Below are 72,089 nucleotides of genomic sequence, written 5' to 3'. Positions count from 1 at the left end.
ACTAACAATTTGAATCATGTATTTAGACCTTGGTTAATTACAAATCTTTCTCTTACCACTTCATAATGCAGCTAAATTGTGAAATAAATGTATTCTTCTGTTCTTTTATTTCAAAAGTCACTGAGTTTGAAGCTAACATAGTGAAGTAGGTTTTGAGTAATTCAGTACCCAAACTACATTAATTTCTGACAGAAAAATGGGGTGCTAAACTGTGCAAATGGTACCAGAAATCAGCCAAGTTAGTAGTAGATACTTGTAGCTTGTCTTTGCACCTTGTATATTGTTAGTTCTTTAGAGATTTTACTATGAGCTTTTTATCCCAATGTACAGAGAGATCCTTCAATGATTACGAAATCAGATACCATTGGACAAAACCCTCTAAATTACATACACCGTGTGTGTTCTTTCTTATCTGATTTTAGACATCAGAGGATTACATATTGGCTTCATAGAGAGAGAAATATCTTTGTATTTCTAAACTTTTGAATCTATATTAGGCACTTACAGAGATTAAAGATTACTTTGGGTGATTTAACTCAGACAAAGTCAGTCCTGTGCCTATTGTATGACTGACTTCAGAGCTGTCAGCAGCTGAATAAAAAGCTCTGTGGGAGGAAGGCTCTTGTGGACATCTTACTGCCATTAATGACTGTTGGGTGGAGTACCAAGACATTCCATAAGATTTCCTGCAGAATTTTAATATTTCAGGCTTTATTTTGTTTTAGATGCCATAGAGGACAAGAACTGCCTCCGTAGTACCAGATATAAGTGTCATATCAAGGACTAAATTTTCCACTTCCACTTTGTAGAATCTTGGAAAATTGGATTAAATTATTTCATTTACTAATTCACCAAACATATCCTATCGAGGTTCTGTTCTGATAAAAACAATATATGAGGTCATATATTACTTATAGATACTTTAAACTGGTCTTATGCTGAAGAATGGGTTACAAAGCTGCCCATTATTACTCCCTTGAATATAAAAAGATTACATATTGTCCTTTTAGAAGGAAATCGCCAAATTAAAGTATTTTTATCGCTAACCTAATTGCAAAATGTAATTACACTTTGTTTTAGATATAATTAATAATCATATAAAAACCTCTAGTTGTTTCAATAGTAAGTGGAACTAAGCGAATCAATGTTCTCTTTAGAATTCATTAAAAATAAGAGCTCCTGTACTGTTCTTAAGTGCTGAGAGTTCTGTAATATTTTTCCCTAATACAGAAAAGTTCATTTAACAGTCTTAATTCATCTTTTTTAAAGTTACGTCAGCACACTAGGGAAGAGCTCTGATACCTTTCCACCTTTAGCATCCAAACCATTCCTTGCAAGGAAGTAATTTCAGCCCCGGTTGCTGTTACCAACTGGGGTGCACACTGAGAACTATCCGTGGGCTATCATCTCCCTCAGAAAAGTTAGGGGGAGAAAGGAGTGACCCAGCAGACATTTGCAGCAGTTCAAGGAGCTGATGTAGCTCAGTTCCATCCGTTACAGTACCACTGGAATCATCACACACCTTTGTCTGTGCTTTTGGATGAAGCTCAGATGAATTTTCTTCTCTCCTCACTTTTTTCTTTTTTCCCCTGTGCATCAAAGAATTGCAAGTAGGGTAAAGTTGTAGTCAGCTGTTCAAAAAAAAGGGATGAGGTAGAAATGAGTAGCATTGTTCCAGAGCAAACAGAGGAAGGGGTTCTGGTTCAGGTTCTGCTGGCAGAGATGCGCTCCAGGGTGACTGTTCCTTGCTAGGACTACAAGGCTTGTTTCCTCTCTTTTCTGAAGACCACTTTCCAAGCCAGTTGGTGCATAAGCTCCCACTGTGTACTTCTGCCTTAAGCATATTTAATCTATGGTGTCACACATCTTCAATCTTTAAATTGAACTCCTTGATTAGTCTGTTAGTATCCAAATCTAAGATATGAATTTCATACTCTAAAAGAAATAATTTAAGAAGGATGTACTCTTCTAAAGTTAACTTAATAGACCATAAATCAGTAAATAACAGGAAAAGAAATTTTTTAAATTAAAAATTTTAAACAGAAAAATGTTGACATTCCTTATCTGTATCACTCTGGTAAACTTTCCAAGGGGCCGCTTGATATTATGCAGCCAAATGATTTCCAATTGCTCTTACTTCAGAGCTCTGGAGCCCGGAAATAAATTTGAAGAGGGCTCTCTTGTCATTAGCATTCTTGGGGTGTTTTTTTCTTGTAAAAATATCTTTCTTAGGATATGCTATATATTTGTGGTGTGCTCTAGTCTTCTGACTTTCCCAAAGACAGATGAAATTTTTGCTATGATCTAAACTCCATCATGTCTGTGATAGTTAGGGAGTGTTCTATTGATTCCGCTTTCATTTCTAATCAATGGAAGTTCACTGGAGAAGTTGTGCCAAACCAGTATTAATTCCCCTATCATGCACACTGTCAGAAGGTGACGTTTACACTTTGTCCTCTAATTGTGCCTTCAGGCTGCCCCTGAAGCAGCCCTGAGGGTGGGCTGGCAGAGAAATCACACAGGAGCTTGGGTGGAGAGGAGAAGGAACAGTTCTTCAAAATGTCCCTGCTGAATGTACCAGCAAGCACAATCCTTGCCAAGTCAAAGTCAGGAAGGTTACATGAAGCTAGAAGTATTTGGTCTAGCCCTCTTTCTAAAGACTTAGACATCTTCACAGTGAAATGTTCTCTGAATTTCTTTCTTTCTTCTATGAATAAGGATCTTGCTGTTTAGGATAAGAATTTTAAAACCCCCTAAACCAATCCAACCCTTGAAACAGGGGAAAAGGATTTGAAAATAACTGAACTAGTTAGGAGTCTCCATTTTGCTAGATATTATTAAAGAAACAGATGTAAAATAACCAGAAAGACCTGGGTCCACTCAGACAAGAAAATTATTATATATGACTTAATTGCCTTTACAGATTACATGAGAATACTAAAAATATACTACAGGAAAATATACACAAATTTTTTTCCACCCAGCATGGGTAGTTTTGCAAAATTACTCTTTTGACCACCTTTAGATGTAAGACAAAATTTAATTGCAATAGCATCTTGGCAAGTAGAGCAAGATTTTCTGAAAAGACCACAACAATATTAATGTGGGATAGACTATCAATTTTTCTGCATTATACTATACTGGTTGCAACTAAATTAGGAGAGAGCTTTAAAAGCATGATTATTGTATTAAGAGCTTTGTGGAAGCCATTAGTAAAAACTATTTTCCTAAAGTAGCAAGTAATATTTTCAGGGTATTTTTTTCTCTGCTTGTTTTTTATTTAAAATGAAATACTCCTATGAAAATTTCTGTTGCTTAGGAGTACATTTGTTCCACAGGGATTTTTATTTCAAGTCAGAAAAAAGCAGCAGCAGATGATAAATTCCTATGCGCATATTTTTATGCAAATATATCTTGTAATCAATAGGGAAATGTGATAAAAAAACATATATGCTCTAGAAACAGAATTATTTCTATAGAAAATATTTCCAGAATTTCCCATGAGAAGACAGTAGTTTTAAAAAGTAAGTTGCAAATGCCATTTTTAATCTGAAAAAAAAAAAAACTATGGCAAGTTTTTCGCAATATATTTATGAAAGGCATAGAAGTAAAGATTAAAGAGTGTGTTCACTGTCAACCTTAGAAACAGTACCCATTAATTAAATATATGCACCATTCTAGCTATTACATTGAAAACATTCCTTTGTAGGAGAATCTGGCTTAGCACTCCCTGTCAACTATTTGCCATCAGGGAGAGCAGCTACTCCATCCATCACCCAAATATTCCAAGCCTCAAGAACTGCAAGAGAGGCCAAATGCTGTCCATGTTTTACTGGCCCTGCTCATTCTGGGGCTGTTGATGAGCTGGTTAGGGACCTCTGTGGAGCTTGCCCTCAAGAGACACTTTGTCCCCTTGCTTTGTTCCTATCAGCTTGTTGTTTTATCACTCTCCACCATAATACAAATCTGTCCTTTCTCATTATTCCTGTCAAACTCCTGAGCTGACTGATTTCCTCTTCAGATCTCTAGAAGGCACGCTATAAACACACAGAAAATAGAGAAATGAACCTACAGGTAGATACAGACGCACCACAGATTGCCATAATAGATTACATTTGCTTGCATCGTTACTTTTGACTCAGAAAGATAAAGCTGACAAGTCATTCTAAAACAAACCCACCAGCAAACAGCATAACAGGCCATTTTAGCCTTCTCAATTTATCCATTCATGTTTAAAAATACATGCAGCAAATTCCTGGCTTTTCTGTCCTGTCTTTGAAGAGAACTGCACCTTAATACAAACAAAACAAAGGTCAGACTCTTCCTTCATGGCCTGGTCTCCAGCTTACTCCTTCATCACGTCGAGACTATTTTCCAAAGTGTTGCATTTAGTTCAGCTCAGTCCCTTTGAGGCACCATTTTTGGCCAGATACAAACAGACCTCCTTCCATTGCAGGGAGTCCTTGAGATGCTTCCAGTTTCCTCTAAGGCTTGATGGAGCACTCAGCCCATGGTGAATATTCAGATTGGTGTCTTCATTTGCACAACAAATTCAGGCCTATCAGCTGCATGGTTTTTTGCTCAATTACAAGGCAATCTTGAAACTAAGGCATTTCTCTCTGACCAAAGAATAATGGAAGTAAAAATAATTGCATGTAAAAATGAAAGTGGAAGTGCCCCTTCTTTATACAAACATCTTTCCAGTGCCACTGCACAGCTAACTTCCCCTGTAGTCTGACTCCATCCCTCATTGTCCTAGAGCAGGTAGGCATTGGGTAAGAAGGACAGTCATGAAAATTCAAAAAACTTGAGCTCCTCCTCTCACAATGACATTTTGGCTCACAGAGGACCTATGCAGACAAACAGCCTAGGTACAAGATAGATGTATCTTTCTGATCTTAATTCTTCAGGACAGAAAACTGGCTTTATGTTCAAGTCAATATGTTGAAAAATTCTTAGCATCAGCCTTAACTCCTAAACTGATTTTGCAGTTTATCCCAGCAGGCAGCTAAACACCACACAGTCATATCATCACTCCCCCTCAGTAGGACAGGGGAGAGAATTGAAGAAAAGGTAAAACCAGTGGGTAGAGATAAAGACAGTTTATTAGGTCAGAAAAAGAAAGAGAAAACTATAATAATAATAATATTAAAAGAATGTACAAAACAAGTTGTGCAATTGCTCACCACCTGCTGACTGATGCCCAGCTAGTCCATGAGCATCCCCCACAGCCAGCTCCCTCCCAGTTATTTGTTCAGCACGACACCGTATGCTGTGGAATATCCATCCCGATGGTCAGTTGGGATCAGCTGTCCTGGCTTTCTCCCCTCACAGCTTCTTGTGCACCCCCAGCCTAATTGCTGGCAAGGCCCTTATGAGAAGCTGAAAAGTCCTAGACTTGGTGTAAGCGCTGCTCGCTACTCAAACATCGCTGTGCTATTCTCCTCCTAAATCCAAAATGCAGCACTGCACCAGCTACTAGGAAGAAAATCAACTCCATCCCAGGCAAAACCAGGACATTTTACAGACAGGTTCCTTAAATAGTTTTTCCAAGCCGGACACCCATCAGGTCAGGGGGAGGTCAGATTCTCATCCTTCACTGAGAGCTGGGCAAAGACTGGATAAAGTACAAACCAACTCACGCTCAGCCCATTCTTTTAAAAGAAAGAACGTTTTAGACAGAAAGTCTAAGATCAGTTCAATATCAACAGGAAAATAATCAACACCAGACACAAATAACTACCTATCTTGACTCCTTGCATGTATTTTTCAAATTACAAAAATCATCAAAATATTTGTAAAATTCACGGATAAAAGCCAAAACTAATAAACACAAATAGAGTCGCAATTATGAAATCTTTATCAGGCAGATGACTATAGGTACCACACAGTTTTAGTGAGAGGCATCATATTTATCAATCATATCAAATGATCAGTTTTCTTTGTATATAAACAGCATTGCAAAAAAAATTCATATTGTGAAATGTTTAATATTCAAAATGGTGTGAAGAAACAATTTTCATTAAACTCATCTCCAAAGCTTCTTAAGACAGTTAAACTACTTTAATTATACAAAATATAAGCATCTGGTTTTGACTATTTTAATGTAATTCCTGACAGTGTTCTTTTCAAAGAGAAAAAATGAAAATGGAAAATTCAAAAAATATAAAACATTAGTTGGTTTTGAATATAAAATATCAGTGTCAACAAATATTGTCAAACATAATGCCATAATTTTGACCAATACAGACTGGACCAAATATTATTCTGCGGTGGAAAATCAAAAATCAGTAAACTTTCTAATGGCTTTGAGAACCACATTTTGGATGAAAGAGAATGAAGTAGAAAAAAAAGGTACAATTTAGTATTCAGTGGACATTCAGATAGTGAAATTTACATGTATAGGAGACAGAGGGAAGTCATTAAAGGAAAAGCAAATTATGGGATGGTGTAAGTCAAAATCTGTTCCTTTAGAACTTTAATTATCTACCCTCATCATTGCTTTTCTCTTGTAGGCTCTTCTGCTCCATCTCATTCAATTTACACCAGTCTGGTTCAGCACCTACATTCAGTGATCAACTGCATTTTAATAAATGCACCCATTCTCTGGCAGGCTCAGTTTACAGCCTGCCACTCTATGATGACACTAAACTTAGGCCAGCTGTGATGGAAAATTCATTCACTACCACAGCCCTGACAAATCTGTCTTGGAAGCATGATCTGAGGAAAGGTACTTATGATTTTAGACATACAGTAAGAATTTTATATCAAACATTTATTTTTAAGGATTTTTTTATTTGATTAAATATAGTAGTACATACTGTTGTGCACAGCATGATTTATATGGTGTGTCTGAAATTACATTTATTGCATATTGTCCATGCAGTTTCAGTTTTCAATGTACCATAGGCTGTCATTTGTAGGTTTGATAGTTCATTCATATGTGTAGGACACTTCATGTTCCTCAGCAATCATTCCGTGATGTCTTTAAGGTCTGGAAACCACCACTAGATCAGTTTACTCTTGATTTATATTCTCAAGGCTGTCATCACAACAAGGTCTAGGATGTGGTTCATTTATTTGTCAACTGAAAGCTGACAATCTTGAACACTGTTCCTGGGAAGAGGGTGAAAAATATTTAGAAGTGAAGTTTTTCAAAGGATGGCAATGTCTTCAGCCCTGATCTTTGTGGCCATCTTCTCTACTGTTACCAAATTTTCTATGTGATTTTTGACTACTGGTTCTGGTGCATTTTCCTCTACTGATTTTACCATGCTATAAAGCAGGTCATATTCCTACTCCTACTCAGGGCTCTCACAACCATTTAGCCATTGTCTCGCCCACTGTAATAGGAATTCAGAAAGAGTCAGTTTTATGCTCAAAACCACAAACTTTTCTCAAGTCACTGCACGCCAGGAAACAAAGCTTCATGCTGTGCATACAATTTTATTCTTACAAATATAAACAGACATTCAGAGTGCATTTTGTTTGAAATGGCCCAAGCTGCAGGATTAAACAGCGTGTGAACGTGTCTGGTGTTTCCTCCCCAGGCTGGGCAGGGGATGAACAGACTCCCTGTTCCAGGGAAAGTTCTCAGTCTCCAAAGCCAGTATCGGCCATAATGTCAGGTCAGGGATGCTGGAGCAGCCCTCACAAGCTATGGTAGCAGTTTCCCATTTAAAAAGTATTAATACTACATGGGCTCAAAAATCTTTAGAAGACAAATCATAAATTAAGCAATAAATCTCTCGTCATCTGGCTTTTTGTTTCTTGCTGTCGTTCTCTCAAGTGATCTATCTAATCACATTTAAAAACATTTGAGTCTAGTGATTACATATTACATTTTCTTTACTACAACAATTGAGAGTGGAGTTTTTATGTCACATATGAAAAATGTTTCAGCTTTTTCAAAACAGCATACAAATAGCAAAAAGACTTATAAACTGCTCATGAGTCACAACCTGTTCATAGTTGTTGTTACTCTTCAAAAAGTCACTTAAACTCCCCTTCTGATTTTTCTTTTAAAAATAGCACATCTTTGTCTTACAGAATTTGATATTAAGACTAAATAGAAATATTTGAACAGCACTTTAAGCATGGCAAGAGCCACCAAAAATGAGTGTATGTTTTGAATGAAAAATACATTATTATATAATAAAATTATATTATTATAGGAATTAAAAATTATATAATAAAACGCATAGAATTCAAATACAATGAAATGAATATTGAACCAAATGAAAGAGAACATTGGAACCGAATTGCTGTTAAAACAATTTTAAAACTAGCATGATTTGTAAATAGGCTTCCCTCAAGGTTATATTTCTATAAAATACAGTATAAAAATGTTACTCAACTTTTAAATTAGTAGCAGTTTACTTATAGTCCTTTAAGTGTCTTTTATTTTTTTTTATTCTCAAACCATAGGCAGTTGTTAGAACCTTTACAAGATCTGAAATGAGCAATATCTGAATATAAACCAACTTTAATATCTTCTGGTTTAAAGCACTACTTTGGGAAAGACTTTAAAGAACCTGAATTCATTAGCTTAAGTTGCAACTACAGTACAAACAGGCATAGATTAAACACTATAATCACCACATCCTTGCCATTACCTTTATGTTCATACTCACAATGAGGCAAATTTACAATTCCACAGAAATTGCAGGCATCTCACAGCCTTGAAGAACTTGCAACGTTAATCTAAATTAGGAGCAAGATGATGTAAGGGGTGACTTCCCGGAATCTGCTGAGGGGGATGCCTGTGGAGGGCAGGCGTGGGTGGGAAATGGGGCCAGGGCAGTGGGGACTGCTGCTGGAGGTGCTGCATCAGCAGGGACACTGATGGGAGCTGATTTTGCTGCTTGTGTTCTTTCTTTATAAAGCGTGGCAGGGGGCCAGCCTGCCTATGCTGTGGATAGGAGGAAGAAGTCCCCACACCATACCCAAAGGTGAAAAAAGAACCTGAGCTGGTCCACTGCTTCATTCTCCATGCTTAGCCTTATGCCCCCACTGCTTAGGAATTACTCCATTACAGGTGCAAATGAACGAAATCAGGGTCTCATTAGAAGGAAAGACTCACAATTTAAATGCAAGGACCAAATAATGAGATGGTTTAAACATATGCAGCCACTAAGGCTTTTATCCTAAAACTTCATTTGTTTCTTTGTCCACAGCAAGTTAAATCAAATGTGCCACAAATTTCAAGGCTTCTTACTTACTTGCATCATTGGCATGAGACATTGGAGAAGTCTGGCATACAACTAATTATTCTTAGTTGCAAAACCACTGCTTTTAGAATAGATTTAGGATGGGGGAGAAATATGTGGGGAGAAAGTGTTGAAACGAGAAAGGCATCCATTGGAAAGCTTTGCTCCCAAGAGCCTTGTTACTTAAAATATGAAAATACTTTTTAAATATGTCATCCTCCTATTTTTTCTTTATTCATTGTTTCTTCACTTCTTCTTCATGTATTCAATCCTCATTACTCACCCGTGCCTATGCCTCTTCATGGCTTCTTCCCACAACAGAGAGATACTTTATAGACAGTGCCACCGACTTATTTGAATTTCAGGTAATAGAGGCAAATAACATTTTACTGGTAGAGAAATAAGTCCAGAACACTTACAGCTTATGCTTTTATACATTGCTATACTGCAGTGTTAAAAATGATGGGCTGTAATTACTTTAAAATACAATTTCCCCTTTGAACATCCTAGAAAAATGCTTTCAACTAGGTGAACTCTTAGCTCTTGACCTCTGTTCTGGGCACACTTGTGAACAGCCATCTGGAAAGGTTGTACATATTGCTACTCTTCCTGCATGTGCACATGATTACTGACACCAAGAAGTACATAGGAGTGACCTTTTAATGCTCCTATGCTGGGCAACCTGTATTTCATTTTTAATTTAACATGAAATAGGGTTTAATAATAATCTCAGAATGAATTTAGGGAAAAATATAAAGTCTAAATGAGGAGAAATCATTCACTGAAAACCACTCAGATAACATACTGTTTTATCAACTCTTGTAATTTTACTACTATGCAAATAAGGAATTTGCATGATTATGTGTTTTTTGAAAAATGATTTGTAGCACACAGTCATAAAAACACACCTATACACAAGACCTTATATTAATTAAATTGAAGTCTTTATTTGTGTCATTGCTGTTCATTTTAAAGGTATATGAAGTCTCTTAAATACCTCTGTGTCCTTCTTGCTATTTTTGGTGTGTCCAGTGAAAAATTTAACACTGCATCAACCAAAATTGTCATAAAATATTCCACTGAAAATACTCAATCTAGCACTCCAAAACATATTCTCCTCGTAAAAACGGACTGCTAATGAGATCACAAAGTTCTGAATTAGACCAGAAATAAAATCAGACTAATCTAATAACTTCTTCATGAAAATTTTAACGAAAGACAAATTAATTTAGTTAAATTAATATGCACATAGTCTAGGGTAATGAACTTCAGAACTCTCCCTTCACTTTGTTCTGGTAAACTAAATGGAAAATTCAGACATCCAAAATGTCTGATATTGAAAGGGACCACTGGAAATCTCCCTGTTCAACCTCCCTTCTCAGAGTTCAAAGCTGGGTCCTCTACCCCAGGTTGCTGGGGACTGTGTTCAGATGGTTATTGAGTATCTCCAAGGACATAATCTCTTTGGGCAATCTGTGCCAGTTACCATCACATTGAGTTTCTTGATGTTCAGACAAAACTTCCCATGCTCCAGTTTGAGCCCACTGCCTCTGACCCTGAGTATCTCTGAGAACAGTCTGCCTTCATTTTGTTTGGACCGTCCCATCAGGTATTTATGCACATTAACAAGATCCCCCTGAGGCTGCTGCTCTTTCTCCCGGCTGAACAGTCTCTCAGCTTTCCCCCTCATGAGGGATGGATGCTCCAGGCCTTTAATAATCTTTGTGGCCCTGACTGGACTCATTCCAGCAAGTGCACATCTTTCATACACTGGGTAGCCCAGCTTGTTGTAAAGTCATGCTGACTGTTCCCATCTTGTCTCAAAATGGTTTCCAGGTAGATTCAGTCCATCGTCTTCCTCAGGACTGAGCTGAGGCTGCCACTTCAGGTTCCCCAGATGCTCCTTCTCGCAGGAGCAAGGGACACTTTCTTTCTTCCAGCCCTTAGGAGCTCACCCAGCAGCTTTGACCTTTCAGAGATGATGGAGACTGTTGTCACAGTGACACCAGCCAGGTCAGCACTCCTGGGTGTGTTCTGAAAACTTGCATAGGACCAGTTGGCTAAAATGTTCCCCAACCTGATTCTCCTTCACCAAAAGATCACCTTCTATACTCTAGACTTTCCAGGTTGCTTCAGGGCCCTGGAATAACTGAAAGTCAGTTTTACCAGTCAAAATTAAGGTGGAAAAGGGTCTGAACTCCTCAGCTTTGCCATGTCCTTTGTCACCAGGTCTCCTCCTTAATCTGACCAATGCTAGAGAGTGTGGAGAGGATTAGATATGTCCAGTAGTATTAAAGAATTGGTTGTGTGCTGATGTGCAACCAGAACCCTTTTATACTCATATGGAATCTCTCTCAAAAATTTTTCCATTGTGTTGGTGATGCCCTGGCTCTAGGGGATGTAAATGATGGATGCTACTCATCCCTTTTTCCTCCTGCTCCTTGTTCTTCCCTTTTCTAAACTCAAACTGTTTTCCACAGTATGCTGCCTACAAAATAGCTAAGAGGAAATTTTTTCTGAGTAACCTGTGGACACATCTATTTGTACAAGATTTCAGCTGCTTTGAAGGATTGTTTCCTGTTATTAAGGTGTAAAACTGCTCTTGTGGGAAAACTAGAATTTTGCACATGTAATTGGAAAAGTATGATACTTTATTTCTGGAGATGCACAGTCAAGAGCTGGAAGATTTTGGCACTTCCTGAAACAAATAGCTTTTGAACATCTGAAATTGCTCCTGAATATATTTTGATTACAGTGTGAGCATGGCAATAAAAGAGTCCCTTGAGAGAGAAAATATCTGGATTCAAATATTAATATTTTTTCTGGGAACTGGTTATCTCCCAAGACAGAACTGTTATGTTTCTCATTGATAACCCTTTCTATTGGCTTGAGGAATGTGCTAGAGTCTGCAAACAGGGTGCTGAGCCTTGTTTTAGGCAGAAACAATAGTTGCTCCCACACTGGGACCACACTCCACACTCCCTTTTATCCTCCAACATGATTTTAATCCCAGACCCTTTGCATTTTTGCTTTGCTATTGACTCCTGCTCTTGATTCTGTAGACATCCCTGGCATACACTGTGATTCCAGACCCTGGCACTGCCCATCAGGTGAGATATCCCTGATACCAGTATCAGGTCTGCTAACAGAGGGACAGGAGCTGTTTTATTGCTCTGGCTAATGGAGTTCAAGAGGATCTGAATTTACAACCAGAACAATTTTCTTCTTCTTTTTAATGGGGTTATGAAACTTTATTCTACTTTTCTGGATAGAAACAGAAGTTTCTCTCTCAATTTTGTGCCTTTTGACAAATGACTGAGTTAGTGGATGCAGTCAATACTTGCAATACTCTTGATAATTCTGCCAGCTGCATCACAAGTGTTTTGGTAACTGCATTTTTTTGTTGTTGCTCAAGCCCACGCTTAGGGCCAAGATTTTTAATATTTTATTAAAAAATAAACACACTGTTACTGACAAAAATCTGCAAATGGGAAGCCAGATGCCCTTGAAGTCTCAGTACTGTCCCCCAAACTGCACACTCTCTATTTTTTACTTTCATAAATTTTAGAACATTCTGATGATTTTTGAATCTCTGGCACTAACAAGGCTGGAATTACATCAGTATTTTAGAGCTTTGGGGATTTTATGAATGTTCTCAAACTACAAAACAGTTCCCCCATCCATAATGTGAGTGCAGTTTATAAAAGAAAAAAAAAATCATTAACATTAATGAGTCAGTTAAATATAAAAAATAAAGCCCCACTATGAGAAAATCTCTAAAAATTATATAGCTGGTTTTTAATGCTGCTAGTCACTCAGCCACTGTTTATGGAAGTTCAGTGTTCTTTTGTAAAGCTAGAATCAGCACTACAGAATAACCAAAGATGAACCTTGGCCTCTGCTCCCTCAAAATTGTCTTCATAGGGAAAAACAACCAAACAAACAAAACCTAAAAAAAATCCCCAGACACAAACCCCAAAAAAAACAAAAAAAAAAAAAAAAAAGGGTTTGATCTCTAATTAACTTCAGCAGTTTCTCTATTTACAAAAGTGAATGTTTTATTCACTATATTGCTTATCTTCTTCATTCATCAAAAACAAATCTGCCTTTTGCTTCTTGAACATTTTTGTGAAATATTAAGCCAAGATAATGTAAAAATCAGAAAACACAGCAGTGCTGCCACTTTGTACAGACTGATACAAAGCAAATCCTCTGATACAATCAGCAATTAAATGGCTTCAGCAGGTCTGAAAACTTACAGCACTCTGAGTCTCAGGATCGCTTGTTTACCTAAATCCATCTCTGAAAGTCACAGAGAGAAGCTTAGAAAGTTCACCCAGGTTACTCACAGACAAAAAGCCAAGAGCAGGAAAACTATGAAAGGCCTAGGGCAGAGTTCAGAGCCAACTGAAATGATTTTGCCTTTGAGAAACAAGGCAGGCATATCTAATAGTAAAAATAGGATCGCCTAGCAAAATGAAATATGTGTAGGTATGTGTGTGCAGTCTCATGCTAATAATTAGTCTTGCAAAGGGTAAGCACTGTTCAAAGTACTTTGAAAAAATTACTAACAACCTCAGACAGAGGTTGCTGTCAAATAGAATAGAGCTAACAGTGATTGAGGTCTGTAGCAGTAATTGATACAAACATTGACATTAATGCTGAGATACTTATATGGAACAATTCAGCACCTCATAAACCTCTTTCCATGCAAAAACTGACCTTTTAAGCTAATGACAGAGTTGCTTGTCTCTTGCATAGGAACTCAGCATGGCCAGCACTGCTTTCTACCCAAATGCTGGAATAAACCCCTTTTAATCCTTTTTCTATGTCTTTTTTAGGGCAGTTGTAGCTCATAATGATAAAATAATAACAAAATGGAATATTATTACATCTTTAATCAATAAAGTGTCCTTTCCTGAGTCTTGTCTGAATCGTTTGTGCTAGAAATTGGCTGAGATCACTGCAAATCAGTATAATAAAATGATGTTGACCAGGTCTTTTGTACAAAATAAAGAGCTTTTCTGTTAACTTTATGTTTTTATTGAGAGATGCTGTACTCGAGACCACACACATTACGATTATATATGAGAAAAAGCATAGCTGTTTCAACAGAGAAAAGTTAAAGTGCAGTTGATTCATTGGCTCCTTTAAGAGGACTGGCATCTGGAGCACATGCACTTCAAAGTCAAATGCTGTACTGAGATGTGCTGCTTTGAAGTACAGCTGCTGATCCAGACAAATTTTGGAGCCTAAACCAGCATATGAATCTGCTGTACTCTGAAAAAAAAATCTATTTCAGATGCCAGTTTTAACTCAGTTTAGAAAATTGCTGTCTGGATCGGCTGAACTTCAAAGCCGAACATCGCAGTGCTGCATTTCCCTTTGAAGTGCAGCTAATCCAGATAGTGGATTTTCTCTCCCTCTTTTTTTTTTTTTTTTTTTTTTTTTAAAGTAGTTAAAATTGGCATCTGACCTTACTAGTATTTCTCCTTACCATCTGCACATTCTTCTTTCCTTCTCCCTTATTTCCTCATCTTTTGACCTCTGAAAAACACAGCAAAATTCACTAGCTTGTTAGCCCCTGCACCAGCAAAGCTGCCATAAAGGGGGTGGTTGGGGGGACAGCCTATATCGGGTTACATAATGGACAGGGGCCAATTACTGCACATGGCTTGCCATAAAGTTTGTTAAATAATTCTTAATTTTACCATCCAAGGAAAATAAAGCTCAAAGCAAATCCCTCATAAATGCTTGTATTCAAAGCATTTGTAATGACACTCTCATGGTTCTGCTAACTCATATAAAAGGCCATTAGCACTGGTTTAAAAAGTAGCTGAGCTTGATAGCATTTCAGCTTTCAGAAATTTTCAGTTATTTTGTCACAGAAGTGTCTCCTTCACAGGCAAGTCAGGAAAGCCTTAAGGAAATGGTTTTACTAGAGAAAGAACGAGTTTACTACAGGCAGAATTTGCACAGCTTCTGGCAAGGGGAACCAAGGGTAAATGCAGTGCCCGCACCAGGACATATTCTCATATTATACACACATCAGGGATGCTGCCGTGTGCTACTGCATTAAAAGACAAATCATGAAGAAATGTTGCACCCTGTTCAAAAGACAAAAACAAAGGGAAAAACCCCCACCCAAACACATGCTAGTACAAGAGGACAATTTAATGACAGCATCTCTCATTTGGTGAGAAATAACTCTGCAGAGAAAAAGGACTGGACAATGACCAGCATTTTATTTACACAGATCATGAGACATGTCACTCGGGTGATCTGTTCTTGTCAGGCAGTCTTTAATTAGAAAATTCCTAGAGAGAACTCATGCTCCCATTAGGTGCTTATTAAAAACTAAAGACAAAAAGAGTCGGTAGAAAAGCCAAAGGAAGGGACAGGGAACTCAGGTTACACTGAAAGGCAAGAGTCAGCTGCTGCTAGCATAGGGAGAGACACTCAGGATGGGATGCTGGATTTTGAATGAAAAACTCTCAGTGCTGTTACTAGTGAGTATTTTTAGCATTAAAATTCTAATTGGATATATATAAATATTTTAAGCTTGTTTAAAAGACATTTTATGGTTTGCTTACAGTAATACTCCCAAGCTTAATCTAAAACTTGCTATAAAATATTCAGCAGCCTTTTTATAACTAGTCTTAAAAACATTTAAAGTCTTAGTGTTTTACTTTTAATTATTTTTAAATCAATGTACTTTAATCCTCAGGTAAAGGGAGCAGGGGTTTGCAATTATAATTGAAATTATATTCTGATTTAGTTTTAGACAGTTTGGTGATTTGTATATGGAGAGCAGAGAAAAGAATTTCCTTAGCTCTTAATTCCCTCAGTTCCTATGATTTTTTAATTTTAGTGTTTATTTCCTTTTTAGAGACCAGGTTAAGACCTGTGCTTAAAAGCAAGTTTACCATGACACAGTAAACATCATTTATATCCTTTACTCGAAATCTGGGGGTAAGACTGTAACCCTGAATTTGCTAAAATACAGCCACACTCCAGCAGGCATTTTTGATTTTTATCATCTGTGAGCAAGAACTGCATTGCACACTGATTCTGAAACATCTCTCAGACTCTCTTAAAACCATAACCATAGCCAGTTTTATAAGCATTAAAAAATATTGTAAATGTCACTAATCTGTAGCCTCTGCTTTGTAGCTGGTGTGGCTGGGACTGAACTTCTATTTGTTTATTGATACCTTCCACTGGTATGAAGATGACAATGCTTACATTTATACACGGATTATGCTGGGAGTAAGTATGTGTTTGATTGTTAAAGAGCTTCACAAGAAGAATGTATTCATAGTCTGATTTTATTTACATCCTTCATAAAACTTTTGATGCTTCAACAGTAATTTTCCCATATAAGAGCATTATATTAATATAGTATTTTCTTTCTTTGGCTCTTCCTATACCAAGCTTGTAATTTAATTTCTTTATGCTGTTATATGTACAGTCAACCCTGGCTTGGGCAAGAGCTTCTGCAACGTGCCTTAATTTTAACTGCATGCTAATCCTGTTACCAGTCTGTAGAAACCTTATTTCATTCTTAAGAGGAGCAAGCATTGTAAGTACCATTTCTCAAATAGCCATATTATTCTCTTTTTTTTATTTCTGTAGTTCAGCAGTATTATCCATATCAAACATTTTCCAAGGAATTTTAATTTTTGATAGAGAAGCCTGTAGACTATTGCCTAGTTATTACCATTTAAATTGTCAGTATTCATGACTGAAGAGAAACAAATGACTTGTTTAACACAGTGCTCTAAATGCAACACTGATTTTGGCAGCTGCTGCATAGCATGGTGTCATGAAGAGAAAAGTGAGAAGCCACAAAAGAGGGACATAATAATGCCACTTGGCCAAATGGAGAAAATTCATATCCATCATGTGTATTCTCTGTAGCTGCAAAGTGAAAATTGGAGAAATAAAATGTTCAGATAGATAAAAATGTTCTAAGGATAATAGTGAACATGTTTAAATGCTTCTGCCTGAGTGGCCACAACCCAGGTCTTCATTTGAGGTAAATGCATTTTTGTAACAGACATTCACACTAACCTTGGAATCATGCATGGGAAGTACTGAAGGCTTTAGCTATAACTTCAACTTGCATTGAATTATTACAGTCAGAGCAATTCCAATGCCACATGTGTGCGTAAAAAAATCACTGATCACTTCATGACTCCAGGAACAACAGGAATTTAGAGATGGTAAGATACAGTTATTTTATGGTAAAATGGTTCTTATTTCAGTTCTGCCATTTTTTGTTTCTGTGATTGTTAGGCTTAGATATTAAGCAGTCTTCAGACTGGGAATCAACACCTAAATAATTGTTTGAGATCACAAGTTGAACATTTACCAAAAAAAAAGAGAAAAGATGTCCTGGGCTTCTGAATCAGTTTGCAAATCAGCACAGAATATATGCATGCCCACTTAGATGCTGAGTAAGAACTCAGAGAACTGGAACTCTTCTCACAGATAATATTTGGCTATTCTGGACAATATTCTGCTCTTGAGGAGCATGGTACAAAGCAACTTGACTGCTCCAGCATGGCCAGCAGCACTGGGCTGGATCCAGTGCCTCTCCAAGGAGGTGCTGTGTATTGACATAATATCCTGTGGTGCTCCAGATTTTTGGAAGACTTATTATCTGGGAAACAACATGGATACATGCCAGGATCTTTGGCACGGCGCCAGGCCAGGTCATGTGAGCAATCCAGACACCCACACCACCCCCCAGAGCCTGAACCCTGCTGTCCATGAGAGCTGTCTGGGTTCCAGCGGAATGTGTTAGTTTTGGCTCGGTGCAGCCGGCCCCAGGCTGGCTCCGCACCGGGGCACGCAGCTGGCCGTGAGCACATCACTGCTGAGCCCTTCCAATGCTGGGAGCACGGCTCAGTAACACATCAGCATGCAGCCACCTGAGGTCTAGACAGCCTCACCCTCCCGGGGTGTGCATTTCCTGAAAGCAGAGAAAATATTTTCATTGCAAGCTGGCTTTACCAGCACTTCAGCTCTGTTTTGCAAAGCTGACAAAGCAGTGGTGGCCCAGCCTGGTGTCCTTACACCTGCAAATGAGTTGATGTCAGCTCAGATAAACCACTCACAAATCACAGCTAAGTGTAGCAGAGCTTTATCAAACCCTTTTTTGAGCCCCTATATAGGATGAATAGCTTCAGAAACCCTGGAGTGCCACTCAGGAAAGTTACTTGAGTCCTAAAACTAACCCAAAACTTCCACTGAATTTCTTCAGCATTCCATTTTCAAATGTACTGAACTCTTCTCCTCTCCAAAATGTGAGATGTAAACACCAATAAGAATGATATAAAACAAGTTCTGCTTTTTCACCAAGTACTGTGGAGGAGCACTGAGGAGACAGCTTGACAAAAACATCACATTTCACAAGATGGTTGCCTATGGAATAGCGTTAAATGCAAGTAAGCTCTTTTGGCTTTATTTTTTTCTTCTTTGCCTTTGAACTGTTTTGAATTTCATAGTGATTCTGCCTAACGCTGTAATCCCCATCAGCTCTGAGATGTGATATTTTAGTGCAATCATTTGTTGACTGTTGACTGCAGCTTTAAATGTGTGTAGGAGTCCCATCTGATTAACCATTTGTAATCTTTTGTCTTGAGAAGAGTTTGACTGTTAAGGAAATAAACTTTCAATTTGAATAGTAAACACCATTTGCCACTTAGTTAATCTGAACAATTTGTGTGCCCTTAAAATTTAGTGTAAATAACTTTTATTGAATCCCTGAGGGTAGATGTTTGGGGAGATGACATAGCATTACTGTCTGATTCTGTAAGGAAATGATGCTTATGAGTCACACCACAAATCTGCCCACCAATACATCTTCACTAATTTTTCAACCAGGTAATAAATTTAATCTGAATTTGAGAGAGGCAGGTGTCTCAAAAACAATGGATTTCTAGATATTTATTTTTAGTAGGTGATTGATCCAGGAAACTAATGGCTCTCTTGAGGGGAAAACAGCAACTTGAGATAAAAATTTTTCTGTTCTGTTGGCCCCGGTGACTTACTGAGGTGCTTGTTCACCCGGCTGGGAAAAAGACATGGCACCTTCCTGTTCTCTAAGTAATAAAAGGACCTGGAGAAGTTTACAGGAATTCAGGAGACATGAGGGGAACAGGAGATAGCTTGAGGAAAAAGGATGTGATAGATAGACATATAGATAGACAGACAGACAGATAGATAGATAGATAGATAGATAGATAGATAGATAGATAGATAGATAGATAGATAGATAGATAGATAGATAGATAGGTAGATAGATAGATCTCTTAGATAGATAGTTCTCTTAGAAAAAGGGGAGGAGACAGAGGAATTAATCAGGGCTATTTGCAAGCATGAGGCATTGCAGGGTAACTGTTCTACCCCCAGGTTGTCAGGGTGAATTCTGGTCCCAATATCTTTTTCAGCCTGTGTGAGGGAGCTGCTTTTGTGTGTGTAGGCTGTTAATGTCCTCATGCCATGAGATAAGAATTTGAAGTTAGGATTGCCAACAGGAACCAATAGCTAAAGTTTGTCTTCTGTATGTCATGCTAAAGAATTCCAAGGGGAAGGCTATGGGATATAAACATTCATCTTGCAGTGTATTATGATGAATTACTTATCTGTCATGTCCACTCATTCATCAGAGTTCAGTTTCACTACAGAACAGATTCCTACAGAGTGCAACATTGCTTCTTTAATTAATAAATCAACCCAGGAATATAAATTAACCAACTTTACTTGGTGTATAATAGGTCATGTTCCAAAAAGAAAGCAAAACTTCACAGTCAAACCTCTTATGTTTTTGGTTTTTGCATTAATATTAAAATGTTTGCTAGTGTATTAATGTCGACAGTTTGGGAAGTGCAAGTCTATCAGAAAAGTGATTACTTTAATGGTTTCACTAATTTCAAGGAAAAAGACACAGAAGCCAACGTGAAATGACAGAAAGCATGCTCATATAATTCTAATTTAAATCACTCTCTAGGGAGAAATCAAAGGTTTGTTTCTGGGTTGTTATTTAGGTTGGTTGGTTTATTTTTTCCTAAAATATAAAATAGAAAAATAGTTGATGAGATATTTGAGAAAGAAAACAGAACACAAGGAAGTCTAATAAACAAAGCATGACAACCTATGAATTCCTGTTTCCTTAACAGTCAAGCGAGAAACATTTATCATATATGGAAAAACACTACATCACCGAATAGCATTAGACTTGTGTAAAGAATGGCCAGAAACTCAATTTCCTGAAATTCAATTTTAAGTTCATAGAAAAAAAAAAAGTCTACAGAACACATTGTGACAGAAAAGCAACACTTCAGAGCGGTACCCACAAGTACACTGAATCCTTTTCAATAAAATCTAACAGTGTTAAAATGAGGTGTAAATAGATGCCATTTTCCTCTCAACTGGCACATTATTTATCCTAGTACTACCTATACTGCCTTTTATTACACAAAAACATAGTCAACTCCTATTAGCCTATTGCAATTTAGTAATTCTCAGTTAAATGGATGTACAATCTTGTATGATCAATAGACTAAATGTGGTAGCAAGAAGTTAAGCCAATTTGAAGATCAGATCAGTAAGCTTAGCCTCACAATATAAAATTGTGTACTCCTTTATTATTAAAGCAACATGTATTCATCTTGGCTTGCCAGGTGGTGTTATTCTGGCATATTTATTTAATAGTGTGCTAAAAATATCAGTGCAATATTAGTATTGTCTGGCTTCCAACAGGCAGCTAGCTCAGCGGAGGTGTGCCTTGGAAAGAGTACATCTGTGCCTTTAATTTTTCATCATCTCTAATACAAATTCAAGAGCAGGCTTTAATTGGTCAGGTCATAAAGGAATATAATTAGAGACTAGTGGAAGAGGGAAGTTGGAGGGAAGAGAGAGAGTAAACAATGCTATCTATAATCAAGGGCATCATTGAAAATTCAGTAAAGGGAATTCTGCTTAGTTTGGCTTCCTGCATTCTGCATGCCTGTCTGTGATAAGAGCTGTCTAGGAGTTATTCAGCCACTAATAAATCTTCCTTATAGACCCGTAACTCTGCTAGAATAAAATCAGAGTTTCATGCACTCTCAGTTTGATCAGTGCAAATAATTCTGTGCTTTGTACTGGAAAGAGACTTTTCAGTTGAGACACAGTGGCTTGAAACTTAAAGACACCACAAGAGATAGTAACAATATTTTCTACAACACCTACTTCTTACTGTACTGTTTTTACCCTCTCAAAAAAGCATATTCATACATTTTCTGAAGTGGGGAGTGTTGGGGCATTTTTCTTTCTTTACTTTGATATGTTGGGCTTATCTTAAATAAGAAATTGCTTGCATTTTTTTGGTGTTTGCAGAAAGGTCATATAGATATTTTGATCCATCAACTTTTGAATTATGATATTAATAAAGTTTAAGCAATTAAGGGAAAACAGGGGAAGGACAGCAAGGTTGCCTGGAGTTAGGCTGTTTGAAATGGTGATTCCTGCTTGAGATGGTGATTCCTGTTTGAAATGGTGATTCCTGCTCCTTAAAAACTCCAGCAATGCGTTCTTCTTTAAAAACATGCAAAGTGCAGAAAGAAGTATAGTGATGCCAGGTGTGTTTGGCTTCTGACAAGCACTGAAAAATCTATAGCTAAAAATACTAGCAAACCTTTCCATTTTCAACCCATTCTTGGTAAATTATGTGAATGGCTTTGATGACCTGAGTCACATTTTTGTGTAAATTATTACGTTTTCAGGGAAGTAGATGCCTATCTTCAAAAGAGGTCTAGCTGATACCTCTGTGTTGTACTTCAGAAATTACAGAAAATCAAACTTCCATCAAATGTCTTTTTTTTTGTTTTTAGTCAGATTGTTTAAATCCAGACTTAATGCAAGTACTAGGAAGGAAATAATATTAAATTGAAGATTGTAGGCTTCCAGCTAAGATAAAAAAATGGTCCAAGTCATCCAAGTTCTTCTTTGATGTTTATAACCATTCTTAAAAACAAAATAAAATGCAAGCACATGTGTGGTCACTACTCTAATTTTTATACAACCTGTGCCTTTTTAGTCCACAAAGACATCATGAAATTGAATTAGGGGTTCTGAATAACTTGGAACGGCACGAGACAAGCGGTGGCAAAAAGAGCCCCAGCCTTGGTCAGGGGCAGAATTCTGGGTTATCTGCCTGTAAAGCTGTTCTCTTTGCTGTGGGCAGAAAGGCCAGGATTTGACCCTTTGATTTTATCATGATAGGCTGGTTAATCAAAATGTTTAACTGCTAGCAGCAAGCTCCAATTTGATTATTATCCTGTACAGGCATGCAGAAAAAGAGACAGTTAAATCTTGTCCTCAGATAAACACATGAAATTTCTGTTTAGTTCAATGAGAGTTGTGCATGCTTCACTGAAGGCACAATTGGCTGAATAAGAGTAGCTAAATTGACCATACTTTCAAGATAATTTAATTATATCTCTTTGTATTTAAGGATATGTACAGTAAACACCATGATCTAATAGCAATCCTTTTCCTCCCTCCCTCCCTCCTTCCAATAAAGCTTTTTATTTGATCTCAGAGGTGGACTAGATAGAACATCTGAGGGTCAAATACAAAGTAATGTATGTTAAGTGCTTCAGAGGTTCCAGATGTCATTAAAAGCAACAAAAATCCTTCATTCTTCATAAACTGTTATAAAAAAGAGATTTGTTTAACAGATTGGGTGATTTATTCCATATGTTATATTTGGACATGCAGAATGAGGAAAAAATTGAACTTTTTGAACAAATTGAACAAAGTCCCTTAAACTTTGCCCTCATGGTTAACTCAGATAAGTGGTGCAGAGCAAATAGCTACCAATTGTGGTAAGCTGAGATTTCAAGAATCTGCATATGTAATTTTGGAATTGCTTAGTAAATTTTATACACTGCAGATGCAAAGACCTTCAGAAAATGCACTTTAGGGATGTAAAATATTTTAGTTAATGGTGATGTGTTCGGTGCCAGAATTTTTATTCTGCTACAACTATTATACATTAAATGAACCACACTGAAAATGGAATTAGATCTTTGCATTACTCTACCATCCAGCTATAATTCATTTTTAGATTGCATAATTTTTTGCTAGCAGCACAAAAAAACCCCATCAGAAGTATTAATCTAATAATACTCCAGGCAATATCTAAGATCATGGAAGACTCAGGTAAACCAACATATTGAGTACATCATTAGTCTGAATGTGATATTTTTCAATGTATCATTATTCTCTGTACATTAACATCTACCACAGAATAGCTTACAGAAAATAAAAACAACAACAGCAACTCTCCTGTTCATTCTGGAAGTCTTCTATACTTGTAATATCCTCTACCTATCAGATGAAAGCTGGAGAGAATGTCACCCAGAAGGGAAGGTGTGGTAGATCCCAAAGAATCTATGATGATGTTTCCATTGACAGAAACACGGGGAAAAGGAACAATGTGCAGATGGAACAGACAGTGTCCTCTGATAGCCTGCACAAAAACCTTACTAGGCTACGCTGCCAGAACTGGATCTCTCCTTCCCAGGGGAAAGTTGCATCAGTACTCCTCATCAGATATAGTCTCAAGACCTTCTTGAGAAACTATATCCATTCAACCCATTTTTCTTCTGTCCAAGACTAGAAATGCTCTGTTAGGAAATGTGGACCTCTGCCTGTCTGGAGAAAACTAGCACCTCATTTCCCACTCAACACTCAGCATTTACTAGAGAGCATTAGATATGCTGTCACTGCTGATATGACTAGAACTTGTGCAAATCATGTAGAATCCTGTACTTTGGGGAAAGTAAAAGATTTTTGTAGTTTTCTAAACAACAGAAATGTCGTCATTTCATGTGAATATTTTATAGTCTGCAGTATCACTTTAAAAAAATCTATTGTTTTGAAGGTGAAAGTACGAAGTGCCTTTTGCTATGAACACAGATTCAAACTTCCACAATTAGTCAATGTCACAATTCTAAATGAGCGAAGATAATCCAAAAACTTCAGTTGACAGACTGCAGGCAAGCTCTGGTGTAACAGCACTATGGATCCTAACTGTGTGAAACTCTCCTGGTCCCTAGGCTATGGGGACTCTTACATCATACCAGAGTTACAAAGAGCATCCTGTAGGTATAGAGGGCAAGAAGCCCAAGTTACAGTAATCACTCATAGATGCCAAAATAAAACTACTTAGTAGAAGTCTATCCTTTGAAAGTTTTCTTTCCTCTTCCCCTTAGCCCATACCAGACAATGTGCAGCATGTAACTCTACAACTTACCAAAGACAGAAATCTGTTACCCCACACTCCTGTTCTACGAATGAGCTCTTTCAGATGTCAAAGAAATCAGGTCCTCATCAAGCAGCGACTTGGTTCCCCTCCAGCTGGATCAGATACCATCCTTACCAGGCCAACACATCTGTTCTGAATGCCCCTTGTAGGAACAGTTCCCCCCTTGCTACTCAGCACTTAAGTGTGCTGTTACACTCAAATATATAAACAGTGTTTATATACTGCTTATGCATCAGTTGTACACTGGGGAACAGATTGCCACAGCCCCCACACAGCTGCCACCTAAACCATCCAGCTCAGAGCTTGGGCTCTTGGGTTTTGATAGTTTAAATCCACACATCTCATTTGCTGCTTGTGGTCCTGTGTTCCTTCCTGCCAGTGCTCCCAGCACTGCTGGGGTGCTGGGAGCACACCCTCGTGCATAGGCTGCAGGAAGCATCTTTCACCTGATGCTGGCAAGGCTGTTTCACATGCAGCACTAACCCATAACAACACGTGCAGAACACGCTAGGCCAGAGTCCAACACCCTCTGATGCTCACAGTCATGTCATGCACACCATTTCATAAAATGACCAACCTTGGGCTGAAAGCTGCTTAGATTGCTTGATCCCATTATCCCGTTTATCAAAAGGTTATTTTAGAGTCTCATTCCTTTGATGGCTTGAATCTGTCTTCTAATTTCCAGGCTCACTTTATCTCTCTGCAGTTCATACCAATTTGGATTCGGTCTCCATCCTGCTGATGCTATTCCAGCTTGTACAAATAATTTATTATTCATTGGGACAAAGATTCAGGAGAAATGGGAGGTTGATTTTGCAGTTTGGGTGCTCAGGATACTCACCTGGGATACCTATGTCAATAAATATTGAACTATTTTTATTAAGGGCTTCATCAAGAGACAGCTCAAAAGAGAATAACCAGTCAACCCAGCGACTAGGACATGTGATTTGGTTTAAGGCCTTACTTTAAATTTAATGTAACAGGGATTTTTAAATAGGTCTTTCATCTCCCAGTGAATATCTAAGCATGAGGCAATGAGGTGTCAAGAAGTGGCGGGGGGAGTCCCTAAGTTAACATTACATTTTGAATTACGTGCATCCTGATAATCAACCAACCACAGTACATCTACTGCTCTAGAAGGATCACCTCAGAAGTACAGAGTGAAAATAGCCTGTCTCCAGTGTGGACACATGGGATAACTTACTGTTGGGGCAATGTTTTACCTTCTTGCACTGGCTGCTTTAACCATTTCCATGGCCAGCATCTTACTTTAGCTCATGCTTCCAGGGACACAGCTGTCCCCAGGTGCTGAAGAGGAGCTGCACTCCAGCATGTGGAGTGAGCGAGTCCACTGAGTGGGCTCATGAGTAACCAACAATATGAAGGTCCTTATGCATTTAATCCTGCATTTACATCTATGATTAAACAGTGACTAGTATAGCAAAACATTATTTTCATCCACATAGTCACAATTAAACAAAGGGAGAAAAAGGCGAAGAGAAAAGAGAAGAGAAGAGAAGAGAAGAGAAGAGAAGAGAAGAGAAGAGAAGAGAAGAGAAGAGAAGAGAAGAGAAGAGAAGAGAAGAGAAGAGAAGAGAAGAGAAGAGAAGAGAAGAGAAGAGATTTTAGGAGACTATTTTTCAGAGAAGAAAAATATTTGGTTTACTACAAATACTGCCTTTTAGAAAGGTTTTTTAAATGGTCAGGGACAGAAACAGATAATCACTGAAGGAGAGATGATAACAGGAAGCTAATTATAAAAACTAGAAATAGCTGTGCTGTAAACATATAATTATCTTTCATTGTCATTTTTTCATTATATATTTCACTTTGGCATTTAATATCTTGCATTAATTACAACTTGCATGTAATGGATTTGAGAATATCTCATATTGAAAAGTGAAACCCTGCACCTAGCTTGATTACAACTTTATCTATGTAAGCCAATAATAAAACAAAGTCCTTCCTTTTCAGCTCTTGAAATGATACTCTTTCCACCCAAGAAAATAGTTACAGGGGATTTTTTTACTTCAAGCTAATGAATTTTTCTAAACTGACCATTTCCTATACCTTTTGGGGGGCAGGCCAGAAGTAGAGGCGATATGTGATACTCTGGACAAATCAGATCTAACACTGAGATTTGCTCTTCTCCCTTTAAATCATAGTTCCTGTGGCTTCCCCAGGCTCCACCTGCATAAAGTAATGCTACAGCTGCTTGTTCATAGGGGACAGATTTTAAAAGCGTCTCTAGTGCAAGTTGCAAACTTGCCTAAACTAGTCAACTTAGTGTCCTGTGTAGCAAGGGTAAACCATGGCACATCCTAGTATATTAACTAAAAATAGAAATTTTAATGAATTTAACTAATTTTGAACAATTTAGAGCCAGAGGGGTACACCTTTATATCAACTCTCAAGATGTCCTCCTTTGATGACACTGAAGACTGCAGGGCACTTGACTGTAAAGCTGGGAGGTGAGGCTGCTGCTGCTCCTATCCTCTCTACTGTGAAGCAGTCACTTCATATTAGACATGCAGTTGATAAAATTCTCTTTTTTATTGTCAGCTTAATCCATGCAAAACTCTCAATTTATGCCTGAGCTTTTCAGATAGTGCACAGTGTGAGTAATGAAGTTCCTTCTGGCACTGTGGGCACATACAAGTGTGCTGTAATTTCACACCACTCTTTCTCTCCTGCAGCCATCCATATTGTTGCCCACTCCATCAACATCGAGCGCTATCATTCCAGCCAGTCAAAAGAAGCTGGCGAGTTACGGAATAAACTTTCTGGTCTTGGCAAGAGCCCAAATGAAAGCTACTTGAACCCAATCAGGACCTATGAAACAGTAAGATGTCACTTTTGAGGTTTCCTCATCTAAAAAGTTTTCCTCTGTGGATTCTATTGCCAGTAAAACTGTATTTCAAAGGCTTTTAACCAGAGCGAGAAGGTGCTGCCAAAGGTTAACCTCAATTTCAGCTGAAAACACTTACTCAGAGCTGCAATTTTCAGGTTACTAAGCTCAAAGAAATGTCTATAGTATTTTAATTAGTTTGTCAGGAGACAGCTGGTGGGGGGAGGATAAGGAGTGTTGTGAAGAGTAGGCAATTAAATAAACCTGCAAAGAATTTTTAAAAACCGAAAAACTAAACTATCAATACATGGAACAAGTAAAACTTCTTTTTAGAAAGAAAAATAACCAAACAGCAGCAGCACATCGCAATTACTTTTGCATTTGCTATTTGTCTCTCCCCATGGTGGTGCAGCACCTTCCTGATCTGGGGGCTGATCCTGCCTCATGACATGTCAACTGTGGCTGCTCAGGGAAGAGCACCTTCAAAACCATCCAGGGGGTTGCTGCACACAGGGGGCAGTGCAGGGGGAATCTAGAGCTGCTATGCGCTTTTCAGAGACTAGCAGAGATACAAGATCCTCAACCCATAAGTGGTTATGCTTGTTTTGGGGAAAAAAGTGACTGTGCCCCCTGTCCACTCTCTTGGATAAGCCACAACAACATTATGAGCTTTCCCTTAAGATATTCATAGCATAAAGAGAAGCTGAACGTGCAGAGGAGGCATGTAAACCATGCAAAATTAATCAGCCTTTTTTCCCCCACATTCCATTGTAGCACACATCACATTTATGCTGGATGTTTCCTTGTGTATCCTGTTTCATAGTTACACATTCCAGGGCTGAAATGGCCTTGGTGAGACTCCTATGTAAAGGAGACTCTCTCCTAAAGAGACTCTGCTCTTTAGAAAATGCCCATACAGTCAGCATGGAGTAAGGACTGCCTGAACACCATGGATTGGTGCTCTTTGGAACAGTGATGTGCTCCACTGGAACAAGTGAGAGGATGGCCGGAGAACCATCAATGGGATTCAAAAGTGCTTTTAAGCTGCAAGGCTTATCCTGCTTTTTCTCACTTCCTTTCCAGTTTAGATAGCATGGGGTTTTCATCTTTTGAAATAAACAAATAACCCATTTCAAATTTGGAGAAAATCAAGCCAATTGATGCAGTCAGTGGTATGAAGGCTAAAGTCTTCATGCTAGTGTTGACAAAGCAGTCAGGCTCATCGGAACAGGACAGCCAGCCAAGGGCTCAGCTTCCCAGTCCTTCAGTACACTCAGTGACCACTTCCATTGCATGGCAGTGAGGTGCTCCCCAGGAGCAGAACAAAGGACCAGCTCTGAACAGGACCTTACCATTTTTCAGTAAGCATTTTCTTTCTCCACTAATCATTCCCATAATGATATAATTGTGAGGTAGGCCTCTAATTAGCATTAAGATCCTAAATACCCTTGAGGAAGGAGGTTAGGATATTTTGAGATTCTTTCTCAAATTTCTCACAGCAATACACTTCACAATTACCTTTCAATTTGCAGCCTAGATTTTACTCTAACCTCTAATATTTATGTTTCTTTTATCACTAAACTCAGCTAAACTCAGAATTAATAAATTATGAAGGGAAGCAAACAAAAGATTGTTTCTAACTTCAGAGAAGAAAGTTCTGAGATCAACAATTCAGGCTTTCTTTTCAGTGTTATCCTACAGCCATTGAAGCAATGTACTGTCTTTGACATTTTGCCTTTTTTCATCTCAATATCCAAACTAGCCACTGTAGTGGAAATGTTCAAAATATCACCTAGATCAATCCTGTTAATATGTAAGAGGATCTGAACACGCTCTTCACAGGCACCCATTTGAAAATGTACTGTGTGCTGTCAAGTGTGAGCATTTGAAAGGATGATTTTACTGTAAAAAGTGACTGCAAAAATGGCATTGTGGAATTTTATCACCTCTAGGATTTCCATATCAAATGAGTGCACTTTACAAATACAATAGAGGGTTGTTTTTTTATCTCCTGGTGTATTAAGCTGTAGAACCAAATCAGGATCCAGAAGATGTGCTGAGCTCCTTCATTCCTGTGCATCAGCACTGGGAAAACAGATATACATGCTTTGTAGGCCAAATGGGGACTTCATTTACAATCTGATGGCATATTTAACTTGATTCTCATCTTTAGTGTGAGAGTTTTACTGCTGTTCTTCATGATTTGCACTTTATAACTGCAATCAACATCTGACAGTTGTGTTCAAAATATATCTTCATTCTCACTTCAGTTTATTTTGGTGGGTTTACACAGATATACCAGACCTGTGTTGACATCTGTGATTCACGAACAAGAAAGAACATGTTCCAGCCCAGCATATTAATGTTTATTCTTTGACAAGTATAAAAATGTTAATATAAATATGTATGTTTAAAAATAAACCCAAGTATTATGCAGTGTATCTCCATATAAATGTAAGGAACAGGTAAACAAGATATATTATTAGGTAAATGAGAGTATGACATCTTTGTGTACCATTTCAGGCCTTCTACAGCCCCACAAACTTTGAAGTAAAGTAAGCACAAAAGAGTTCCACACTTTTACAGTTGCAGGTGCTTAGCACCTCACATTATCACTTCACAAAAATAAGCTGGTTTCTAGTGCTGTTTTCTTTATTAGACTTCTAGGTTTGATCTCTTCATTTCTCTAATAATTTTTCTTTATTTATGACACATTTTCATTATGTGTGCAAGTAAGTAAAATTGATCAAAGTACAAACGAGACTGTCTAATTTCTTCCTTTCAATCCCTGAAACAGATAAGTGGCAGCAAATATTTAAATATCTGTTTGGAAAAAGCCTGAGTAGAAATGGAACAGAGGGATGTCTTTCAATGCCATTCTGTGGTAAAATGAAGGATTGTCTTGCCTCCATGTCTTGTTCTGGTTTTGCTCCTATGCTGAAGATTTTGGCTTTAGGTGTAATAGCAAAAACAGTAACAATAATAAAAGTAATAGAAATGGTAATAAAAATAATTCATAACAATACTGACTAATAATACTAATACTAACAATGTATTCTTATTCTAGAGCACAACAGGAGAAGTACTGACCACAATAGCTGGAATAACTGGAGTTGTGATAACTGTGGCTTTAATTCTGATCATGACTTCGTCCACTGAGCTCATCAGAAAGTCATGCTATGAGGTTTTCTGGTACACCCACCACCTCTTTGTGGTTTTCTTCATTGGTTTAATAGTCCATGGTATGGGGTAAGTGTTTGTGTAAACTACATGGGGTGTATGTACACAGTTTGAGATGAAACACCATCCAAATCCACAATCCCATGCTTTTCAGCTAACAAACTGCTGGGATCTTTGGTGAGATTACAAAATGAAAACATCCTGAAATTAAAATACATCCCTTTTCTGAGGAATTAAAGCAACCTTCAGTTTATTCAGCCACTCTTCTACCACCTTACAACCTGTACCTTATCAATGAATGAACTTTCATGCTTGGGAACTGGGGACATTAATGATCAGGAATCAAAACTTTGTAGGTTCAAATTATTAAGGGATGGACCTTATGCTCATGGCCCTTGTTAGGCATTTTTCAAGAGACCTTGTAAAAGCTTGAGAAGCTTTCACCATGTCATCTACCCTATGGTAGGTGTCTCTGTGGCCATTCTCTTCTCCCTCCATAAATGTAAAGTGATTTTGACCTTTCTCTGCAGGGACCAGAACCCCAAATTTCCTCACCATACAGACATACTCTGTACCAGTGCTAGGTACTATACTACAAATCAGGTTTAAAGCACTACAGTAACAAACAAGTCAGGCTTATGACTAGCCCAGCCAGATAACTTTCACAGACAGAGAGACTGCCTGGTTGCTGTTTCTCTCCCTGTCCTTCAGCACAAAAGAAAGATCTGTCCTCTTAGTAGAGGAGTCTGGCTCTTACAGTGAGGGAGAGCAGATGCACGGGACCTTCTCTGAGAAGCTCAGGGACTGATAAATCCTCTGTCAATGCAGAGTGAGAGCAGCAAGGTGCTTAGAGCTGAAAACACTTCCATCTTCTGTTTCCAGCTCCACTGGCATCATCTTCTCCCTTGTGTGCTATCCTCCACTTCCTTTTCTCATTATGTGTGATGGCATTCATGTTAATCTACATTCACATTTTCATTCAGGGAGTGAAGTTTTGAGGTAAATCTCACGCTTTTCCTCACCTCCTGGACTTGGCTCATACCAAGGTACAGTCCCTGGCTGCACAACCAGTGTTTGGGGTGGAAATTCAGTGACAGAAACACATTGCTGTGTTCCAGGAGCTAACAAGTGATCCATTCACAGGACCAAGCCAGACCTGGTCCTAAACCATAGGTAGCCCTCAACAATGTCCTGTGAAGGGCCCTCAACAAAGATTGCTTTGCTCCATGGATCTTTTCCTGCTGGCTAGCTTGTGTGCACATGGCTGCAAGCTGTAGTAAAGATTTTTGGATCCAAGGGCAGTCATTTGGTGTTCACAGAATCACAGAATGGTTTGTGCTGGAAAGAACATTAATGACCATCTAGTTCCAGCACCCCTGCCATGGGAAAGGACACCTCCCACTAGACCAGGTTGCTAAAACCCCTACCAGCCTGTCCTTGTGATCATAATACACTTTTTATGTCTATTTCATAAAATATTCAGATGCTATTGCCCACCACTAAAGTATGGACAGACCAGGATTCTTCGAGAGAGTGGAACTTCCTGGCCCATGGCAGTGTGTGCATGTGCCTGCTCTCTGGAGGTACATGGAAGCTTCATCATGAGGCAGGGAACAGGCCAGTGTAATGGTTTGTGGTGTGTTACTTTCCCACCTCCTGCCCTGTGGTTTGAGAGTTGCCACATCCAGTTTGGCTTTAAGTGTTCCTGAAGTTGGCCCAATTAATTAGTCCCATTTTACAGACACAGAGCTGCAAGCAAACACTATAGACTTTATGCTGGGCTGATTAAAATGCCCCCCTCCCTCTCTGGCAAAACTTTTAGAATCTAACTTCAAACAACTCTAATGAACCCTTTGAAATCTTCAGCTTTGTAAGCTCCCTCTCTCTAGCCAGCTGACCAGCACTGCTCAGCCAGAAATTGCCCCAGAACTGGGGCACTGGCTGAAGAGCCCTGTCAATACCATTCAATGAGCATTCTGCTTGCTCCAGGCTGGGAGTGCTCTGCAAGAGAGCTTCCTCCTGCCCCAGAACAACCCCTGCTAATGGAAAAAGAGTCAAACCCCCAGGTTTCATTCCCCTTCCACTTCTTCCTCCTTCCCAGGTGGCTGCACAAACCCCGCTCAAAACTAACTCCTTTTCTTTCTGTCTGAACAGGCATCAGAGACTAGCTAAGTGTGGAAGGAAAAACTCAGAGAAACAATATGAAACAAACAGGATTTCCCCATAAAAATCTTCCTTCTCTGCCCATAATCAACACCAGGTGAAACACATATAAACTGAACAGTCAGGATTGATATATTTTTTAAAATTCAGATGATTAACATTCTCAGAATTAAGCACTCTAGAATTTAGTGTATTTAGAGATTATACATTTAATTACACTCCTCCAACTTTATTCATAGCTTTTAAAAATACATTTAGAAAGCAGTAAAGGAAAGAAAAGGTCTGTCACTATTAAATTTTATCACTTTACTAAACACTCCCAGATGCTCAAATACAGAGGAGTCAAAGAGCCTCCTCCAAAGAACTTGGAAATCAAATTTTGCCACATACAGTAAAATGCACATTTTCTATGCAAGGGCTCTCTCCATTTCAGCTGCACTGATGGACACAAATACTACAGCACACTTCTTGCCTTTGGTCAAAAATAGTCACTGCAAACTAAAGGAAAGATAATTTGAACATGAGAGCAGAACAGGTTTGAAATGAAATGGCCAATTCTCAAACTTTCATTTATCTCAGAACCGGCATTTGATTATGACTGCAAAACCTAGACAAACACAGAAACCTTGGAAAGAAACACATCATTGATGAACCTTTTTATTTTCAGTCAGCTTGTCCGAGGTCAGACACCCCAGAGTCTGCTGCTTCACAACGTCACCTACTGTAAAGATCACTACTGGGAATGGGAGAACGCCACTCAGTGCCCTTTGCCAGAGTTCTCTGGCAACAAACCTGTGGTAAGAGTGATGTTTGTCTTCTGCTTTTAACATATTGTCCCTTCTAGGGAGGCCAGATGTCTTAGGGAGCAGGGGGCTGGGGTGACTGGCACTTAGTGTTGTGTTTAGAGAGTAGCTCCACATTCCTTTTCAAGGATCTCTTCCTGTGCACTAAGATAGTGCTCCCAAACTCCTCTGTAATCAGTGCAGGTGAAGAGTTTTGTATACTCGAATTTTGGTGTCATTAACAGCAAAATTTTGTCTTTTTATTTCTGGAAGGTCCTTTAGTTAGAAAACACTAACACTTTCTTTGAAGGGTATGAATATCAAAATTGTACTCTCTCTGATCTGTTGTATACTTTTTTTTTTTAATAATTCAGTATCCCAAATATCCTTGATGTGCTCATTGCACAAAGATAGACTCCAAGTAAAAACCTTACGAGGGTAGAGATACAGAAAATACAATAGACCTGTAAAGCTAGGGATGCAAATTAATATTATTATTTTAAGTAACAGTACTTTAGCATGGGTAGTTTAAATACCAAGGGAGAATAAGGTGCAGAGAAAATCATGTCCTTGCTTTGGGGCACACACTTCATACTGTCCAGTCTTGATGTCTTAAGTTAGGTAAAAAGGAGAGAATTTGAAACAATGAATTATGAAAGGGAAAGGCAAAAGGCAGGAAAAACGTCCCACGGAAGGGTGATTTTGCTAGAACAAGATTGCAAATCCACAGGGGGTAATTAAGTAGCAGACTTGTACAGTATGTCAGATGTCTTGCATACAAACAAAATCATTTAACATTTTCAGCTCAAGATTTAGGTTGCTCATATGCAAGTTTCTGTTGTTTCTTCCAAAAAGAAAAAAACATACCAAAGGAAATCCTAAAGGAGAAAAATTAGCATTCAGTGTCTGGTAGCTCTTTTAATGGCTGACATAGATTTTTCTTAAACTAAACTATTGTTAGCCACTATTCAACCTGCATATTAATGAGAAAATGAATGCCTCTCTAAAAATTTCAGCTACAATGTCACCATAAAAATCAATACATGGCTACACACCATGAATACAGACACAAGCTTGCTTCCAACAGCATGCCTTGACATTCATTATCATAAAACTAACTGGAAAGAACTTCCACTTCTCTGTGTTAAACCTATTTTGTCACACTTTCCTGCCTACCCAGGGCCATACTTGCAAAGTCACATTACTTTAAATGAATTGTGATAATACCATATGGCATATAGATCATCTATATGAACAGTGCCTTGCTGGGTGTGTAATGTGCTATGGTGTGATACCTGCTAGACACCACTGACAAACAGCACAGATTCACTCAGAGGCCAAAAAGCCATGGAGAGGTTTGTGCAGTGCTGGCAGGGGCTGGCACAGGTGGGACAGCCTTGGAGCAGGGAGGGGACAGCCTTGTGCACGGCTGGGACACTGTGAAGTGACCACTAGCCCCCACGACAGGGCCCTCTCTCAGTCCCACCACACCTGCTCCCCTGCTCCATATTTCGGCAGGGAGGAAGCAGCCCAGTCTGGCTTCTGCTGAGGATGATGGAGCACTTCCCTTGCACCCAAGGCGTCCAAACTTTTGTCCTCACAGCCTCACCTGCGTCATCACTGCCCCGTGTCAGTTCATTCTCATTACAGGAGGAAACACTGCCTGGGCAAGAATACTGATGCCCTGATTAGCCAGCCAGGAGCCATGTAGCTTAGGAGCCAGTGGTGGATGCCCCATTGTCCCAGCCCAGCCAAGAGACATTTTGGATTGAGTGCTCCGTTGCCCTGGAGTGATGGCACATTTAAAATCCCAGCTGAGCTCTCGCCCAGGGTAGCCTGCAACCTTATCATTCCTGTCACATGCTTTTATTTACAGGTAGCACAAATGGAAGGGAGGAAAAACAGATCTCATCATTATTGTGCCTTGATATATGCAAATGCATTCAAGACATGAGATTACCCACTGCGCACAGACACCTGTAGTATTTAGGGACAATGGATGTGTTGAGTTTCTGCTTTAGCTGAGAATCTTCTGGCTTATGCTGGTTTCTTCCCATTATTAAATCCTGTTTTCTTTTTATTTTTTTAAATTTAATTTTCAAGAATTAACCTTGGGAAATTGCCTCTCCATCCTCTTAGCACTTTCTAAGGAAGTCACATAATTTTATGGCTTGCTTCTCATAAAAGATACTTTATAACCCTCGCTACCCAGCTTGTGGAGCAAAGTCAATGTTTCAGCAAGTAAAGTTACTCTTTGGCAATTTTAAAAGCCACATGATTGTGGAGTATCCCGTTTGCTAGAATAAGCAGTGTAATTACCGAAAGTGGAAATAAAGCAGTGTCTCTTCCTGGGAAAAAAAACCCACATTCTTTTTAAATCATGAAGATTCAATTATATCTAATTATCTTAGCTATCAGTGCAACTCAGTGAAATGATCAGTTCGTATACTGGAATAGCCAAGTATCTCTGATTGTTACGGATCAGTACATAGGATTAGCAAGTACAAGCACAGCAATCATCTGCTATACTTAAAAGTACGACCAACTCAGTACCCCAGATCAAAAAAATCCCCATTTATTGAAAAAGAGTTGACTAATGGATTAAATGGAAATGTATCCCATTTCTCTAATTGAGTATTCGGGACTTAACGTTTTCTCATACACCATCAGAAAACTCACAGCTGACCATAACAGCTGCTCCTATCTGCCTGCTTTGAAATACTTTAGACTTTGGGCAAAAAAAAAAAAAGGTAAGTCTATGGGTAATATTGTATAACTGTACACATCCATACACCTTCAGGTCCAATTACAACTATATGTAAACCACATCTAAATAGATTAATCCTTTACCTTTTAATAGAAAAACATTATAAGGGACTCTTCTTGGCCAGAGCACCGAGAGATATTAGCACTGCTTTTGGACTGTGTTTATGAGGGAGTCCCATGTCTCTTCCACAACAAAGCCAGAACAGCTACAGCAGCAACACAAATACTCTCTTAAGAAAGTTAAACCAAAAATCACAGAAAATCAAGTAATTTAATTTGAGCCTACCTGCTGATTTAAACCAGAAAAGCAAAGTATTTTTGTAGACATTCAAATAAACATTGTTTTTTAATATGGAATTTTCTACAGGCTTGGAAGTGGGTTTTAAGTCCTATGGTGTTGTACATCTGTGAAAGAATTGTTAGATTTTGGAGATTTCGACAGGAAGTCATAATTACTAAGGTATGTAACATAGCTCGCATATCTGCAAAAAAAAAAAACCTTATGTCAATTGTTTTTTATTGTTTTTAGTTAACCTCTCTATATTAGGGACCTCATTTTTCACTCCTAGCTTCAGCAACTTTTCAATCATTACCATGTTTTCAGCCAAGTATTGATTTTACATTTTGTATTTATTCCAATAGCAAATCCATAAGAATATTCCATATGGGACCAAACTTGATTAATGAAGTACCGGACTTCACACCACCACAACACAAACATCTGTTTGTGGTCTCCCTTTTTAATGAACTAAAACCACGTTCCACTGCAGTTAGTGCCAGAGACTACTTTGACTTCAGTAGCAGCACAGTTTTTACTTTAAAATCTGGAGTCTTCCAAGGAGATGAAGGGTTACACGATCAGTTAGCATACATAGTCAAAGCTCCACTAATACCACTGTAACAATTTCCCCCATCTCTGTGCCAAGGGACTATTTAAATCACACCAGAATAAATTGAGGATGTTGCTACTGAAGCAAATGAGTCCATGTGTGTCATGCCAGGGATCAGGAACAGGTGTACCTTGTGTGAGGGGAACAGGATGTTGGATAAGTCCTGCTGCTGATTTCACACAGTGGCTGTGATCTGAGAATCTCAGTATATTACGGGTGACGTACAAAACTGCTGCTTAACTGAGATTACCTCTTTATAAAAGTGTATTAGAATTGAGCTCACTGTGCCTTTTATTTGTAATCCCACAGAGTTATCAGTGTTACATGAGAGCAAAACTAGGAATTAAGGAATTATTCTAATTATATCAGAATTATATTATGCACAGGTAATACCAAGAAAATTGACAAATTGTTGAATGGTTACAGCCTTTCCTCTGCATCTTGCACTCAGAAGTCAAACTGTACCACAGTACATACTTTACAAGCTCTGTACATGAACAATATATACAACACTGTACATGCTCTCAAGCCATTGGGCAATAACACTGAAACATGCAGGTTAGGATATCTGTGACCTAATGAAAATAAACATTTACCATTCTGAATGAGAATAAAATTTGTCCCTTTATCATTCTTTAGGTAGTGACACATTCCTCTGGAGTCCTTGAGATCCACATGAAGAAACACGGCTTTAAAATGGGAGCTGGCCAATATATATTCCTACAGTGCCCGTCAGTCTCACAGCTGGAGTGGCACCCTTTCACCCTCACCTCAGCTCCCGAGGAGGATTACTTCAGCGTCCACATACGGCTCGTTGGGGATTGGACTGCAGCCCTCTTCAAGGCCTTTGGAGCTGAGGAAAAAGCTCTGAAGGAATTGTGGATGTTACCAAGGTTTGAATAAGAGACAACATATTTTAAAATGTTATTTCTGCATTTTAAAATAAATGCTAACATTTTACCTTTAATTAACTTTGCATGTGTTTCTATGATACATTATTAGATTGTAGTTTTGGATTCATGAATAGAACATGCTAAAAAACACCACAAACTACTAGGCATGAACTAGGGCCAGAAGCTACCAAGAGGAGGTGATGACTAATCCAAGACTTAAAGTCCATATCAATATCTTTATCTCTGTTGCTTCTATCTGGATCTCTAACACCTATATCTACACCTAAAGATATCTATTTTGGAAGAGAGTTGTTTAATAAATTACATTGGAAGATATCTGCTGGATTTGTGCCTCTATGCTTATGGTACCCATCACTTAATATCCAAAAATTCTAGTTTTTCCCTTTCAGTTACTTAGATATTTTGTGGTCCCTGAAACATCTGCCTAAACCTTACTTCTTTCTGACTGTCTCCTTTGACCTTGTCTCTATTTCCCAAACCACGCTAAACTTTATAAAGGTTATTTGTGTTCAAATTATGTATTTTTGGCATCTTTATACAAGCAAAAAGTTGATTCTCTGTTGTTCCAAGTCAGGCAGGGATCCTCTGAAGTCAAAGGAGCCATCCTGAATTACTCCAGCCAAGGATCTGGCTCTGTACTGAATGGATTCAAACCACGTAGCTCTGCTTCTGCACTGCTGGTGGGAATAGGAGAGATTTTCAGCAAAGAGCCCAGCACAGGATCATTTAAATTCTAGTGGAGTGTGTAGGGCCTGGGACTGCAGGGACTGATTTCCCCCTGGAAAGCTCATAGTCACCACTGCCTGCAGAGTTTTATTAGAGGTTGGGTGCAGACAGGAAAATCTGGTCCAGTCCTTGCATTGTATCAGTTAATAAGAATTAGAAATGAAATCAGTGCCTTTGTTAAAGTCAAATGGAATGAGAAGTATGCCATTTCAGCAGAACTGGAGCAAAAATTGTTCAAAGTGATTGACAGCAAGTGTAAAAAATGAAGAAGAGAAAAAAAGTTATCAAATGTTGCTTGCCACAATGCAAGGTTGAAATTAACAGTATTATTATATCATATATAAACACTCCTCTTTTTAATCTCATTAGGGTGCCTAATGGCATCCTTCAGTTTCTTTCTTGCAATGTACTAAAAATAATATTTCAATAGTTAAACTAGCAATAAAACAAAAAACAGGTCTTTTTCACAGTTTCAATATCTAAAGTTATACACCAAATTGGTGACTATATTAAAAAATAACCTTCTGTGCAGAAGACAGAGCAACTGAATAATAAGGTAGGGTTAAGAATAAAATGTGTGGTTTTCAATTAGTTAAAGAGGATTAAAGTAAATGTTCATACCTATATATAGGTAGCAAAGACAGTTGTGACTTCTGAAAAATTTGGGAGCTGAAATCATAGAATAGTCTATTAGTGTGAAAATAATTAAGTTCCATGTTATGTCTCTTCAGGATTTTGGCTGACTTAATTGCTGGTTTAATACACTGCCCCAAAATCTAACTGCTTTCACAGTCAGGAGTACTAGACAATCATCAAGCTGATCAGCAAATGCTTAAATTCTAAAAATAATCACAGAATCTGTTAATAATACCTTTCAAAACTAAATATTTTTCCTGCCTTCCCCATGAATCTAATTTCTTTTCTAATGAAATGGATAGGAAGAATATGGACAATCCAAACCACAGTAAGAAAGTCCATAGCCCTGTTTTCTGCATCTCTTTGGCAAACACGTTGTAATATTTTTTGGCTCTTTGTTTACTATCTTCCTACCTTTGTCCACTCTGTCTGGATCAAATTAATGAGTTGCATAGCTCAGTTTTCCTTCTCCTCTTTCTCCTCCCTGCTTCTCTGAGGCTTTGTGTTTGGCTCAGCTGTAAAGCAGTGGCTGAGTAAAGCATTCAAAGCAATGATGGGATCTCTGTCACCTGAGGATTTAGGAGCAGACTGACAAGACAAATCTCTTCAAGGGATGATTCAGAAATAATTGAACCTGTCTTATAGCACAGCAACAGACTAGAGAATCCTTGAAATTTTTTCCAGATCAATTTTTCCCCAATCTGCTGACAACAATGAGAATTGCTTCCAGCCTCACATTGAACTACATAGAAGGCTTATCTGAAAGCTGTTCTTAGGCACTATAGTTATATACCATAAATTAACCATATTTTGCAGGAATTTTTGAGTGCTCAAAAATACTGGATTGGGCAATAATCTAAATAATTGTACATATTAAAAAAAAAAAAAAAAAAACAAAACAATTCTTTATGTCTAGGGTCAGATTTCTAGCAATTATCCCAGAGAAGCTGTTTTGTTTGCTACTGCACTTGCATTTTGAATATTGAAATAAAATGGTGAATGTTTGTTAGGACTTTTTTAAAAGTAACAACAAGGTTTGAGATACATTGTGTCCCTATATTTGTGCGTAGCATTGCTTGGGAATCCCCCTTTCTCTTCCTGTTAAAACACTTAATTTTAATTATGTGTGCCTATTTGTTTGTACTATTTAAGGATATATTTTAAGGATGATTCATGCAGTAAAGAGCACAAAACAACAGAAAATCTAAAAGGAAGAAAAAACCATTTTTTTTCCTAAGGACTGGGTGTTGGTGAAACCATCTTCCAAGCATGTATGTTGTATGAAGACAGGGCTGGAAAGAACACTCCAAAGTACTGTGTGTATTTACATTTCATGTAGCTAAAGGAATTAATCTGATTATTCAACAATCTTTCTCATCTCTAATTTTGACCAAAATTAATTTCTTGGCATCAGCAACATTGATTACAGGAGGCAGTAATATCAACAAGCATGCCTCCTTACACATTTTTGCCTTTACATCAGATACTAAGTACAGTATTATGCCAAAAATGTATTCCTGAAATACTGCTTTTTCAGAAAGAGCTGAGAAAATAGTAGCTCCCTTGCATATGATGATCTTTTTCTTGCGTTCTCCTTTATTACTTTAACTCAAATACAGAACTTCTAAAAATGATTAATATAATCTGTTCCTCTTTACTTTGATATGTACAATATAACAAATAAAGCTCTAAAACAGGATGCTTTTCAGTAATTCATAATTAAATATGCAAATTCCACAGCTAAATTTGGACATGCAATTATATGACTAATCACATTTCAGAAAGCCAGAAAATTGCAATTGCATGCTTAAATAGATGGCCAGGCCCCAAATCCACATGGGTGCTCTTGTTCTCTCATTTCAGAGAAGACAGTTGCTTTGCGATTAAATGGCACTCACTGAAAATTAAATGTCTTTGTATGAGCAATTTATGTGCTGCCTTAGACATGTATTTTCTCTTTTATTTTAACAGAAATTCAGTTTTGACAATGTGTAGCCCAACAAATGTTAACCTTTCTGTCACTTTATGTGTTGTTGACTCCTGACTGAATGTTTTTTTGCTGTAGACTGGCTGTGGATGGACCATATGGATCTGCAACCACAGACATCTTCCACTACCGAGTCAGTGTGTGCATTGCAGCAGGAATTGGAGTCACACCATTTGCCTCTATTTTAAAATCCATTTGGTACAAATGCTGCAACCTTAACACAGTACTGGCACTGCAGAAGGTAGGTGGAAAAGTTTATTGCTTCATTAAAAAGTTCCACAAGTGAGCCTACTTAGCCAGGGGAGAGAGGCAATTCAAAGCTAGAGTCTCACTTGAGTGCTTTGACTTGCTCTGAGAAGCAGGCACTCCCTTTCCAGTTTTCTTAGGAACTGCTGTGGGGTGAAGTCCCCCGAACTCAGTGTCATTCTCAAAGAAAGAAGGTAGCCCAAGCTGCAATGTTTTCAGTAAAATTTGAAGGAACATATTTTCAATAGCAACTGGAGATAACTGTGGAATGTTTTTCGCAGCTAGACAGATAATTAGGGAGCTACAAGAGAAACTTCGCCTCTTTCTTATGAAAAAATAAATCATGCAATGTCATCTCAATCAGAAGGGAAGGGCAGCACTTGCTCTTTGCCCAGGTGCAAGTTTCACGAGGGTCCTTCAGCAGCATGTCCTGGTCCAGAAGGCTGCATTCAGCAACCATTTGCTGCTTTTCTCACATTGCAAAGTTGGGATATTAACCAGCACAGAAGGAATATAAAAGGCATTTAAGCTCCGGATGAGATGCATATATCAAAATGCATATTACTCCCTCGCACCACTTTAATTATTTTGTTGAAAAAATATGTTCAGATCTATAAGGTAAAGATGGCACCAAATTAATTAACATACTCTTAATTTTCTAACCTGTTACATACCTTCTGCTAATGGCATGTGAGGCAGCACTGGGGACTATAGGTGAAGAAGAGATAAAAGGTGAAGTGGGGTGAGGGCAAGAAGGTAGCATAGAAAAAAATCAGCATTAGACATTCTCTTCCATATCTATCATGGCAAGCGGTAGCTTGTGGACCTTACAACTTTTAGGCCATTTTCCAGTTTAAAAGCTGAATCAGGAACTTTCAACATTTCACATTTAAGGACAAACATTGAAATTGCATTGGAAGAGACAGATCTCTGAAAGGGTCAATACATATGGAGCCGATTGCAGGACCAAGGGGCTGATCTTTTTAAATGAAAGAGTGTTAAAACTGGCATCTTAATGATGAGCTGCCACTGAAAAAGCATCTGGGATTTTTGTAACTGAGGAGTTGAGGACAGGTTCAAATTGCCAGGGGGGATCTTTGAGGCAGAAAAAGCACTGAGAAGGGAGGGAAATAAAAATGGAAATATATGCTATTTGGGAAAAGAAGTGTATTTGCAAACACTATGATTGTACCAGGATGATCTTTTTCACTGGAAGAAGAGCTACACATATGCATACAAACTTTATATATGTAGATTATGTATATTCTACCTGTATACAAGTAAAAGTGTTGTTGTTATTGTTGTCATTGCTGTTATCTTAAGGGGAAAAGAACAGAATTTAACAATGCATCAATAGAATACTTAAAGGTGTTCATTCATAGGGAGAATTAGGGAGAATTTTGGCTAAATGTGCCTGCAAAAATAAATGCATCATGCATTCTGCCATGGTTTTCTACTATAGAGTTTGGTTTTTCTGAATTCTTGTGAAATACAAAATTATCAGGATTTCTACTTTTCTTTATATCTTGGCTTCATTACTGGTGCAGTGGGAATAGCAATGTTTATTTTTCACAGGTGTTATGAGGCTAAATTTCATCAGTGCTTGTAAAATATTTTGAAAGTGTGGATGAAAGGTCATGGAGAAGTTCACAGCATTACTTAAAAAAATTTAGCAGTGAGAGCAATTAATCTCAGGGTAGCTCCACTTTTTTTTTTTTTTTTTCCATTGGTTAAAAGCTTCCACTTGTAGTATAATTACAAATAATTTAATCTTCCTCAAAGTATTCAGCACTTTCTTTTTGCCATGATGAGTACCATAGAAATGTCTATTAAGGAAATAAATAAGAGGTTTTTCTTTTTTTTAACAACTTCGTTTTGATTTGAGTACAGCTATCATTACGGTTATTGAACTAATATTTCTTAGTGTTGCCCACATATGGTTGAGATATAAATACTCATAGTTTCCATAATGTCTGCAGCTGTATAATTTAAAAAACCCAACAAATCAAAAGGAGTATACATTTATCTAATTGATTCTTCACAATTAAATAGCCTTAGAGCCCTCATTTCCCCATAATTTTTTGTATGTACTACCAGGCATGGCTGGAAAGTTTCTACTGGCTCTAGTTATGCATAATACAATTTATTTTTTTCACACTAGTGGTCTCATTTTTCAGATCAATTGCTACTGAAATTGATAAAATTTTACTGATCCACCAGATTCTAGTGTTACCAAACATCCACTTTCTCTTCCCTACAAAAGACATAAGAAAGATCCTATTTAGTAACACCAAATATCCATCTAGCCCCATGTCCTGTCTCCAATGGTGGCTCTTCATGAACACCTAGAGAAAAGTATACAGACCAGAAAAATCAGATGGCAATCACCATCTGATTTTTCTGGTCTGTATACTTTTCTATAGGTGTTCATGAAGTTTTACAGGACACTTCCTCACCATTGAGTGACTTGTAGCTCAGTAACTCCTTGATACAAGAGCTGTGCTTCTGTCTTTAATATCCCTTTGTGGCTTTTTCTTCCATGCAGTAGTCTAATTGTTTTTTGAATCCATGTATACCTTAAACAACCATAGCATGTTGTGGCAGTTCAGCTACCTACTGAGAGGAAAACACAATCAGCCTCTTCCATTTGCTTTGGGACCGACTTCCACACCTGAGGTAAATATCTGCCCCAGTCTCCAGTCCTGCACAAAAATCTTGTCTCAAAGGCCTAAAAACCTAGGCTCCTTCTTCTGTCAAATGTAACCACCTTTCTGATCTTTTTTGATAGCAATTTAAGCTTTTTGCCTCAAATTTAGGGATATGATTTTGAACCTTGTTATGCATTTATGGGAAAGGCTGTTTGCTGCCACCCTAAGTCAGTGCTTCCTGTAGGCTGCTAAACCCCCCCTCCTACATGACCTCTGAGATTTCTTTTGTTGTTGTTTTGTTTGTTTGTTTGTTTTTGTATGCTGCAGCCCACAGGTAATGCAGTATACCCAAGAGCATGAAGGACTGGAGTCTTGCAGGGAGGTGTCCACTTGCAGGTGCAGGAGGTTTTTGCAGGGGTATTCATGCCTAGGAGAGAGCAGCAAGGGACAGGGAAGAGGGATGTCCTTCTCTGACACCCCTTAAGTGAAAAGCTGGCTTTGCCCAGAGCTGCAGCTCCAACTCTGCCCTCAGGGAGCAGGGAGAAACAGATGAATGCTCGCCAACAGATAATTACTAATGACTATCCTCTTGATGGAAGCTGATTTACAAAGAATGTTCTTTCACCTTAGAGCAAAGAGGTAACACAGCTCTTGCTCTTGTCCATTGTACAAAATACAGGATGTGGAAAACTGAAGGATAAATATCCATGAATTGCAAGAGCATTGCAGAAATAAGCAACTATTCAAACCCCTGCTTTGATCTGATTAATAGCAATACTGCATCTAACTCAATTTGCAAAAAGAGCACTTGGAAAATTTAAGACAGTTTACTTGGGCAAGCCATCAAGCTGATAAATGCAATTGATGGCAGTAGGGTGGGTGGAGACTAATGAAACATAAATCTAAACCAGATTTTTAAGGGTCCTAAATTGGAGTCAGTTAATAGCATGAGGCTTACAAGAGAAAAACAAGATTCAGAATAATATTTAATTATATAAATGCACTGGAGCTACTTTATTCTACTGTTTTAATAAGGATTAATTTTTTGGTGCATTTATTGTATTTTAATTATATATGTAATATGTTGTGCTATGCTATGGGCAGCCAGTGTAAAGAAAGGAAGACTTCTTTGTAAACACCATTTATTTTAGCATATTAGACTATAAGTCCTCTTTGATCTAAGGGAAACTAATTCCTTTTACCCATAGGCCATACTTCTTCACTATCTCTTTTCTTTCTAAGATTATAATCACAGCCAAAAATACTTCTTCTAACAATAACAGTATTTCTGCATCACCAAATGCCTGCCACCACTTAATGTGAAAATCAGAGGCAACACAATGGGTGTCGTGGGATGAGCTTAAGGAATTTTTGCAGCTTCAGAAAGTTGCATTCTCTCCTTAGAGGAATGTGCCAGAGGTGGCTTGTTCCAACCAGTGGGACTGGCTGTTCCTGTGACAGCCAGGCCTGCAAAGGGCTAAAAGCATTCCTTCAAGAGGCATAGTCTGATGTTCTGGAAACCAGCTCCCCAGTTTGAAGACTGTATTGTCTCAACTCATTGGCTAGCTTGCCTTCCTCCTTCGCTGAATGCGCTTATCTCCCAGTCCTGCCCACATGCTCCCAGTTGCTACCCCATGAACATTTCTTTTCTCATTTAGAAACACATACCTCCTCTCCACACACGTGTACTAAATATACATTTCCATCAAATGCACTGCTGAAAAAACTTGAGAAATAAGATGATCAAGTAGAGTCTGGGGGAAGAAATTTCTCACTACAAATCAACAGCTATGGTGTGATACAGACTGACAGCACTCAGTGGGCTGATTTTCGAGGTGCTGAGTATATAGAACAACTTTAGGACTCAGACACAAAAAAGCTACATACAGGTTAAGGCTATAAAGCTTACCTAGTTTTGGTAATTTAAAATAATGCTGTTGTTGGCCACAAATTTGAAATTCTAGAACATCAGTGGCCTTGCTTTTTCCTCATAGCCTATGCCAGGGTAAATCAGCAGCAACCCCCCCTCCATAAAGCAATGAGGTCATATTTAAGGCAAAATATTGAAACAGAAGGGGAAAAAGCAAACAGCCAAGATGGTTAGTACTAAAGTTCCACAGACAGTCTTATTCCTGGGCTGTAAAAATACCCTACTTAACCCTGAATGCCTTATCTCTGTTTCTGGGATCATACATCATTTATATTTCTTACATAAACCACAGATGGTCTCTTACAGTACACTCAGATCTAGGAAACATCTCAAATTACTGTTAGTGTCTTTCACCAAATCTCCACTGAAGCATGGTATTACCACATTTTTCTCCCACCGCCTTACCAGAAGTCTGACAACCTAATATATTAAATCTTTGGGAAATCTCTTTATAGCTTTCTGTTTTCTTTCTCTGATTTTTCATTTCAGAAGTGTCCAATACGCATTTTTACCCCATTGATTCTGTGGAAATGAGTTAATGATTGCCTTGGAAACATGCCTTCCAGATCACCTTTGATATTGCAGTACAATAAAAGACAGAGGTGCTGGTGAGCAGAGAAGGAGATGAGTTGGAGAAAGCTAAAGGATTTTTCAACAAAATGAAAATTACAGTCATAGTTAAATAAGTTCCAATCATTCAGGTTTTATAAACTTCTACATTGTCCTTCCTGCTGTTCCTTTCACATCTGAAACGGCATAGTTTTAGACTTCCTCCATGTTTGTGAATTTCTTCTTTGGATAAATTTTGAAAATACCCAGCCTGCAGAGGCCCATTTGAGGTTTGGCACCATCTGGTCAAAATAACGCTAGAGTGTGCGGCAAGAGCTGCAGAATCTGAGTAATAAGAATTGCAATCACACTTATCTTGTAACTATGCTTCAGACTGCCATCAGGGTAGTGCCCGGACAGACAGCCTGGGACTTTCAGGCATTCATCCTCTGGGTAGGACAGGAAGTCACAGCTGAGTTGTCTCCATATCTGTAATGGCTTCATACAAGGCACTGAGCTGAAACCAGGGGATGGACTGGTCCCAGTCCTCCACACAGCACACATTGTGAGAGGAGATTTCCAACTGGGAAATCATGATGGTGCTGAAGACTCCCTAAGGTCATTCCTGATGGACCTAAGAGTGACTGAGTTTCAGTGCACTGATAAGATGCTGACAAGGGAATTTCATCAGTGCTGAGGCAGTTCCTACTGCAAATTTTATTAACTTGTACACAGACAAGACATTTGCACATGGTCATCAGAAACCAATCCTGCAGAAGTGGTCATATAGAACAGCCTTCTAGAAATAGCTAATTAGTTAGAAGGTGCTTTATACGCAGTTAAGACAACCGATCACAATAGATCATGCACTTGCAGGAGTGGTCACAATGATCCCTGGGCCAGCTGGCTATAAAAACTGGGCAGAAAAAGTTCTTGTGGGCTCCTACTGTTCCAGCTGAAGATGCCAGAGGAAGGACTCTTAAAATAGAAACTCATCATCATATGGACAATGACTAACAGTCTTATTTGAAAGGGTATTTTTTTCCTATGCAAGCATTACCTTATGCCAAGATATTAATAAATTAGCTTCTTTCTTAAAAAAAAAATCAAAAAAACAGCAAACTCTGCTATGTTTTTGATTTACTGCAATAGAGCAGGAAAAAGAAGTCATAGCAATGATTAAAGGATGCCTCTCAGCGGCAGAAACATTTAGTTTGCTATAGACACAATTATAGGATTACTTGATCTCTAATTTCTACTTGTAGAACAAAACTTTGATAACAGGCTCTCCAACCCAACAGATAATAAACAAAAAAGATGAAAAGTGAAACTAGTGAAATCTAGATGAGATAAATTGTGTCAGTTTTTGATAGAGAGGAGGGTTTCAAACAATAGAAAACAAATCATGGAATAGTAGTTCATTTTACCCCTTTGGCAACTATAAATTCAGTTTCAGGTTTCCCTAGGAACTAGATGCTCCAAATTAAACATGAAATACATTTTTAAAAAAGGAATAGGGACTATTTCTCACCTGTGTTATACAGGGCATATGACTTGAAAACTCAAATACCTTTTGGCAACATCAAGAGTTAGCCTATGACATAAGGTCTTGAGAAACAAGGAATTCCTTGCTTCAATGCTGAATAAAACTAAAACTAAATAAATCCAAAATTTCAAATAATCATCAAATTATTTGCAAGAAATGAAGGGCTAGGTATTACACGTCAAAGCAGAGATGCACTGGCAGGGCTTTATGGGAAACTTGCCCATTGCCTACTTTAACTAGCACATTAATATTCATTAATTCACTCATTGTTTAAGATGACAATCAAAATTTTAAAATGTCAAAATGATGTTCAATTATGTTTACTATAAATTTACTGTGGTGAAGATCCACACACTATATGGTTAATGAGCTGAGCAAGTAATTAGGAAGTTTTGTTGAAAGTTTGCTTCTTGTTAAATCTCTTAACTTTATTTGACAGGTTTATTTTTACTGGATTTGTCGAGACCCATCAGCATTTGAGTGGTTTGCTGATCTTCTTTTCCATTTGGAAACAAAAATGGCTGAAAAATGGAAAAATGATTTTCTAAGCTATCACATATTTCTTACTGGCTGGGATGAAAGTCAGGTAATAATGAAACTGTTACAAGTCAGAGTTAATGTACCTTGCTTTTCCAGTATGGTAACATATGGAACAAGAACAGCTGAATAAATGATGGATGAAGCAGAGAGAAAAATAACTGTAAATATGAAGATCCTAAGACGTCTGTTTACATCTCACATTTAGGAAAACAGGAATGGAGAAATCAAGCCAGGGATTCTTCCAATCCTGCATCTTGTCTTGGGTAAAGATGGTTACCAGGAGTCTCACAGAAAAGCGCAGAGAGCTTTCAGGAGCTCATCAAGGGATATTTTGTCTATGTCTTAGGAACAGTCTTTCATTAGATTCTGTCATTTTTGTGCTGAAATATTGACAAATGTCTAAAAAGTGTAGGTTTCATTTACTCTTATTATTTAATACAACTTCTGTTGTAGTAATCCCTATATATATATATATGCATAAATACATATACATATACATGTATCCAGTGCATTTTTGTAAAGTACTACACTTTGAAAATTTTGGCAACCAACTCCATGGTCTAATTCATGTTGTTTGAAAAGACATTTTCTCCGATTGACTTTAAATTTGCCATCTCATAATTTCATTGGATCATACCACCTCAGGCACTTAATTCTTAGACTGGGTCAATATTATTCAACCTCTTTAGTCTTTAGCTAAACACAAAAGTGTTGATTTTCTTTCTCTCTCTCTCTCTCTTCCCTTTTTAATGGATCACTCAGATCATGCAGTGATAAGTCAGGCACCTGCCAGAAAAACTCTAACAGGGAAGTCTTTGCTCTACTGTTTTATTTCCTGCTGTCTCTGTTGAATGAAGGACTGCCTAGTAGAGATGAAAAAAATACAGATTTCATAGAGCTTTTCCTTTTCTGCCTCTGCTGATACAAAACCCCCATTGTTTCTTTTTGCTTTCCTTAGAGTTTCTGTCAAGTAATGAGGTATGTGCATAAAGCTGTATTCAGAAAAATCCACTCCCATTGTGAAGTATATGGCAGTTATAGAAACTACTGCTCTGCATTCGCAATATCATAGGGTGTTACCTAAAACCTGCTCTTAAAGAAGTTATTGGGGAACCTAAAAACCACAAAGCTGCCCTCATCTTTCAACTATCACCTCACTTCCCTCTTGGGCAAATATCAGGCCAGAAGTCAGGTAGGGTGACAATGGTTCTTAACAATAGTGGGTGTCTGTCTGTCTTCACTTGTGTGCCCTGCACTTTTCTGAAGGGACTTCTTCCTCTCTTCAACCCCACAATCTCTCTCAGTTCCTGTCAGAGGAAGGTTCTTCAGTGGCTATTTCTCCCACTCTGACCTGGGCACTGTGCTCAGTAACATCATCTTCTTCAGATACACACAAAGCTCCCTAATCTTATAGGACTTTATTTTTAGTAAATTACTGTTCATCACTCCTCAAAATTTGAGCTTCTGCACCAGTAATATTTGAATGATATGTTAGTTCTCCCCTGGCAAAAAACAAAACAACGTTCTCAGGGTTCTCTCCCTGTCTCACCATATAGATGACCAGTGGTCAAGTGAAGTTGAAATCAAGGAGGAAGAAGGGCATTTTAAACCTTCTAGTACACCCTCCTTTTCTGACACGTGTCTACTCCTCAGGCATGTTTGTTCAATGCTTTGAGCTCTTTGCAGATTCCATGTTGGCAACAGATGGTCAAGCAGATGAGGCTTGACAAGGTCTGCCTCTGCTCGGACAAGTCCCTGTAATACCCCTGGGACTCCTCAGCAACCTTAGCACTCTGAGCTATTGCAAAGGCTAATATCAAAAATCCTGGGAAACTTCCACTTAATGAGAACACCCCATCTTATCAATGGGACAATTTTGCTGCAAACAATTCAAAAATTCTGCAGTTTTCTACCTCCCCCTCTTACCAAACACTTTAAGGTCTTTCTTAGACTATTCCAAATCCTTCATGACAGTGGCTCAAACTAATAAGAAGAAGCTTTTAGAAACACAATCTCTTGTAACAACTTTGCTTGACAAGAATAATTGTGTTGGTAAGGAACATGGAAGATCATTAGAAGAAGAAATATATAGTATTCCTACAAAATGGATCTAAATTTCAGCAACCACTTCTGCAAAAGATGATTATGAAACTTAGTCCATGCTAGGGCCTGGACTGAATGCAAACTCCATTATTAACTTACTTTCCTCTGTTAATTTCTTGATAGTGGCAGCAATGATGATAGTCTGTAGTGGAAATAAGCCTATTGCTCCTACACAAGAGCAGTACAGTTAGGAGTGACAGTGGTTTTTGTTTTTTAAATGCACCTGGGAAGTACCCAGACAGCACAGCAGTATAGAAGGTGAAGGACAGTAAATGCCCATGAAAATAAGGATTTTTTCTGACACTTGGGAGCTGAGAAACTCACTTGGTTCAGTGCTTCACCTGAGGTGATCTGCTTTCTGTACCTACCTCTACCTGAGGAGAAAATTCAAAACATTGAGGGTTGTACACAGAGCCACAGAATTGTTAGGGATGGAAGAGACCTCTGGAGAGCCTCCAGTCCAACCTCCCCTGCCAAGGCAGGGTCACCTAGAGCAGGTTACACAGGGACTTGCCTAGATGGGCTTTGAATGTCTCCAGAAAGAGACTCCACAACCTCCCTGGGCAGCCTTTTACAGTGCTCTGCTGCCCTCAGGATAAAGAAGTTCTTCGTCATGTTGAGATGAAACGTCTTGTGTTTGAGTTTATGGCCATTGAGCCTCATCCTGCCACTGGACACCACTGAAGATAGTCTGGCACCATCCTCCTGACAGCTGTCTTTGAAAGATTTACATGAATTAATGAGATCCCCTCTCAGTCTTCTCCTGACTAAACAGGCCCAGTTCTTCTCATAAGAGAGGTGCTCCAGACCCCTCATCATCTTTGTGGTCCTCCACTGGACCCCTGTTTTTACCCCTGCTGAGCTGGTATATCCACTGGGTTTTCCATCAGCACCAGAATGCTCTGGACTTGGCTCTTAGGTGTTTTGGAAAGGCTTTTCACAATTCTAGTAATATTGTGAACTTTCAAATACTCATCTCCCCCTCTCCCTCTCCCTCCCCTCTCCCTCTCCCTCTCCTTCTCCCTCTCCCTCTCCCTCCCCTCTCCCTCTCCCTCCCCTCCCCTCTCCCTCTCCCTCTCCCTCTCCCTCTCCCTCTCCCTCTCCTCTCCCTCTCCCTCTCCTCTCCTCTCCTCTCCTCTCCTCTCCTCTCCTCTCCTCTCCTCTCCTCTCCTCTCCTCTCCTCTCCTCTCCTCTCCTCTCCTCTCCTCTCCTCTCCTCTCCTCTCCTCTCCTCTCCTCTCCTCTCCTCTCCTCTCCTCTCCTCTCCTCTCCTCTCCTCTCCTCTCCTCTCCTCTCCTCTCCTCTCCTCTCCTCTCCTCTCCTCTCCTCTCCTCTCCTCTCCTCTCCTCTCCTCTCCTCATTTGATAATTGCAGAGTGTCCTTTCCATCATTCCATCTTTCCCAGCATTATTGCTGTTGCGTCTCACTTGGAATACAGTTTTTTTACTCTAATATTATTATCTTGTAAATTTGCCTCTAGGCTACTCACATAGCCCTACATTGTGATGACAAGATGGATGTAATTACTGGTTTGAGACAGAAAACCTGGTATGGAAGGCCAAACTGGGACAATGAGTTCAAGAAACTAGCTGAAAACCATCCTAGGTAAGGCAGGCTGGTTTCTAACCTTGTTAGGTAACTCTTCTCTCAGCATAAACAGTGGGAGGAGGGGAGAGCAAACCTTTCTAAATGACCCTTTTAAAACAATTTCTTCTTTTTTGCTGTGTGGAAAGAAGATTTATGCTTAATGAAGATTTTAATGAAGAAATCTCGGAAAGAGAATGCCAATAAAATCTAATTTTTGGACAAGAAAATCTAATATTTAGAAGTATTTCAATATCCTGGCCTTTGTCCAGATATAATTGAAACACACAATCCAATTACTGTTCTGCACAAAGGACAAAGTAGCATTAATTTCCCTTGAAGATGGTTATTAAAGAGATAAACTGTGATTTTTTTTCTTATGATGTCAAGGATATGTTCGTTCCCCTAACATATTTGGCCGCTCTTGCAAGACTATGCTGTTCTGTTATTAGTTCATCTCTGCTGGCAAAGACAGTTCATTTGAACTTGGTGGATTTGCTAGTGGTCTGAGAAAAGCTTCTTTGTTCCTGAAAGCCTTTGAAGCAAGAATTTGAAATATTTTGTGTTCAGCAGTAGAAAATTCCAGAATCTTTGTGACTTTGTGATTTCCAAACATTTACCTGCTAATGTAAAATAAAGGCTTGCACTTGGAAGACAGAGATACGAAAAGAAAAAGCAGAAAACTTCTTTTAAAAGATGAAAAAGACCCAAGAAAAAGCTGAAAGGGAGGAGATCAAAGAGAATACAGTAAGCTACAAGAATACCATAAAATTGCAAAAATAACAGTAATAGAGAATTCAGTTGATGGAGGTCAAAATAAATACAATCAGGAAATATGAAAGATTAAAAGCATAAAAAGGCCAAGAATAGAAAATATGACTTTTGAAAGACCTTTCATAGGGATTCTACTATATAAACAGAGCTTTAAAAGTTATAGTTGAAACATTACTTTTTAACATTACTTACTTCTGCAGCTGTAAGTACAGATGAGATAAAAATATTTTTCTGCTGCTCAGGGGGATATGGGCATTAGCTTTCCCTACTGGATCTTGAGGTAGTTCCATAGAAAGCCAGTCCTAAACTGACAGGAAAATCAAATTTTTTTTGTGAGCCTATATGTCCATGTTTACGGTCAATGTTGAACCTTTTAAAGAAAACCTTGCATGAAATAAGGATTCCTTATGAGAAAAGAATACCCTGATTTTCCTTGCTCTGAGTTACAGAAGATTCAAGAGTCAAACAGAAGAGTTTCTACTGTGTGATGAAACAATCAGCTTTGAGGATCTGAATAAATTTGGAGTCCCTGTGCCTAGGTTGACAGAGTTCCCCCTGGCTGCAGCAGCGTCTTTTAGCAGATTAGCAGGAATGCACCACTTCAGGTTAAACCTGGTGCAACTGAGCAGCAGAACAATTTGGGCATGACTTCTGGGGGCTACAGCTTGGGCTCCAGAATCATATCCACAGCCCCTCCTTTGCAGGAACAAACCTTTTTAAACTCATTCTATCACTTGTCACTTCCTCTGCATTTCTGCAGAATGATCTTTCCCCAGCAGCACAGCACATTTGTGAATCTGTGTCTGCATACATGTTTTAAAGCAATATGTGTAGTGTGCTTATAGGCAGCAGTTTCTAGGAGGCTGCCAGGTTACCAGCTCCCTACGTGCTCGTGCACGTATGAATGCAATTGTTTGTTACATTTGTCACGTCCTTGTTTTATAAGAAGTACCTATTTACAAATGTTGTTATTAAATCATCAATTTAAAAATTGTCTGTGGGCAGAAAAGTGTTAGACTAGGTGGCATGGGGGCTGGGGTGGTGGGACAGACAGGGGAAGAAAACTCAGAAGTAACTGAGCATTTTGTATAATTTTTTAGGAAAAAATTAACTCAGCTGGAGAAAAAGCACTTAAAATTTTCAGTGCAAGCAGTATGTTTGCCTCTCTGAAAAAGCTATGAAGATCAAAACCAAACAGTTACCATTTAAAACATTTTGTGACCTCTAATATAGCAATCTAATAAATAATGTAATGAGACATAATAAACATGAAAGTATTAAAATTATTATACTCTAACGTAGCAACACTAATTATACAGTACATAACACAAAGTATACGGTAACGCAAGATTTTTCAAACGTATTTCTCAAGAAGCCATTTGAAAAGATGCAAAGCTGAAGGCAGCCAAAAAGCACAGTTGTATCCATTTCCCCTGCTACTCTCACGTTTGTTGTTGTTGTTATTGTGATTCCAGCAACAGCATTGGTGTGTTCTTCTGTGGACCCAAGGCTCTCTCTAAGATCCTGCAGAAGACATGCAACTCATATTCGTCAGCTGATCCAAGAGGAGTTCAGTTTCACTATAACAAAGAAAGTTTCTAGGCTGTACTTCTTAGCTGTATAATAGATATTACCAGACTCTGTATTTTTTTTCCCATCTTCTCCTATCCTCTACTCATTCTGCAGCATCCAGGCCGGATATTAAGAGTTGCAAATTGAAATAGGTGTATTGACTTCAGTAGAAAAATGCCATCTATGGCAGCTAAAGATTTGGACCCCTTCCTTAGCCTTTTCATTGCTTACTTAATGATCCTGTGAATCCCTCTACACCTGTGTGAAAACACACACAAACCATAACCTTTGAAGAAAAAGGCATGAGTAAAATGGATACTCAGAGCTGTACTTTGCTGTTGTGTAGATTGCAGGCAATACATCCCTGCTGTTTAAATCATGCCCATTGAAAGCATTTCCTTCCTGGTTTTCTGATTTTACACTCCCACTGCACACACATCCATATCCACATTACATTTTGTACCACAGCAACAGTATTTCTATACACCCTGTCAAATTACAAAGGAGCAAATTTGTATTGCCCTACCAAGCTATGCACCATTTAAACCTGCCATTTCCATAGGAATGGAGTCTGTGTATCCCATGGACTAATATGTACTTAGGCTTAATAGGCTAAGGGAACTACGGAAATATTTTCCACTCAGCAAATGGATCCCATGAGACATGCAGCTGAAACTGTGGGAAAAAGCTTCATGACAGAATGACTGAGTGGGAAGGCACCCCTGGCTTCTACTCCAAACCTCTTGCTCAGAGTTGATTCTGTGAAGAGAAGAGTGACATCAGCATTCTTCCATTGCTCAGGAACCTTCTCCCATCAGCATGACTATTCAAAAATAAAGAATGGCAGGTTCCCTCAGCACTTGTGGATGCAGGCCATCAGCTTCCATGGACTTGCTTAAAATATCCCTACCCTGTTTCTCCTTTACTGAGGATAAGCATGAATTTTTTCAGATCTTCCCATTTGCCTGAGAGGCCAGGGATCTCTGAATGTCAACCTTATCTGTAAGGACTGAAGCAAAACAGGAATTGAGTACCTCTACCTTTCTCCATGGCCTTGGTTGCCAAGTTCCCCACCCCAATCAGCAGCAAAGCAACATTTTCCTGGCCTTCCTTTGGCTACTGATGCACGCACAGCAACTCCTCTTCCCTCACCAGATTTAACTCCCAATGGGCTTTGCTGACCCCATCCCTGCACACTCATTGTCTCTATATTCCCTGCATCATCTGCCCTTGCTTCCACCTCTTGTATGCCTCCTTTTGTGCTTCAGTTCTGTCAGGAGGGAATTGTTCAACCATATGGATCTCCCACCACCTTTGGCTTAGTCCACAGCAAGAGGGATCATATTTGAACCTGCAGAAGGTGATTCTTGAAAATCCTCCAGTTCCCCTGGACCCCTCTTCTCTCAGGTCCTCTCACAGGACCACACTGCATGGGAAACTTCTAGGCATTGAATTCCTCCTGTGTCCTCTCCATGCCACGTGTATTAGTGTACATGCACTTTAGAAAGGCATCCAGTCATGTGAGTTTTCAAAAAGAGGTGTTAGATCTTTCCTCACCCTGCTTTTCCGTAGACACTTTCTAGTTTGTGTGGATACCTAGGAGTAGACCCCTTCTGCCCGTTTTTTTTTTGGTTGTGACATCTCTCCCGTTCACATCGTCCTGTATACTTTATTTGTTGCTCCAGTCCACCACCTCCTCATTTGATTGTTGTCCACTCCCTTCCCATCACACAACATTCCATAAGATACAAAAGGGAGAAAAATATTTCCCTCTATCTCAGCACAGAGAGTAAAACCACTCTATATTTGAGTTGGACTGAGGTGTAACAGTTCACTAGGACCACATAATGCATTTATCCAGCCACATGATAAAAATGGGAGATGGGAAACATCCTGTGTATGTCAGCATTTGAATGACAAACAGATGACAACATTACATATGTATCCTTACCCACAGGCAAAAATTGCCCACTAGAGGGGACATAACTGTATAGACAAAAGAAACAGAACAATGAAAATTATGACAGATAATTTGTTTTATATGTCTTCTACTAGGGGATATGGTGTGTGTGAACTGAAATTGTTCCACAATATACAGTTGTATTATTATTGTTAAGTTTAGGGCAACGCATCTTTGTTTTAAAATAGTTGAAGTTTTTTTAAATGCCTGCCTATGTGAAATGATTAATGCAGAGCATACTGTGTTAGCAGTAGAGTGAGGAGAGAATTAGAGCCTCTGCCAGTTCACCTAGAGGCATTTATCTTTTATTTTTTCCCCTGGTGCCCATGCTGAGCCTCAGGGTAAGCTGACACATTTTCTAATATAAATTAAGCTTTTTTTTTTTAATGTGTGTTGAAAATCTTGAAGGAAATGAGAAATGTGTGTAGGCACCAATAACAGCTGCCATTGCATGAAAGAAAGAGGTGACAATTTCCTGCAGATTCTGAATGATTGTCTTAATGGGGTTGGATCGGAGGTAACAAGCACAAAGATATTGTGCTGCCAGAAAAACAGGATCTGTTCTCCCCCCAGCCTCATGCAACAAGATGTAACATTTAGCTTCTGGCTCAACATGGCATCTCTTCACTGCTTTGATTTATTCCCACTTTCGCAAATCACTGTGGTATGCTACAGGAGATGCATTTAGAGCCCTTGTTATAGTTCATTGAGTAGCACTGCTGTTATCACCACCAGAGGAGAATTTCTCTTGCATCAAGACTGAGTGACCTAGAATAAAGGAAAAATAATAATAATTTTTAAAAAAGTGGGGAGGTTTGTTGGACGAGGATGAAACTGCATTTAGGTTGAATGAAAATCCCTTTATTACAAATACAATTTGAATCAAAATGGAAACTAGGAAAATTTGGCTTCCTGCCTTGTTTTGAATAACACTGAGCACACAGCAGCTATGATAATGTGAGTGCATATGTAACGACTCTATTATTATGTTTATATATGGAAAAATCATTCACTGTCAGGGAAAATGAAAGATATCTTCATGGATTTGTCCATTCAGCTGCTTCAGCAGGAAGTGTTCAGCACTGTGTAGGAAAATATTATTAAATAAAATATAGTCATAACAGCACAGACTCACCACATCCTGTGACAGAAAACTAATCATAGACAAGGATCATAAATATACAGATTAATTACTTTGGCTCTTACAATAAAAAGACTGCTATTATAATGATTGAAGTTTTGTTATGATAATTTAAGTTTATTCACTAGGAATCGTAAATTGAAATACATGGGCTTATATGTTCTGGCTTTCCCCCTTCCCCCCCTTCTCCTAAGCTGTATGTAGTAGAAACTATTTTAGTAAATTTGTTCCTTAGTTTACACTAAAATATTGAAGAGAAACTGCCACTCTTAACAGAAAATCCATCATAGGATGTCTGTGCCATATCAACACTATTACAAGAACTCTCCTGCTTCTTTCCTGCTTTTAGGTATAATCAAATGGCTTAGTGGAAATACTGTTAACTGCAAAAAAGTGACAAACTTTTCAAAGGTTTGAGTGCTTCTGATTAGCAGGAGATTTTATAAGAACTGCCTTAAAGGCAGCTTAGTTGCCTTCAGAAAAGCAATAAACTAAATTATATGGTAGATTTATAATCTCAACTGGTTAACAATTTCAGTGGTTTTTTTTTTTTCTTGATGGAAAATTACCTGAATTTCTTCAGCAACAGAGAAAAGAAAAAGAAATAACTGACAATGCTTCCACCCAGCTCACTCTATAAATACAAAAAGCTCAAATGAAACATGCATAGTCAACCAAGTAAGGAAGAATGCAAACCTTTGAGGGTCAAAGCAGCATAGCAGGTGATGGGCTGGAAGGTGCAATACCTCATTGCATCTCCTAACACTTCTCAGGCAATCACATACCATGCATGAAGTCACCTTGGTGACCACAAACAAGGTGGAGGACACCCTACCAAGGACTGGCTGTTCTAATCCTTCCTAGTGCTGTAACCTGGCTCAGTTGAGGCTCTCCCACCTCAGTCACATCCTCTATTCTGCAGCAGCAGCTCTGACTCCTCCTGTATCATCACTTAACTTTCTGGGAAATTCTGCATTTCTGCAAAATAAAACTGGGTGTCCATTTCATTAAAGCTGCAGCCACATTTTTCAAGAATGTCTACTTACATGTTACTGAATATGTTCAAATGAGGGCTGATGATTTGCATTTTAAAAATCTAACCAGATAGGTCTATTTAACAGGAGTCTACTTGTCCTTCAACAAGTCATATCTTGCAGTGAAAAAAAATCTCAATTACACAATGGGTCTTAATATATGGGAACAAATGTGCTAGTTGACATGGAAACACACTATTTTTCAAAAGCAAGAAAGGACAAAAAAAGCTTAAACTCGTTAAAAGATATATTAGCATCCTTTCAGAATACACAGAAGGAAACAAAAGTTGTATAGTATAACGAACCACTCAAACCAGCATATTTTTTCAAAGGCTATCTGCTTCAAATATTTGCATCTATTATCTCTAAACAATAATGACTTCTAACATGGTAAGACATTTGTATTCATTGAGGATAAAAGCCCTGAGCCTGCCAATACTTACACATGTGCTTTACTAACTTCAAACAATCTTTTTACTATCCTAGAGGACTAAATATGGTTTCCTTTGAAGCTCATGCACAGAGGACTGATGTCAGGCTCAAGGCTGGGTCCTGAAGGCTGATCTCTATTATTCAGCTATTGCACTACCAGACTGTCTTGATACTTGTCTAGAGACCAATTCTCTGGTACAGTAATTCTGAATATGAAAAATAACTTACAATCACGCTCGCCTTAAGGTACACAGATAAGATTGCACTTATACACTCTTATTAGAGGCCTAGTTTCTAATGGTCTTGCAGCTTTTATTAAGCAAAAAAAAAAAAAAAAAAAAAAAAAGTGGGCTTGGGGAGAGAGCTTTTATCTTCTTTTATTTTGGCCAAATGATGAATATGCAGATCTGAACATTTTATTCTGTGGATATATGCAAATAAGGAGGAGAGAGGGCAAATAAGAGCCTGTCCTCTGAGACAAAATTCCTGGTCTTCAGGGTACTGCAGACCATTCCCCAGTATCACTGCCTTAAATGCTGAACCTCCTGTGCCCTTGCTTGAGACAGGTTCTTCGCACAAAAGCTACATTTTTCCTCCTGCTGCTGTCTCAGGCTGCAAAAACCTTCACAGAAATCATTACTGTCAAAAACCTGAACTAAATGGGGCTTTGTGAGCAAAGATAAGGATGTGTGCCCAAGCCGAAGCTAACACACAGTAGTTGCAGCATGGATGCACACAGGAAATTTGCAGATACCTATCTGCTTTAGATATCACACACACAATTCCCTCTTACTGTAACAAGCACAATGTATTTGTTCTCATGTTTCTAGGAATTCACAAAGGTTAAAAAAATGAAAGACAAATTCAAAGGTCTCAGGCACATAATCAACCTGCAACATATCACACACATTAATTATACATTACCATGCAATTACATTTAGATAAAAATGTTTAAATTTAAGAATGCCCACTATTTTCTCATAAATATTAGTAAAATATCCATGTAATTTTCTGAGATTTTGTGCTGCTAAGAAAATTCAGAGGGCTATGCAGAATGCATACCAATGCAGAGTTAGCCATTTAAGATCACTCTTTTTTAGATTCCTTACCACACTGGCAAAAGGAAGATAGTTAAGAGGCACAGTTGGACAACTTTGAATTTAATATCAAAGCTTTGAGGACTAAACAAACAAATGTATGCTGTGATACTGGTCAACACTGAAGTTACTTCAAATACAAATCATGGGGAGAACAGATAGATTTGACTGAACTGGACTTTGTGTAATACAAATATGCCCAAGTACAATTTCTCTGACAGGAATGCACATCAACTATCTTATTATGTGTTTGGCATTACAAAGATGTATCTATAGTAAGAAACATCAAGCATAATAACAAATGCTGGCCACCCAACATCTATCTAAGCAAGTCCATCATCCTTCTATAACATTGTGCTTTCATAAAGGAGTCTGAAAATGCTTTAAAAATGGTCTGCTGCTGGGAGGGGCTGAACTGAAAATGCTTTTAGCAAAACTAAAAGAAACAGTATCTGCTCAGCATTCTGCAGAATCAAATTTGGAGTCCAGACAACAAAATTAACCAGAGTTTTCGCCAGAAGGAGGACAGTAGAATTTGGATGTTAGTCAATACCGGTGCTGAATGATATATTGCAAATATTGAACACTGAACTTCAAAGGAAAAAAACCATTCTAAACCGTCTGACTTGTTTATAATAAAGTAGCCATTGCTTTGTTACATGCTGATTGTTGTATTGCTATACATATAGATAGCCATGAATAAAGTCTAAGTGGAGTTCAAAATGCTTTGAATGTACGTTTTCTCACAATGTCATTGCTAGGTGGAAAATGTATTACTTCCAGTTTTAGGAACTGAGTCACAGAAATGCCAAGTGGTTTGCCTCAACCTCTCAAAAGAATGTCAGGACAAGGACTAAATAGGCTTTCAGGACAAAGACCATAGCTTGAACGGTTACAGCAATCTCCCTCTCCTATAGACTGTATTACATATATTTGACATGACCCTTAAAAATATCTGTGAGCTTTCTGAATGAACACAAAACTGATTTGAATTATTTTCTGTTCTACTGTTATTTGAGCAGCATGGTTTGAAAGGCAGGTGCTTTGATTCTCAGACCAGTATGATTCACACTTGCTTACTACTAGAATTCTATCTGTGATATAACACATGCGCTAGAAAAGTAGATCCTCTGGCAGACAATGAATGATTTCTGTGTTAAAATAGGAGATCTAAAACAAATAAACAGAAATATTTATTAGAAAAGAAACAAGGTGTGGGGTTATTACTAAGAAATATTATTAAATATCTGAACACAGATTTTGATGCTGGATTCAAGCCTGATCCTACTCTGAGCAAAGAACACAGGAAAATGCTTGTTGCCTCCCATAAGAGGGTCCAGCTAAATACCAGACAGCACAGCATTGTACTGTCAGGAAAGCCAAGATTTCATTTTCAGTTAGGGCAGATCAGAAAATTTTCAATTATTAAACCTCTTCTTTAAACAATTCCTGTCAAGAATATACAATAAAAATAATAAAGCTAGGTAAATAAGCAACATTCTGCTTCAGCTTCCTGGGATGCACTCATTGTCTCTACGACCATTTTGAGGCAACACCACATTTGTTTGCTTTCTGATTTCTGTCACCTTGCCTGTACTTCAAAAATTTTCTAAGATTGCAAAGGGGCATCCAGTTATTTCTTATGAAAATCCTCTATCAACAGCTTAAAACAAATTCTAACATAACCAGACATGAAGTCTTCATGGTGACTCTTCATCACTTCACTTATTGGCTCCATAGTCACCCAGACTAATGTTTTTGGTTATTGCCCAACTTAAAGGTATATTAAATCTGTGTCTGCAATAATACTATTTACAAGAGTAAATTCATTCCTTCTCATTCTATTCTCTAGTATTTTCTATTATATTGATACTAGGGAAGGAAGGATTTAGAACACTTCACCCTCTGCAGAACTAATCAGAAAACATTTATGAACACTTGCAGTTGTGATGGGAAGAACAGAACAGAAGGCATTTTATTATGCTGACTTCATCCTTTTTCTTTTGATTGGTGTTAAGTAGCATACAAAGATTCAAGGCTCATCAGAAGAAAGGGATCTATGCATTTTCAAAATTTGCTTTTAATAAAATAAATTTGAGGGGGGGAATGTCATTCATACCTTATATAGTAAGTTAACTCAACTAGCTGCCACAAAGCACTGGAGCATACTGTTAAGATGAGGAATGAAAATTATTCTAAAAGACAATATCAGTCTAGAAATTCAGTCATTGAAAGCCTGCTTCATGAACTGAAGCTAATTAATGCTTGCATGTAGGGTTGAACCCAAACCATCAGAATTATAGCAGCTCCACAGCTGAATTACTTTTTTAGTATGCTGCCACTTAAAATTCCACCCAGTCACTTTAAAAGGATGGAGCACATGATTAAACTGTGATATGGAAAGGGAAAAAATGAACAATTAAAGTAAAAATCTCCCTAAACCCAGAGATTACCTAAGATATTTAAATACAGAATGACTTTATATTGCAAAAGCTCTTTCTGAAAAAAACATCCTTTAATTATCTTCACAGAGTTACTCCTTGTACATCCCTGCTTAGAGGATCTAGAAAAGGTATTTTTGTCAGCTCAGTCTTACGTAGCTGCTTCAGTAAAGGACTTGAATATCCAAGTATCAAAGTCCAACAACAGCACTGACAGTGTGAACTATGCCATTTTTTAAAGCAGAATGATTTTTGTGTGCAGATGTCTAGAAGAATTTAAATATGAAAATATTAAAATAAAAACCAAGGCTAGACTAGGCAGACCCCTTCACCTTAGGAGCAGGAAAAAGCATAGACCATTCTTATAATAACTATGAATCTACAGTATTTGCAAGATATTTTCACATTTAGCAAAATGACTTTAACTTGGGATATTGTCCATGACCGTGATTTCACAAGCCTTTATGTTTCGTTTGCATTCCTCAATGCTCTTGTTTGGATACTTTGCATTGTGAAATAGACAAGAGTAAGATTTCAGTGTGTGTTTAGGCTGGGAGAAGATGATCAGATGAATATGGCTATAAAACCCACATCTGCTAATGTCTCTAAATGACACTACAGCTGCTGAAAATCATAACATTTAGTTGTCTAGGTTATCAACTACATCAAAATTATATTTAGAACTGGATTTTTCATCAAATGCATGGGATCATCAAAGGTAACATTTCAAAAGGAATTGAGTTAAGAGCTAAATCACATTGACTTTCAATGCAATGCAGGCATCCATGTGACATAAATATGTGACATATATAGATTAGTATTTTCAATACTAAGCCATGTCAAAGGCATGAGGGCTTTTGCAGTGCTGGGAACCAGCACACTGTAATTGTGAAGATGTCAAAGGAAAGGGAGAGGCAGAGGAAGTGCAAGAGGGGGCACAGCATTTCTAGAGACCACTGTTCATTGAAGCATAGCTCTTCCTTCTACCAGGAGTAGCTGGAAGTGTTACTCAGGCTGCCTTGTGGGATTATTGTCCTCTTCCTGGTGTTATTTGTTGTGATATGCAAACTGAGCCAGCTTAAGAGATTCAAACCAGCATGGCTTTAGAAATCTTCTGTCACAGTCAGAAGAGATGACGATCAGTCCCTTAGTGGAGCAAACATGGACAACAAGGCCTTGCTCAGTGGCAAAATGGGTGGTAGAGCAATATAAGCTGCAGGAGGCTGTAAAGTAGGTGGAGGCCCTAGTAATAATTCTTTTTCAGGTATGTCACACAAAGAGAGGGAGTATTAACATGGCAGCAGCTCCTTTACAGATGTTTTAGAGTGATCTCTGAGGCCCATAAATTTCCCAGATGTGAATGAGTTGTTTTTGTGCACAGCACAGGGCATAGAGGTGCCACGCCTGGCTGTAGAAAAGTGATTGCAGATGTCTACTGGTAATTTAAGCAGGGAACACTCTTTTCAGACTCATATTCAGGACAACATCATCACTGCAGCTCAGGAGTTTGTACAGCTCACTCAGAAACGTGTTCCCCTGATGAATCATTGATTTTGAAATAGCTTTCTATCTGTCATCACACAAAGGAAAGTTTTGTTTCTGGCAATGTCTTTAGCTCTGGAAAAATTACATAGCATGTAGAAAACTGACAGGAATTTTGAGTTGGGCTTCAAAACAGCCAAAGGAGTCAAAAGCCTAAGGTCTTGAGCTCTTCAGTTTGTCAACCCCTCTTGAACTTCTAGCTGCCCCTCCTTCTGAATCAATTTTCTCTGTCCATACACACTGGGAATCATGGTAGACAATGAAAGTGATTTAGGAGAGGTGACCACCTTAGTAGAAGGAAGTGGTCCTTAATTTCACTGTGAGCAGTCAAAAACTAATGTCTATGGATCCTCATGTTGATCACCAGTAGCTGCATCTCAAAGGTTGATAGCTTTTAGAACTACAGTGGAAATACACAGGTATAAGACAAGTTGGAACCCAAAAAGCTGAGTAACAGACCCTAGGTAGGTTTATTGGATGCAGCTGTGGATCCCACCATGTAGCCAAAGAGCCACTGATACTGAAGCCAGATAAGGTGATGGTGATAAGGGCTGTCACCCTGCTGCACGTAGGCTTAGACTTGAGAAAGTCTTCCTAGAGCCTGTCTGTTATGGATCAATAATCAAGTTATGTGCACTTGTGCAGCTGCCTAGAAGAAAATGTACCTTCCTCCTACCAGTTCAAAACAATGCAAATTGTGTCCAGAATGGAGGACAGTGGTGTATGCTGGAAGTCTCTTCAGGTTGGAAACCATGTGTGTTTTGGGGCAGGCAAAATTCCAAGAGCTCAGTTCACATTGCTTAGTTCACTCTACAGTTGACCAGCAAACCAGATACCAGCTTATTCCCTATAGGATCCCCAGTAAAAGGCAGATGTCCTGAGAATAGCATAGAATGAAGTGACCAGAACTTCCAAACACCAGACCTTGATTCAATTAAAACACGACCATTCAATTGCAATAGCCTCTGGGGCAGCATTTGGCCGAGCAGGTTGAGGGAGGTGATCCATCCCCCTCTACTCAGCACCTGTGAGACACTTCTGGAGTGGTGGTCCAGGGCTGTGCTACCCAAAATGAGACAGATACAAACTCACCAGACTAAATCCAGCACTGGGCCACTAAAATAATTATTGATCTGGAGCATGAGAGAACAGGCCAAAAGAGCCTGGAGAAGAAAAGGCTCAGAGACACCTTAGCAGTGAATTTAGTACCTGATGAGAGGAAATGAAGAAAACGAGATCCAGACTCTTCTCAGTGGTTCCTAGTCACGGGACAAGAGGAAATGCACACAAACTGAAACACACATCTAGATTATCTCAACAGCTTCCTTCCAACCAAAATGATTCTGTGATACTATAAAGACATTGCTGTATTTCCTGTTTGCAATTTTACAAGTCTCAGGGCCATTTATGCAATTTTTTGCCTTTTCGTTATTCCACATAAAGCAGCACTAGGGAATACTGTACCTGCAGAGAAAAAAACAGGGACGAAAAGTAAAAATCTGATTTACACTCAGGCTGGAGCCTTTGCCAATAACCTCCATCCTACACAGTATTCTCAATGGTGATGTAATTCAGTGTTGAGCTACTTACCAAAAATAAGATTTTTACTTTCTGATGAAAAACAACACTCTAGTGTCAGTAATTGTCATGTCTCATTTGAGATACCAAGGTCACTGTAGAAGCTGGAAATGTCATTTGTTTAGTGGGGAAATGGGGCCATGACAATCTACAGCAATTCTGGAAAACAAGGAAGATGTGTTAAATTCAAGGTTGTGCTGTCCAAACTAACCTTAGCAATTCAAATACGGGTCTTGGCAGAGGACCTACATGACTCCTCAGAGAAAGCCTATTGTAGATCTCAAAGAGGAAGCTTGTGAACCTCCTCTGAAAGAGGAAATGACTGGCTAAGGATAAGACACTGTCAGATGTGCTTATAATAACCATGTCGGCTGAGTGCCTTTCTAACTATATGAATTAACTCATATACTCATATAGTGCCTAGGAGTAAGAAAACACTTTGTGAGGTAGTTATCAAAGACAACCAAGAAACAGTTGCAGAATATACATTTATTTAAGACATTTGAAAAGTACCGATTGTTTTAGCTTGTAATATCTGCATTTTGTACTGATTACTACAGGGGTACTAAAAAATGAAGTAGCTAAATTTGACCCACTCTGACCCACTTGGACTCATAAAATGCAAGAGACATGGAGAACAGTAATTTAAAAAAACAGCCTGGAGTTAATGAATGGATATTGGCAAGCTCTATTGTTCCTGAAAAATAAAAGTTACATTAAATGCCTTTCTAGCCTCTATATCAGCTGTATCTGTTTCACATCCTGCTGCTACAACTAGATGGAACTTACAGATGACATATTTTGATATTATTGATATTCAGACATATATCTTGATACACCACCTTGCAAAGTGAGTCCTTGCACAGAGATCTCCTCAAGTCTCTAAGGACTTCTTCTCCAGCAGCCTCTCATACTTGACGGCAGGCTTCAGTAATATCTACAAAGGTATTTAGACCCTGTGCAGCCTAGTTACTGTGAGTTTAATCAAAAGTAATCTCCATTTCTCTCATACCAAATATAAACCACTTATCTTCACCCCAAAGTCTCCTGATGTCCTATTTCCACTATTTCTTATGATGTCTTGGCTCACTACAGTGATGCTACAAGTCAGTGAGCTACTGACCCAGGTAAAACCATGTCCTGCAGTCCTGCTGATTTTAATTCCTGTTCAAGGTCTTTTATTTGACAACAAAACCAAAGTTTCCAAGGTACTTAGAGCAATAAACCTTCAGTCTTGGCTGGATCTTCTCCAATACACAGCTGTCCTTCTAAACCACAGCCAGATCCAAGCTTTCACATGCTCCTCATTTTACAGCTTCAGTCTTAGTAAACTCCTCCTTTCCTTCAAACACTTTCCAAATTCTTTCTGCTATCAAATATATGGAGTCTTTTGCAAGTGCTTTCTAATCTAAATTCGCTTTACTCTTAGCAGATAGGGGAGCAAGAGCTAAAGATTTCAGTGTGTGGAACCTCTGTGTCCAGAATGAGGCCTGGGTGGCCTGGACAAAAACCTCCTTAATTATGTTTCTTAGCAATACTTTTTTCTGATCACTGTGATAATCAGATTATCATTATCATCTTGGACATCTAATTGGGCTTTATCTCCAACCTTTGTTTTGCAGATCTATCTCCACAAAATCTCTAGGTTACTTTTTCATGAATACAGCTAAAATTCTCACCCAATTCTCAACTCTTCATATTTTGCAAAATTAAACCTTCCCTCTAGCTTTTATAAATGCCTATTTGTACCACTCGTCATATCCATCCTTCAAGACATATCTCCCTCCCTCTTGCTTTGGCCTAATCCCTCCTCTCTTTACATCTTCCACTGCTTCACCTTTTATATTGCAACATATGCCACAAACTCACATTCACTTGCTTCTGTACAAATATTTCTGAGGCTGCCTCCTGGAAACTTAGTTATTATGAGAGGCCACGGTTCATGAGAGCAGCCCAGGTTTCAAAGAAGAACCTTGATGTTTCTTCCCCTCTGCCCTCCCTGTAAACATCAGCAGAGTTCTGTCACTGTACCCTTCTTTTGTGATTCTACAGGAAAAAAGCTGCCTTCCTGAGACCACAGCTTGTCATGCTGACCAGTGCTACCTCCATACCTTCTTATTCTTTTAATCTGTCAGCATCCACTTCCACCTATTCTTTTGGATTCACACGGCAAGGTTTCCCTGACAGAGGTCACATCTTCTGCTGTGCTAGTAAAATTTCTGATGTGCTAGAGTTCAGTTGGGGCCTTTTGGGTGTAACTACAATACAAAAAATCCATTCTAAGCTTTGAGTACAACATTGAATAGTATCTATTTAATACACAGGGCTATTCATTAGCACTCCAAGAAGAGCTGTGGTTCCAAATAAATTTCAAACAAGAATTCCACAAGTGAAGAGCCAGAAAGAAATCCATCTTAATCCACCTTCATTTTTAGATCTCAGTATGACAGAATGTATCTGGAAGTGGGCAGTCCACTGCCGCATTTTGAAGATGTTAGAATATTTTGGTTTAAAATCAAATCAAGCTAACAAGACATAAAAGAATTAAAGAGTACTCACACCTTTTAGGAATCAGTGCTGTCACCACAACTTTAACAGAACTGTAGCAATTTATGCCAGGTAAAGCCTCAGTAAAACATATTTATTTAAAAACCTCACATTATTGATTAGGGGAGCAATGTCTTGCCGATGATTTTTTTATTTCTGTTTAGCACTTCTCTTAGTCTGGACAGAGAAATCATTGCAGCTAGCTTTAACCTCCCATACTCAGTACTACAGCAGTGGTGAATGTCTGTCCCCTCAGAAATACATGATCAGAATGCTGTGGTTGTTACAGCACCCTAATGATAGAAATAGGTTATGGTTTCAACAGAGGTGCTACGTTTTATTTTGCCATCTGCGTTAGATGTAAAAAGCTGACTTAAAATCTGTTAATTGTCTTATTTTAAAAACAGATTTTTTAATCAGTTTCTTCACCCTTTTCTTAGAAATATACAAATTCTGATACTGACTTCTTAGGAGCTCGCAACTATGATTAACAGCCCACCCTTATACGTGGTATATTCAGCAGACCTGAACTTCCAGGTTTTACTGCTTGGATTTTGCTTACTGAATCTTCCTTTCTTGCTTACTGTAAGCATCTATCATTGACCTTCTGCTTTTTATTTCCTCTAGGCAGAATATATGGCATTCGTATTCTGGCAGCCTGACTCAACATGAGGACATTCAGTCGAGTCAGTAAACTTTTCAGTCCTTGCTAAAGACACAGCAGCTCACTCGCCGTGGAACAAGAGTGGCACCCAGTGGTCACAGAGCTTGGCCCAACATTCGTGTCCCGAAGTTGCTGCCTTCTGCATTTTATAAATCCCCTTCCCACATACTGAAGACAGAAATCCTTTCATGCTCGAGCTCCCAGACCCAAATCCCACCTCTGGACTTGAAAGACAGAAACTAGAGAACTGAGGCTGAAAGGTTTCCTCTCTGCCATCTTTTTTCATGTCACATTTTCTGGGTCCATAAACAATCTACCACAGCTATCAGGCCCCTATAAATGGTATTGCTTATTTCTGAGGGATCAGGCAGCAACTGACTTGCCTGACACAAGCAAGGAAGATGAGGAGTTCAAGGACCTCATCTAATTCTAACACGTTGTTCAGTGGTCCAGATGAGGTAAGTATGTTTTTAAACTGTCCTGCAAAACACCTGTGTGGCAGCAGGAAAGGAAAATGCAGGGACATAGCCTGTTTTTTGATCTCCCCTAGTAGGGGACATACAACACTCTGTGCCACTCCTAGTCCATGGTGGGCTTTAAGACCATAAATTAACTATTGCAAAGGAGGCACAGCTGGCAATGCCACAGTGGTGTGGCAATGAACAGTTACCTGTGTGCTCCTCAAAGATTTAGGTGATTTTGTACTTATTTTTTATGATCAGAGTACAAATATCTGGGTTCCAATTGATGTGGTATGTTTTATTTTTAATGAATATATTTGTGGAAGCTGTTGCAAGTGACAAAGCTTTCCATATTTTTAACCTGGGGATACTTAATGCTTAAAAGTGGAACATCAGAGTGCCTAATTAGCATTGAAACAACTATTATCCTCAACAGAACATTCTCCAATACAGACAGTTGGATATTGGGTGAACAAGACCAAGCTCACTAAAATACCAATGTTTCACAATGCTTTAAAATTCCCAATCATAAATGGATGAAAAGTGCAGCTGCTGGTAGTACTGAATCTGTGGTTTTGTTTTTAAGTCCTACTTGCAAGTGTGAAAACCCCCATTTCTACAGAAGCCAGCAGATAATGTAAATGAGAGCAGTCTTGATTCTCATCATTCCTCACATTCCTCAAATTTTAACCCAAATTTTGCATTAACTGGTATTTCTTATAAATGCCCTAGCACCTAAAATGGCATGATGAAGTGAAAGTCAAAACTGTCAAGTAAAAATAAACTTTCTAGTGTGGATGGCTACAGCTAGAGACTTAAAATGTGACCTGAATTGATTAAGTGGCTCACAAATAAAAAGGCACATCAGAAGAATTGAGCAATGAAAGAAAATCAAATACTTTAAAATAAATACAATGATTTTTAGCCATCTGCTATGACATTACCGAAAGCCATGGATCTTTGCTCTTCCTGAGTTATGTTAGGAAAGAACCCAGCAGTCTGGACAGAAATTTCTGCCAGATTTTTTGTTAATGTGAAGTCTTTTTTCTTTGAGTGTTTAGTTTTTGCTACACAACATTATTGAAATGGCAACAAGAAAAACACTGTTCCTGGTCAAAATGTGGCCTGACAAAACCACAGTGGTAGACTGACACAAGTAAGAAAATTTCCCCCACAACAGAACTACTTGGCTCTACCAGAAAAAATAGCTGAATAATATTCAGGTATATTTCACATTGAGTATAAATAATGAAGTGAGCAAAACATTTAGCTCAAACCAGGGTCCCTAAAATATATCGCCTCCACTGTCAAAGGGCAAGAAAATATATTACAGAGCCTGTACAGAGTTAATACTGAAGAGGTTTCATAATAGTTTGCACTTTTTTTGCAGGTCATGGCATCTAAAAATCCTTTGACTACACAAATGTACATCTCCTTGCTGTTATATTCCCTAAACTTCTTCCCATTTGCTAATTTATTTTCTTCAATATTTTATTTGGTCTTCCTGAGAGAGTGCAGTCACTGTGCTTGTTTGTACAGTGCCTGGTGCAATGGGCTCCTATCATCTATTTAGGATCCTTATGAGGCAGTGCAACAGAAAAAATAAACATTTTATTTTAACAAACAATAGAAAACAGTATCTTTGAGAGCAAGCTGAAGAATAGAGGCCTTGTGGTATGAAAATACTTCCAGCAGGGTGAAAAAGACAAGATTTTCTTTCTCTAACCCCTTTTGGGTGTTACATTTCCTTATCATTTTACAATGTAATCTGGGCATTTACATCTTATCTTATTTACTTTAACTTGATGTAAAACAACTGTCAAATAGATTTTTCTGTCTCAGAATTGGGTGGAGTGGGGCATTTCAAAAGCATGGTGTGGATCCTCTTTTTCCCAACAAGACGCCATAATGTAAAACTAGTGACAATATTCCCAAGCAACAAAACATTTAGCCCAGTAAGACTGTACTTCCTTTTAGAGGGAGTTATTTTTAAACTATAAAAACCTGAATATAGGACCATTAAATAATGAGTATCTACAAATGAGCTCAGCAAGTCTGTAAAATTAACTTCCTGGCACTGGTGAACATGCTTTTTCATCACTGCAGACACAACTTTGGTTTCAACCCTTGCAATGCTGGCAGGTGAACCTGAACCAAAGCTGTAGCCAAGAGAAGAACTCCAGCTGATCCCATGATGGTGTCTCTGCAAAACTGATCTCAGAACCCAACCCTGAGCTTCTTCAGATGCTCACTTTAGCTTTCTCTGGCATCCACCTAT

At 38.5% G+C, this 72,089-nt stretch overlaps 1 protein-coding gene across 1 annotated transcript; it reads left to right on the top strand.

The window, feature by feature from the left end:
• Positions 1 to 15,673: 15,673 nt before the first annotated feature.
• Positions 15,674 to 54,944, top strand: NOX3 (NADPH oxidase 3). The gene is made up of 13 exons (XM_063153451.1): positions 15,674 to 15,718; positions 16,383 to 16,478; positions 16,681 to 16,791; positions 18,577 to 18,661; positions 27,228 to 27,373; positions 30,447 to 30,628; positions 33,390 to 33,519; positions 36,638 to 36,730; positions 37,800 to 38,053; positions 41,502 to 41,664; positions 48,782 to 48,928; positions 52,465 to 52,589; positions 54,818 to 54,944. Exons 1-13 carry the CDS (start codon positions 15,674 to 15,676, stop codon positions 54,942 to 54,944), a joined length of 1,704 nt encoding a protein of 567 aa, XP_063009521.1.
• The last annotated feature ends 17,145 nt before the right edge of the window (positions 54,945 to 72,089 follow it).

Source organism: Melospiza melodia, chromosome 3, assembly GCF_035770615.1.
Source record: "Melospiza melodia melodia isolate bMelMel2 chromosome 3, bMelMel2.pri, whole genome shotgun sequence".
Taxonomy (NCBI): Eukaryota; Metazoa; Chordata; class Aves; order Passeriformes; family Passerellidae; genus Melospiza; species Melospiza melodia.
The sequence above is the reverse complement of the archived record's forward strand: the minus strand, read 5'-3'. Positions and strand labels throughout refer to the sequence as shown.

What these genes read in the sequence shown, in the direction of transcription:
- NOX3 (XM_063153451.1), top strand. Translation starts at nt 15,674, where the DNA reads ATGGGATGCTGGATTTTGAATGAAAAACTCTCAGTGCTGTTACTA. An exon ending in AACTCTCAGTGCTGTTACTA is followed by an intron (nt 15,719 to 16,382) that starts GTGAGTATTTTT and finishes TCTGCTTTGTAG; the next exon opens with CTGGTGTGGCTGGGACTGAA. An exon ending in AGGAAGTCATAATTACTAAG is followed by an intron (nt 36,731 to 37,799) that starts GTATGTAACATA and finishes ATCATTCTTTAG; the next exon opens with GTAGTGACACATTCCTCTGG.